General features: G+C 37.7%; 2 protein-coding genes and 1 pseudogene across 2 annotated transcripts; 1 reads left to right on the top strand and 2 right to left on the bottom strand.

Annotated features, from left to right (window-relative positions):
* The first annotated feature begins 6,273 nt into the window (after positions 1 to 6,273).
* LOC113720444 (ATP-dependent DNA helicase PIF1-like) lies at positions 6,274 to 7,372 on the top strand. Its single transcript, XM_027245296.1, has 2 exons — positions 6,274 to 6,493; positions 6,750 to 7,372. The coding sequence occupies exons 1-2, from the start codon at positions 6,274 to 6,276 to the stop codon at positions 7,370 to 7,372; spliced, it is 843 nt and encodes a 280-aa protein (XP_027101097.1).
* A 41,046-nt stretch (positions 7,373 to 48,418) lies between these two features.
* On the bottom strand, positions 48,419 to 49,485 carry LOC113722579 (probable dolichyl-diphosphooligosaccharide--protein glycosyltransferase subunit 3B; annotated as a pseudogene).
* Positions 49,486 to 69,567: 20,082 nt separating this feature from the next.
* LOC140008771 (uncharacterized) lies at positions 69,568 to 71,253 on the bottom strand. Its single transcript, XM_072053643.1, has 5 exons — positions 70,874 to 71,253; positions 70,579 to 70,825; positions 70,374 to 70,491; positions 70,070 to 70,251; positions 69,568 to 69,930 (listed from the first exon to the last, which is right to left on the bottom strand). The coding sequence occupies exons 1-5, from the start codon at positions 71,251 to 71,253 to the stop codon at positions 69,568 to 69,570; spliced, it is 1,290 nt and encodes a 429-aa protein (XP_071909744.1).
* Positions 71,254 to 72,089: the final 836 nt, after the last annotated feature.

Genomic DNA, 72,089 nt, shown 5'->3' with positions numbered 1-72,089 from the left:
CAACTTTCATGTTTTGAGCTAAACTCAATTAAGTCTCCATCATGGCCAAATGAAACTGGTCAGAACTTCTTATTGATGAATTAAAGCTGGAAATTGATGAATTCAAGGTATAAACTTCTTATTCATGTCTTGAAGCACTACTCCAACATCCTATCCAAGCTTATAGACATCATATGCTATCTAAACAATAAGAAATACAGCTGAACAATTCAAACCCTAACTCAAAAAAATTCGCCATAATCATCAAAACTACGTAAACAACTATCACTAACCAAGAATATAAGTTGTTATACAAACTTAAACAAGATTAAGGGAAAGAAAATGGACAAACAGCCTTAATACCTTGCCAAAGGTGCTTGTAAGAGAAACCTCAACCTTTCCTTCCAAATTTTTAGCACACCAAGCTTCCTAAGGGTCCATAGAAGAGATTAATCGGTTTAGATTCTTGATTTTCACTCAACTAAGCTAGAAATCAATATTGAAATGAAGTGGTTTTTCTTCTCTCTTTTCTCTCTTCACTCATGGCTGGAATGGGCAGAAATGGAGGCTGAAATGAAGCTCCAAGAAGGTCAAGGTGATAGGAATTTGTTTAGGTCAAAGATGGTTAGATGTTCTCCAAGTGTCACTCCAAGATCATTCCTCAAAATTTTTCTTTTTCCTTTCTTTTTTTTAGTCAAGAATTTCGGCTCTCTCTCTAGGATAATTAGGGATGATATTTTTTCACTAATACCAATGAGATTAAGTTAATGAAGTGGTGGTCAAGAGGTGTGTTCACTCGGTAACAAATGGTACCCATCGGTTCATACTGTTTTTCCTTAACTCACACGTACTAGGGTTTTAACTTATGATTCACTAACTTATTATTATAACTTCTAATCACATACTTAATATCATCTAAAACTCACTCTTAATCACTAAATTTAGTACACACTCCGTACGGATTACTCACATTACAAAAAGACGTAAAAATCCTAGTTTATCTTAACTATAAAAGAAAAGGGAAAACTCTTAATTCTATTCTTTATTCCAACCATTGGAGAGGTAAATGAGTAGTAAAGATATTAGAAACTAATTTATGCAAAATAAAAGGAAATTTTAAGAAAATATAAATATTTTTGCGAGTCCTCACATTGGCCGGATTCTGTCGGGGCCTCAGTTCTTTTCATTTTTTGTTGGAGCGTATAATCGAAGTTCTGTTGCATCGTTTGGTTTGATAATTGTGTTTTCGGCTTAGTAGTTCTGGCGAGAGTTGGGCAGGCAGTTCGCTAACCCTTAGGGTACACCCTAAGGGAAGGTGGGGCTGTCACAAGAAGCTTGTGCCTTGCATTTGGTCTTCTGCATTGACTTGCAATATTATTACAAGAAGCGAAATGCGCTACAAATTTTGGCCCATGAAATAGCATTATGATATGTAGTATGATTTGGGAAAGGCGAGTGCACTTGTCTGTTTGGGGTTTACCATAGTGATCCTGTATTGAAGATAATTCTCTGCTATCATATATATATATATATATATATATATATATATATATAATGCTAGCAAACAATGTAAAAGTTTGTTTTGGCTACCTTAAAAAAAATTTAACACCAACAGTAAAATCAAATAAATTATTGATTATCATAACATTATAATTCAAAATGAATAACATTTTCTTTATTGTTTATTATTTCTTTGGTAAAAATATATAATTAATTAAGAAGTATTTGATACCGATATATATTATGCGAGTAATAAATTTATGAATCATTACTTTAGATAAATGTGTCAGCATAATAGATTTAAGTATAAATATAAGGTTGACTATTCAAAATCCAATCTTATTTATTTTGTATAGATTTTGGAAATTATTTCAGCTTTCAATGAAAATAAAATACAAAATTTATACTTTTGTAGAAGTGTGGTGGTAAGAAAGATCTATATAATGTATTTTACACAATTAAAATGAAATGCTTAATCTAAGAAATATCATTTCAGATTAAACATATTTAATCAGAAAAGAAATTTTAAGGTTTCTATTCATTTGGCATTTTTGCTTTTTTTTTTAAATAATTGTGATATTTTGAGTCAACTTTGAACCATTGGATGTGTAATGTTTAATTGCTCTCTTTTCTGTAACTGTTTGATAGTTCAATGGTGAAACAATCCACTAACTCACTTTGTTCAAATTGAGTGTTGTTGAGAGTGTGACGACCCCACCTTCCCTGAAGGTGAACCAAAAGGGTTAGTGGGCTGTCTGCCCAACTCTCGTCAAGACTCATGGACAACTTATTAACAATCTTTTAAAACAAAAACCACATCTCCAATGACAATATAAAACAATCCTTAGCCAAGCATGAGTTTATAGATGATACAAACTTCAAAATACCCTACTACGTCTATTTACAACGGTCGAGTTCCCAACATACAAAACAACCTAAAAGTTGATACAGCTGTGCAAAATAAAAGATTTCGACCTAACTCGGTCTCTCCTAGTCACTCGCCCAAGCGCTCGCCCCTGTAAGGAAAACAAAACTAAAAGGGGTGAGCTTTCGCCCCATGAGGTTCCAAGAAAATTGTGCAAGCAATGATATCAAACTTAAGCCACAAAAAATCATAATTCATTACAACAAGGAGCAAGTATACTTCAATTATGGTTTCACGTATTCAATTAAAAGGATACGGGACTCTCATGAGTTTATTCCAGTAGCTTGATCAAGATTCAAGATGTCGTTGATACTCCGTCAATATATTCCAAGATACTATCAAGTATATCACGACTTCACGCTTTTTCCCATCCACTGTACAACCCCTTACCGGACCCGCACGCCAAAATTAGGAAGGGGTAATACTCGATTATACCAGTTCAAGTTCAAGAGCTCAAGTGCACGTGCACGTTCAAGTTCAAGTAACAAGACCCCTGATTCATTGATCGTCTCGACCAATCCCTTGCCAACTCAACTTGACCAACTAACCAATGGGGGTTGAGGCACCAAGCATGTAAGAAAGTCGATGGGATGAACACCCAAGCGACTAGCAAGTCAAGTACGAGCAAAGCAATTCATCTCATATCAATATCAAGCCACAAAAGAGCGAGTATGATAAAGTACATCCTCATCCCAAAATTAACAGTTCAATAGCAATAAAAACAAGTATTTCAAGTAAGAGACATTGCACGTAAGCACTTTACATGCACTTAGAACACTCACGACGACACAAGTTCAAGTGTTCGTCTCGTGTGCACTTCCAACCCCACTTAACCCATTCATGTGATTATTCAATAAGAGCAATTGATGATAGCATTTTTAGCGATCATCAGCACCCTCCTATAGACATGAAGAATGATAGTTCTGTTTCCAAACCAGAACAACTAACTTCATTGCCTGATGAATATGTGTGTTTTTATCTAGGCAAAAAAATCTATAGGTGGAAAGCTTATTTGAGGTGGAAATCAAAAAAATTTCGCTCATATAATACTTAGTGTGAGAAGCAAAAAAAAAATACAGCATTAATCCATTCTTCATCACAAAAAAGTAGACAATTTGCTCTGCTAAGTGGTACAATTACTAGAGAGCACAATCTTATGCACAGAATCTATTCAATGTGACTCTACTACAAAATTGAGTAGAGATACACTTATAACCCAGCCATTTACTTCCATTAGTAGTATTTCTGTGCTTATGGATGGACACTTAGGTAGTGTCCTCTACTTTCAAGGAAATTGTTCTTTAGTTTCCATAGATTCTTATGATAACTATATCTGAACTTCTACATTTGAGTTTTAGTAGTTAGCAATGAACCTGTTGGTGAATCAGCTAATCGGCTAATCAAAGAATTCCTGGTCAAAATAAAAGAAAATGTTTAGGTTAGGTTTGGTCTTTTTTATTAGTTTAAATTCAATGCTATTAATAAGCATATAAATTTTTGGTTGTTTCAGCTATTATTTTCTGTTTTCTCTTAGGAAGGATTGCTAGGAAAGAAAAAGAATTATTGGATTTAATAGCTGATACTCCTGACACTTTGCCAAAGCAGAAAGATTGTCTACACTGTGGTGCTAAAAAATTTTTCTCTGAAATAGCAAACTTTTGTTGTTCTAATGGTGATATTGTATTTGCATACAATAGACTTCCTGATATTCTAAGAAGGCTATTGACTCTATCTTTAGAAGAAGCAAAAGCATTCAGGGAGCTCATTAGGACTTACAACAATCAATTTGGGTTTACATCTTTTGGTGTTAAATGTGATAAGAATCCATGTAGACAAAACAATAAGTTTATATGTTTAGAATTCAAGGACAAGTGTATCATATTTTAAATGACTTGATACCAAGAAATGGTTCAGACACAAACATGCAACTATATTTTCATGATATTTAGAATCAGGCATCTAATTGTCTTGCAGCCTATCTTAGATTGTCTAAAAGTGTAATATAGAAAATATGACTATTCTCGAGCATAATCTATACGCTCGATTCTTTAGGAGCCTATATCACGTTCCTAACTTAGCTACAAAACAATGTTGCGTACACTTCCTAGTGTAGACTAGAGAGTATACAACAACTCAACAAAATCATAGGTTGCAGCATTATGGGTAGAAGGAGAAGAAAATGGTGAGAATAGCCGTCATAACATACAAGTGTATACTCATGGTGGGCATCCACGCAATATTGAGTATTATTACAGCTGCTATAATCCATTATAGTACTATTTAATATTTCCATTTAGAGAGCTTGGTTGGCATCAAGGAATTCCAAAGAAGGAATAAAAGGAAGAAACACAAAAGAAAGAAGGAAAAAAGAATCAACTGAAATGATTGCACCAACGAATGCATTAAGTGCTAATGAATTGCTTCACAATGAAGAAATTAATCAGTTAGAAACAAAATTTTAGTTTATGTAGTATTAGGAGTACACAATTTATAGTTATTCTAAAAATGATATGCTACCACTTTACAGTAATACATAGAATGGAAGAGGATCCAGCTTTTGTTTCATTGAGGGAATATTACGCGTACAAGCTTTAGATCAGAGATTCAGATGAATCTCTTCTTCTACATTTTTCTCAATTATTTTAGCAATATGTAGTTGATGGTTATTTGAAGATCGAGAAACAGAGACTTGACTTTTTCAGGTCACAACAAGAAGAAATCAGGAGAGAATTTTTCAATGGCACAATTGATGCAGTGGCTACTAGAGAAACTTGAGGGTCAAATATTGGCCAGTGAATTATATTGCCACCAAGTTTCATAAGAGGTCCTAGAAATATGCATCGCAAATACATGGATGCAATGGTTGTGGTTCAAAAATTCACAATGCCTGATCTTTTTTTGACAATGACCCGTAATCCTAATTGGCCAAAAATAAATGTGCATCTGATTCCCACAAATGAAACACAAAATTGGCCAAATTTAATTTCGAGCGTCTTTCATGCTAAGTTAGAAAAGTTGAAAGATGAACTTTAAAAAAAACATATTTTTGGTGAGATTGTTGCTTTTGAATAGGTATGCCTCATGTGTATTTCCTTTTGATTTTAAAATCTAAGCACAAACTATATACTCCAAATTAATATGACAAAACAGTTTGTGTTGAGACACCTAACAAGCAAAAATTTTCACACATATAAAAAATGGTGCTCAAGCATATGTTCCATGGTCCTTGTGGTTCAGCAGTTCCACAAAATGCTTGCATGAAGAGAAATGGAATCTGTAAAAACTCTTGTCCAAAAGAGTTCTGTGAGGCAACTATTCAAACAATTGATGCATATCTAAAATATAGACGAAGAGATAACGACATTAAGATTAAAGTGAGAAATGCATGGCTCGATAAGTGTTGGATTGTCCCTTACAACCAATATCTACTTGCAAAAATTGACTGCCAAATCAATGTTGAGATATGCTCAACAGTGAAGGCAATCAAATATATTTACAAGTACATTTTTAAGGGATATGACAGAATCAGTTTTCAAGTTATTGCTGACAGTCCAGATTGTGAAATTAATGAAATCAAACAGTATGTATCACCAAGATGGATATCTCCTCCAGAGGCTACTTGGAGAATCTATAGATTTTCAACTAATGAAATAAAACCAGCCATTATCCACTTACAATTGCATCTGAAAACCAACAACCAATGAACTTCAAGAAGAATACTAATTTGTTTAATATTCTATATAATAATCAATTGAGAAGAACAATGTTAACTAAATTTTTTACATGAGTAGAACAAAGAGGAAGCTTAGGATCTAAATTGCACCTATGTGCAATTTTTAGAATATTTTGTTTGGAAACCAAGCAAAAGAATGTGGAAAATTGGTGAACAAAGAGATTCTATAGATAGAATAGTTGCTGCACATCCTGGTGAAGATGAAAAATACTATTTGAGACTCTTGTTGACAAAAGTTAAATGTCCAACCACATTTGCTGACTTGAGAACTTTTGGTGGAGTTCAAGTACAGACTTTCCATGAAACAGCACTGCTAGGGGATTATTGGAGCATGATGATGGCTAGAAACTTTATTTGTAAGAAGCTTCTCACTTTCATATGCCATATGAAATGAGCAGATTATTTGCAAGCCTGCTGGTTTATTCATGCCCCAACAATCCAATAGCATTCTGGACTAAATTTGAAAATGTTATGTCTAAGAATTTCTTAGATATAAAACATTAACAGGTAGTCAAGTTAGGACAAAAGTACTTGACCAAATAAATGGTTTCTTACAATCTATGGGGAAAAACATTTCTTTATTCAATTTGTGTCCCCGTGATTTTTCAATAGATGATATGGAAAGTCAAAAAAGAGCATTAAATGCAGAAAGAAACATAGTTTTTACATCAGATGATCTAGATGCTTGTGCTTTCTTGAATCAAAAGCAAAAAGAAGCATTTAATCTCATTTCTGAGAGAGTTTACAGCAATAAAAGTGGTGCTTTTTTCATTGATGGTTCGAAAGATATTGGAAAAACCTTTTTATACCATGCATTACTGGTAGATATTAGGTCAAAAGGTTATATTGTATTACCCATTGCTACATCCAGCATAGCAGCTTCAATTCTTTGTGGAGGAAGAATAGCTCACGCACGATTCAAAATTTCAATAGATATTTCTGATCGATCAACTCGTCGTGTGAGTAAGCAAAACTCTTTAGCAACTTTGATAAGAGAATCAAAGTTGATCATTTGGGATGAAACTCCTATATCTAAACAAGCAAGTATTGAAGGATTGGATGATTTGCTTAAAAACATCATGAATTCAAGTGAAATTTTGGGTGAAAAGGTAGTGGTTCTTGGAGGAGATTTCAGGCAAATGCTACCAATTGTTTGCAGTGGAACTAAGGTTGAAACTATTAATGCTTGCTTGATTAATTCTCCTTTTTGCCACAGTTGCAAAAGTTATAGTTAACTGAAAATATGAGAGCAAAATTAGATCCATTGTTTACTCAATTTCTATTGAAAATAAGAGATGGTTTAGAACAAACAGATTGTGTTGATTCAGTTGTTATATCATCTTCCATTTTGATCAAGTATACTAGTGAAACTGATGCACTTTAAAGACTAATAGATGCTGTCTATCCTGATATTAATAGTTTGACAGCCCCACCTCACCCTAAGGCGAACCAAAGAGTTCGGCGGACCGCCTGCCCAACTCTCACCAGGACTACGGAGCCGAATCACACAAACCCGATATAGCGCACAAACGAATCCCCAAGAGAACCCTCAATCGAAGACTACTAAGTTGAGAAACATGAGTTCTACACCAAAAGGTACCATGGTACTTTGATTAAATGCTTCAACGGAAATGAAAATGAAGACGAAAATGCAAATGGAAAGCAGACACATCACAATCCGGCTAAGATATGGTTGGATTTCTGGCCGAATCGCTGGCCGAATATGAGGCAGTGAGTAACCCAAAAATTTTTCAAAAACCCCTGCTAATCCGGCCAGATATCGGGCTAAGAACTGGCCAGATACACGGCCGGATTTGGTGAACAGTTCCCGCCAGAAATTTCTTTCCTTGTTCAAATGCTGCGCTCGTCCGATCGTCCAATGGTTACAAGTAGCATCTGAACAAACACAAATGTACCATCTCAAATGAATACACTTAATGTACATGATAAAACACTTATATACATACATTGAAAACTTTACAATTAAAAGCGTGATACTTAATTAAAAGACAATTAGGGTTTTGATTACAGAAGAACTAACAAAAGGGCATTTACACTAGCTCAACCCTTTTCTCAAAATCACGGTTCAAAGTGTAGTTCCCTGTAAGGAAAACAAAGATAATGGGAAGGGGGTGAGCTTACGCTCAATGAAGTACCAAAATAATAGCAATTAAGAATCATGGAACTTCATATTCAATTAGTCACATATGCAAATCAAATAAAGAAATGAACAAACACCTTAGATAGAAAGGATACGGGTGGCTCTCAGGAGCCCAAAATTTCCTGTTGCAGTACTTGATCCAAACCCGTTAACTCTCCGTCAATGTATGAAGAACAACCATATCCATAGACCCCCACTTTACACCAAATTCTATCCACCAACCTTACCCCTTACCGGGCCTGAACACCTCAATAGAAACAAAAGTGGTAATACTCGAGTATACCGGAAATCCAGAGTCTCCAATACCCAAAGATTTCCTAGAACAACTACTGTGGTTCGCTATCTAATTGACCAGGCCCTTCCCGGCTCGACTCAAGTAATTTAGCCACAGGATTTGAGCTCAAAGGTCACAAAAAGCTCGTTGACTACAAGCTTCCAAATGACGTTAGAACAGATACAGATATAGATAATAGATTCAAATTCGCATAGTAAATAGGCATGCAGACAGATAAAAGAATGAGTGTGATGAAGCACACCCTCGTCTCAAACAGAATAAACAGATAATGTAGATACCAAATTTTTGTTTTTAACTTTATTTGCTTAATTAATTTAATTTTAACTTTATTTGTTTCGATTTTAGGGTTTTCATTTCATTTTATTTTATTATTTTTATTTATTTTATTTATTGTTCTAGTTTATTTTTGTCTTCATAATTAAATTCCAGAAAAAAAAACAAAAAGGAAAGAAAAGGTAAAAATGACAAGTGGAATCTTGCATGTGGGACAAATGTCCTCATTCTAGTTGGACAACAAAGGGGTTAGGTGTTACACATTTGGGGAGCCAAAGGGAAAATGAAAAAAAATTAGGAGAAAGGCCGAGAGAGGGGGTGCGGATGAAAAGATAGAGAGGTTGAAGCTACGGGGAGGCTACGGGTGCAAGGGGAGAAAAAAGAGGTTACGGACAAAACAAAAAGAAGAAAAATTGGAGCGAGGCTACGGGAGAAACAAAAAAAAAATGAAAAAACAGAGAGGGAGACGGAAGCAAGAAATTTGGGGTGGAGCCAGAGGAAAAAAAAGCGAGCCGTGACGGAGGAAGTTTTGGGGGAGGCTGACGGAAAAGAAACAGAGGAAAAAGAAAGGCAACAGGGGGCTGCGGGAAAAGGAAAAAAGAAGAGTAAAAACGCAAGAGAGGTCTGGGAGCCTGGCGAGAAGAGAAATCTGGGGAAAGGAGAGGGAACTTCCGTGAGAGCAAAACAGGGGGGGCCGATTGGAAGAAAAGGGACGAAAAAAAGAAACGCGAGAGAGGTCGGCGGAGGCTTCGGCCAAAAAGAACAGAGTAGGAAAAACAGATGGAGGTTGACTGGAAGAATTGGGAAAAAGAAAGGAGGCAGCCGAGAGAAGAAAAGAGGGATTGAGAGCTGGGCAGAGGGGGTGACGGCTAGGAAAACAAGGAAACGGAAAATTCTATGACGGCGGCTAGGTTTTTGGGGGCTAGAAGAAAAAACAAGAAATGAGACAAGAGTTGCGACGGGAGCTTGAGGAAAATCAGAGGAAAAAACAGAGCAAAGAGAGGAAGGAAAGGGGCGGCGGCTGACGGAGGAGCGGAACAGCAAAGCAGAAACAGAAAAAACGAACGAAGTAGAAAAAAAAGAGAAACAAAGGAGGAGCTACGGAGGAACTGGAAAACAGAGGAGGAAGAAAAGAAGCTTGGATGAAGGAAATTGACGGCGGACAAGAGAAAGAGAAGAAAGAGCATCGGCGCATCTCTTCTGCCACTGCTGTTCGTTTTTACATTCACCGCCACTGAAGCCGCCGCCGCTCGAAGGAGGCCGCCATCATCTCCCTGGAATCCACCATCGCCTGCAAATCTTCATTGAGGAAGCATTGTAAGTCATCCTCTTCATTTAGAGTTTCATTTTCTGTTCAAGTTTAGGCCCTTAAGATTCTCAGAACCAGGAATTGTGTATTGTAAATTGCCTACTGATTGTCCACAATTTTGAACATACATGTTCTATGTGCGTGATTGGACTGAATTTCCTTGGTTTTTGACAAATTTTTGGGGCTAGTCACACTTCAATTCGAACAAAAAACCTGGTGAAATTTTAATGCCTATTTCCCGTTCGATGAAGTGCTTGTTTGAAAATTTAATTGAAAGGTAGTTTATCTGCATTGGCGAGTGGGGGAAAACAAATGGTCAGTCAAGTTCCATGCTGTCCGAGTAATTGTTTCTCATGAAAAAGTAAAGTTCGAAGAGTTTCGTTTTCTTAGATTTCCTTTTGCATGAATCTGATTTAAAGGCATGAATCTTGTGACATTTTGTTTGGCTCCTGGGCTTTTATCATGATTGCTGTCTTAATGTCTCGCTGGTTGCTGTTTGTTGGGTTGACGAAATTTTGATTGTTAGATTTTAGCGATAAGAGGTGTAAGTCTCACATTCCGCCAGCTTGGGGGTTGGTTGGTATGATTTAAAAATTTGTTCATGAAACCCAGCATGCGAGAACCTAGTAGAAGCAATAAAAGATGTTTTCCTGTCTTTGAAAATCTGTTTGGGAGGGGGGACGTTGAATCTTTGTTCTCGTGTCATTGCCTGATCTTTGTTGAGTTGCGTTTGTGGGATTAGTCGACAGGTTTGCAGGATTCATTTGAGTTAATATTCATGGCTGTTTTCCCGTGTATATGGAAGCCGAAAATTGCTCAAAGTCAACCCATGAATGCATTCGAATTTGCTAGTTTTCTCAACTTAGGTTTCCGCTGTTTGCATGTTAACCTTGTGCTTGAAAAAGGGTGTAGGGAATTTGAAGCTCTGTTTCATATTTCCGTAAGCTGCCTGGGTTACTAAATGGTTCTTTGTAAGGGATTAAAGTGTTTTCTTTCTCCTTACTTGTGTTTTCTTTTGCTTCACACGTTCCTGTTTTGAAAGATTTGTTGGCCGAAGTTGGGTAGTTTAGTTCGTATTCTTGATGCTAGTTCATGTTTAATTCATGCAAGAGGGATGGGTAGTTCAGTTTAGTTTAGTTTGGTTCATGTTCTTGTGATTATTCGAAGGAAGTTGCATGAAGTTATAAAGGTTTACAGCTGCAAAGTTGCAGCAAAGAGTAATAAGGCTATCGAATCATTGTTTGCATTTCCAGAATTTGCATAACCTCATTTTAAGTTGTTAGCTTGTTGAATTGTGTAATTGTTTTGGGTTTAATGTCGAGGCTTTGACTGATTGGCTGAGATGTTAGTGACATTAGGATTTCACTTGAGAAGCTCAGTATATTGCAGAAACAAAGAAAGCTTGATTCGGTGGTTTGCCTAAAACATTTGCATGTTCTTGCATGAGAATCTTTCAATAATTGCACTTTGGCCCCTAAATTTCCTTTTGTTTCGCTGTGGCCCAAAATCTGGGAAAATTGAGCTAATTTTACCCTTTTAAGTTTAATCCTCTGTTTGCATATTTTATGTGATTTCTTGGATAGATTAATTCTTGTTTGTAGGTTATAATTGCGGTTTAACAATTTTATTTGATTTTATCATGTTGGGTTTAATGAAACAAGTGATGTTGGCTAGGAGTTTTTTTGTTGTTTGAGTTTATCCCGCCAGTAAGTATTTGATTTTCATAGCCACTGGAGCGTGAAGTGAGTCCCGCCAGTGAGCATTTCATTTATTCCACTGCTAGCCGTGGGTCAGTCCCACTAGCGTGAGTCCCATGATTTTAATTTCTGTTCGGGTCAGTCCCGTTTAAATTCCTGTTCGGGTCAGTCCCGTTTAAATTTCTGTTCGGGTCAGTCCCGTTTAAATTCCTGTTCGGTTCAGTCCCGTTTAAATTCTGTTCGGGTCAGTCCCGTTTAAATTCTGTTCGGGTCAGTCCTGTTTTAAATTCCTGTTTAGGTCAATTCCATTTCAACATTTTGATAAAGAGGTCAGTCCTCGTTTCAAGGGCGGCTATCGTTGGAATCATTCGCAGCCGATTAACACAGGTAAGTATTTGGTGTCTACTTCTTTGTCTCAAGTTTTTTCAAAACTCAGACAAAGAGGGGCAAATTGTAGACACCAAATTTTTGTTTTTAACTTTATTTGCTTAATTAATTTAATTTTAACTTTATTTGTTTCGATTTTAGGGTTTTCATTTCATTTTATTTTATTATTGTTATTTATTGTTCTAGTTTATTTTTGTCTTCATAATTAAATTCCAGAAAAAAAAACAAAAAGGAAAGAAAAGGTAAAAATGACAAGTGGAATCTTGCATGTGGGACAAATGTCCTCATTCTAGTTGGACAACAAAGGGGTTAGGTGTTACACATTTGGGGAGCCAAAGGGAAAATGAAAAAAAATTAGGAGAAAGGCCGAGAGAGGGGGTGCGGATGAAAAGATAGAGAGGTTGAAGCTACGGGGAAGCTACGGGTGCAAGGGGAGAAAAAAGAGGTTACGGGCAAAACAAAAAGTAGAAAAATTGGAGCGAGGCTACGGGAGAAACAAAAAAAAAATGAAAAAACAGAGAGGGAGACGGAAGCAAGAAATTTGGGGTGGAGCCAGAGGAAAAAAAAGCGAGCCGCGACGGAGGAAGTTTTGGGGGAGGCTGACGGAAAAGAAACAGAGGAAAAAGAAAGGCAACAGGGGGCTGCGGGAAAAGGAAAAAAGAAGAGTAAAAACGCAAGAGAGGTCTGGGAGCCTGGCGAGAAGAGAAATCTGGGGAAAGGAGAGGGAACTTCCGTGAGAGCAAAACAGGGGGGGCCGATTGGAAGAAAAGGGACGAAAAAAAGAAACGCGAGAGAGGTCGGCGGAGGCTTCGGCCAAAAAGAACAGAGTAGGAAAAACAGATGGAGGTTGACTGGAAGAATTGGGAAAAAGAAAGGAGGCAGCCGAGAGAAGAAAAGAGGGATTGAGAGCTGGGCAGAGGGGGTGACGGCTAGGAAAACAAGGAAACGGAAAATTCTATGACGGCGGCTAGGTTTTTGGGGGCTAGAAGAAAAAACAAGAAATGAGACAAGAGTTGCGACGGGAGCTTGAGGAAAATCAGAGGAAAAAACAGAGCAAAGAGAGGAAGGAAAGGGGCGGCGGCTGACGGAGGAGCGGAACAGCAAAGCAGAAACAGAAAAAACGAACGAAGTAGAAAAAAAAGAGAAACAAAGGAGGAGCTACGGAGGAACTGGAAAACAGAGGAGGAAGAAAAGAAGCTTGGATGAAGGAAATTGACGGCGGACAAGAGAAAGAGAAGAAAGAGCATCGGCGCATCTCTTCTGCCACTGCTGTTCGTTTTTGCATTCACCGCCACTGAAGCCGCCGCCGCTCGAAGGAGGCCGCCATCATCTCCCTGGAATCCACCATCGCCTGCAAATCTTCATTGAGGAAGCATTGTAAGTCATCCTCTTCATTTAGAGTTTCATTTTCTGTTCAAGTTTAGGCCCTTAAGATTCTCAGAACCAGGAATTGTGTATTGTAAATTGCCTACTGATTGTCCACAATTTTGAACATACATGTTCTATGTGCGTGATTGGACTGAATTTCCTTGGTTTTTGACAAATTTTTGGGGCTAGTCACACTTCAATTCGAACAAAAAACCTGGTGAAATTTTAATGCCTATTTCCCGTTCGATGAAGTGCTTGTTTGAAAATTTAATTGAAAGGTAGTTTATCTGCATTGGCGAGTGGGGGAAAACAAATGGTCAGTCAAGTTCCATGCTGTCCGAGTAATTGTTTCTCATGAAAAAGTAAAGTTCGAAGAGTTTCGTTTTCTTAGATTTCCTTTTGCATGAATCTGATTTAAAGGCATGAATCTTGTGACATTTTGTTTGGCTCCTGGGCTTTTATCATGATTGCTGTCTTAATGTCTCGCTGGTTGCTGTTTGTTGGGTTGACGAAATTTTGATTGTTAGATTTTAGCGATAAGAGGTGTAAGTCTCACATTCCGCCAGCTTGGGGGTTGGTTGGTATGATTTAAAAATTTGTTCATGAAACCCAGCATGCGAGAACCTAGTAGAAGCAATAAAAGATGTTTTCCTGTCTTTGAAAATCTGTTTGGGAGGGGGGACGTTGAATCTTTGTTCTCGTGTCATTGCCTGATCTTTGTTGAGTTGCGTTTGTGGGATTAGTCGACAGGTTTGCAGGATTCATTTGAGTTAATATTCATGGCTGTTTTCCCGTGTATATGGAAGCCGAAAATTGCTCAAAGTCAACCCATGAATGCATTCGAATTTGCTAGTTTTCTCAACTTAGGTTTCCGCTGTTTGCATGTTAACCTTGTGCTTGAAAAAGGGTGTAGGGAATTTGAAGCTCTGTTTCATATTTCCGTAAGCTGCCTGGGTTACTAAATGGTTCTTTGTAAGGGATTAAAGTGTTTTCTTTCTCCTTACTTGTGTTTTCTTTTGCTTCACACGTTCCTGTTTTGAAAGATTTGTTGGCCGAAGTTGGGTAGTTTAGTTCGTATTCTTGATGCTAGTTCATGTTTAATTCATGCAAGAGGGATGGGTAGTTCAGTTTAGTTTAGTTTGGTTCATGTTCTTGTGATTATTCGAAGGAAGTTGCATGAAGTTATAAAGGTTTACAGCTGCAAAGTTGCAGCAAAGAGTAATAAGGCTATCGAATCATTGTTTGCATTTCCAGAATTTGCATAACCTCATTTTAAGTTGTTAGCTTGTTGAATTGTGTAATTGTTTTGGGTTTAATGTCGAGGCTTTGACTGATTGGCTGAGATGTTAGTGACATTAGGATTTCACTTGAGAAGCTCAGTATATTGCAGAAACAAAGAAAGCTTGATTCGGTGGTTTGCCTAAAACATTTGCATGTTCTTGCATGAGAATCTTTCAATAATTGCACTTTGGCCCCTAAATTTCCTTTTGTTTCGCTGTGGCCCAAAATCTGGGAAAATTGAGCTAATTTTACCCTTTTAAGTTTAATCCTCTGTTTGCATATTTTATGTGATTTCTTGGATAGATTAATTCTTGTTTGTAGGTTATAATTGCGGTTTAACAATTTTATTTGATTTTATCATGTTGGGTTTAATGAAACAAGTGATGTTGGCTAGGAGTTTTTTTGTTGTTTGAGTTTATCCCGCCAGTAAGTATTTGATTTTCATAGCCACTGGAGCGTGAAGTGAGTCCCGCCAGTGAGCATTTCATTTATTCCACTGCTAGCCGTGGGTCAGTCCCACTAGCGTGAGTCCCATGATTTTAATTTCTGTTCGGGTCAGTCCCGTTTAAATTCCTGTTCGGGTCAGTCCCGTTTAAATTTCTGTTCGGGTCAGTCCCGTTTAAATTCCTGTTCGGTTCAGTCCCGTTTAAATTCTGTTCGGGTCAGTCCCGTTTAAATTCTGTTCGGGTCAGTCCTGTTTTAAATTCCTGTTTAGGTCAATTCCATTTCAACATTTTGATAAAGAGGTCAGTCCTCGTTTCAAGGGCGGCTATCGTTGGAATCATTCGCAGCCGATTAACACAGGTAAGTATTTGGTGTCTACTTCTTTGTCTCAAGTTTTTTCAAAACTCAGACAAAGAGGGGCAAATTGTAGACACCAAATTTTTGTTTTTAACTTTATTTGCTTAATTAATTTAATTTTAACTTTATTTGTTTCGATTTTAGGGTTTTCATTTCATTTTATTTTATTATTGTTATTTATTGTTCTAGTTTATTTTTGTCTTCATAATTAAATTCCAGAAAAAAAAACAAAAAGGAAAGAAAAGGTAAAAATGACAAGTGGAATCTTGCATGTGGGACAAATGTCCTCATTCTAGTTGGACAACAAAGGGGTTAGGTGTTACACATTTGGGGAGCCAAAGGGAAAATGAAAAAAAATTAGGAGAAAGGCCGAGAGAGGGGGTGCGGATGAAAAGATAGAGAGGTTGAAGCTACGGGGAAGCTACGGGTGCAAGGGGAGAAAAAAGAGGTTACGGGCAAAACAAAAAGTAGAAAAATTGGAGCGAGGCTACGGGAGAAACAAAAAAAAAATGAAAAAACAGAGAGGGAGACGGAAGCAAGAAATTTGGGGTGGAGCCAGAGGAAAAAAAAGCGAGCCGCGACGGAGGAAGTTTTGGGGGAGGCTGACGGAAAAGAAACAGAGGAAAAAGAAAGGCAACAGGGGGCTGCGGGAAAAGGAAAAAAGAAGAGTAAAAACGCAAGAGAGGTCTGGGAGCCTGGCGAGAAGAGAAATCTGGGGAAAGGAGAGGGAACTTCCGTGAGAGCAAAACAGGGGGGGCCGATTGGAAGAAAAGGGACGAAAAAAAGAAACGCGAGAGAGGTCGGCGGAGGCTTCGGCCAAAAAGAACAGAGTAGGAAAAACAGATGGAGGTTGACTGGAAGAATTGGGAAAAAGAAAGGAGGCAGCCGAGAGAAGAAAAGAGGGATTGAGAGCTGGGCAGAGGGGGTGACGGCTAGGAAAACAAGGAAACGGAAAATTCTATGACGGCGGCTAGGTTTTTGGGGGCTAGAAGAAAAAACAAGAAATGAGACAAGAGTTGCGACGGGAGCTTGAGGAAAATCAGAGGAAAAAACAGAGCAAAGAGAGGAAGGAAAGGGGCGGCGGCTGACGGAGGAGCGGAACAGCAAAGCAGAAACAGAAAAAACGAACGAAGTAGAAAAAAAAGAGAAACAAAGGAGGAGCTACGGAGGAACTGGAAAACAGAGGAGGAAGAAAAGAAGCTTGGATGAAGGAAATTGACGGCGGACAAGAGAAAGAGAAGAAAGAGCATCGGCGCATCTCTTCTGCCACTGCTGTTCGTTTTTGCATTCACCGCCACTGAAGCCGCCGCCGCTCGAAGGAGGCCGCCATCATCTCCCTGGAATCCACCATCGCCTGCAAATCTTCATTGAGGAAGCATTGTAAGTCATCCTCTTCATTTAGAGTTTCATTTTCTGTTCAAGTTTAGGCCCTTAAGATTCTCAGAACCAGGAATTGTGTATTGTAAATTGCCTACTGATTGTCCACAATTTTGAACATACATGTTCTATGTGCGTGATTGGACTGAATTTCCTTGGTTTTTGACAAATTTTTGGGGCTAGTCACACTTCAATTCGAACAAAAAACCTGGTGAAATTTTAATGCCTATTTCCCGTTCGATGAAGTGCTTGTTTGAAAATTTAATTGAAAGGTAGTTTATCTGCATTGGCGAGTGGGGGAAAACAAATGGTCAGTCAAGTTCCATGCTGTCCGAGTAATTGTTTCTCATGAAAAAGTAAAGTTCGAAGAGTTTCGTTTTCTTAGATTTCCTTTTGCATGAATCTGATTTAAAGGCATGAATCTTGTGACATTTTGTTTGGCTCCTGGGCTTTTATCATGATTGCTGTCTTAATGTCTCGCTGGTTGCTGTTTGTTGGGTTGACGAAATTTTGATTGTTAGATTTTAGCGATAAGAGGTGTAAGTCTCACATTCCGCCAGCTTGGGGGTTGGTTGGTATGATTTAAAAATTTGTTCATGAAACCCAGCATGCGAGAACCTAGTAGAAGCAATAAAAGATGTTTTCCTGTCTTTGAAAATCTGTTTGGGAGGGGGGACGTTGAATCTTTGTTCTCGTGTCATTGCCTGATCTTTGTTGAGTTGCGTTTGTGGGATTAGTCGACAGGTTTGCAGGATTCATTTGAGTTAATATTCATGGCTGTTTTCCCGTGTATATGGAAGCCGAAAATTGCTCAAAGTCAACCCATGAATGCATTCGAATTTGCTAGTTTTCTCAACTTAGGTTTCCGCTGTTTGCATGTTAACCTTGTGCTTGAAAAAGGGTGTAGGGAATTTGAAGCTCTGTTTCATATTTCCGTAAGCTGCCTGGGTTACTAAATGGTTCTTTGTAAGGGATTAAAGTGTTTTCTTTCTCCTTACTTGTGTTTTCTTTTGCTTCACACGTTCCTGTTTTGAAAGATTTGTTGGCCGAAGTTGGGTAGTTCAGTTCGTATTCTTGATGCTAGTTCATGTTTAATTCATGCAAGAGGGATGGGTAGTTCAGTTTAGTTTAGTTTGGTTCATGTTCTTGTGATTATTCGAAGGAAGTTGCATGAAGTTATAAAGGTTTACAGCTGCAAAGTTGCAGCAAAGAGTAATAAGGCTATCGAATCATTTTTTGCATTTCCAGAATTTGCATAACCTCATTTTAAGTTGTTAGCTTGTTGAATTGTGTAATTGTTTTGTGTTTAATGTCGAGGCTTTGACTGATTGGCTGAGATGTTAGTGACATTAGGATTTCACTTGAGAAGCTCAGTATATTGCAGAAACAAAGAAAGCTTGATTCGGTGGTTTGCCTAAAACATTTGCATGTTCTTGCATGAGAATCTTTCAATAATTGCACTTTGGCCCCTAAATTTCCTTTTGTTTCGCTGTGGCCCAAAATCTGGGAAAATTGAGCTAATTTTTCCCTTTTAAGTTTAATCCTCTGTTTGCATATTTTATGTGATTTCTTGGATAGATTAATTCTTGTTTGTAGGTTATAATTGCGGTTTAACAATTTTATTTGATTTTATCATGTTGGGTTTAATGAAACAAGTGATGTTGGCTAGGAGTTTTTTTGTTGTTTGGGTTTAAGAAAGTGGGTTTGTTTTATTTCGTTGGGGATTTTGGTTTGGGTTTAAGAGGTAAAAGCCCGCTCCTTTGGCTGATTTTGTTTTATTGGAATGTGAAGCCTGATCCACCCCATTTTGCCTTTGACTTCCGTTTGGATTTGGGAAGCTTGGGCCCAAACCAATAGAGGAAATGGCCCAATGTTTTGGTCCATTAGGAAACCAGAAAACGTTTTTGCAAATCAGTCCCTGAATTTCTCCTTAACTGCATGGTGGCCCTGGACATTTTCAACTTCTTTTAATTCGGTCCTTAATTTCATTGCAATTAGGTCCCTGAACTTTATTCTTCTTTAATTTTGACCTCAAAACTTTGTTCGTTTTTGCAATCAAATCCTTTCTTCTTTTGACTTCTTAAATGTGGGTTGTCTACATGATTTAATTGATTCAATTTCATGTTTACTTTTATCTTTTTGTGATTATTTCTTGATTAAAGTGATGCCTTGACTCTTTTATTATTTTGGAGGGTAAATAAGTAATTTCTCCTCATTAGGAGTGCCAATTCAAGGGAGGTACACCCTAATCCCTTATTTTTACTTTATTTGACTACTATGTGCCTTATGTGCCTTTACATGCTTGATTGTATGCCTTTTGGATGCCTTTTATTCATTTCATTTATTTATTTATTTGCTTTATTGGTTTTGAACATTTATTTTACTTCAATTTCATCATTTGGGAGGCACTTGAATGCCAAATTTGTAATAGTTAGGTATTTATTTTAATTATTTATTCTTTTACCCTTAGATTGTAGTAGGGCATTCCCTTTTGTAATAGATAGGGCTTGGAGGGGCATTCGATGAAGACCTATTGAAGACGTGTGCCTAGCTAGCAAATGTAATAGGTCCATTAGTTTGGTTGTTTGCTATATGTTATGTGTTACTTGCTTTATTAGGTTCTTGCATCTAGTCAAGCATGCTAAGTGTTATGTGCTATGTGTTTATAGGTGGTTGACATGTCTACTCGCTTTCCATAGTCATGAATGAATGTGATGGATGAATGTACGTTTCCACTAGTCCAACGCTAGTAGGAATTCATAGAATGGGCTAGTCCAATGCTAGACCCAATAGGCCATCCCCTTTCGTAGGTGCATATTTGCGTGTTTCACTTCATTTCACGCATTTTTTCCTAGTTTTTCTATCATTTGGCATGCCCCTCTAATCCCTTCCCTCTCACTTTAGGTTTTTTGCATTTCACGCTAGTTATAAGGTACATTTGCTTGAAGGGTCCCCTTAAATATGGGATATAGACAAGTGTGGCTTTTTCTAAGCCTTAGCACGCTTGTATTCCCTCTATCAAAGGGAAAATTGAGTCACGATTTAGGTCTCCCCGTGCCCAATATGCATACATCCCTAGGCTCATGCATTCTAAATCCACTCTATCATTACACTTTCACTTTCCCTCCCATTTGCACACGTACACCTTTTTATCCCTTCACTTGCACACGAACACTTTTGTCTCATTTGCACACATGCACCTTTTTATCCCTTCACTTGCACACGAACACTTTTATCTTCATTTGCACATCGACACTTTCACGTTTTTCTAATTGCATATATGTATTTTGCCCACTTGCACTTGGAGTATATTTTTACGTTCAAAGACATTTTTTGCACACCTTTCATATTTTCTCTCCTTGTTTGAGCATTCCACTCGCATTATTCGTGACTTCTTCGAAGAGTTTTATTGGGCGTCACAATTAATGTGATTGGCACCACTCAACTTTTGAAGAGAAATTCCCCCCATGTCCCCTAGGTCTAGGGTTTGCATTCATGTAGTACATCCAAATGTAATAAATTCTTTGGTTAAAACAAGAAAATCTTTGATTAAATCACGCAACAAGCCTTGGCTAGGTCGAAGGGGTGTCTTGGATTTTTATCCTTGCCTTCCCCTTCGTCAAATGTGACTCCCGAACCTTTTTCGTTGGTTTATGTGGACTAGGAGTCATTTAAAAGGGGTTTCTTACTACTTTTTCCTATTTTTCTTTAAAAATTCATTTTTAGGTGACTTGGTACACCTTAACTAATTACCAAGTGGCGACTCCGATTTTTTTATTTCAAAAATCCTTTTTAAACTATAATTTTGGGTCAAATCGTCGCATTCTCAAAACCCCATTGAGGCCCACTTTTCTTTTAAATCAAAATTCATTTTCCAACCACAAATTGAATCAAAAAATACATTTTTTCGAACCATTTATTTATTTATGTGACAGCCCCACCTCTCCCTTGGCAAACCCTAGGGTATCAGCGGACTGCCTGCCTAGCTCTCGCCAGGACTCAGTCGTTCAAAGTACTAATATCATCAATGAAACGAATGTAACATTTGACAATACAGGGGATTGAAACACTAACTCAAACATGATCACTAATCCAACAATTCAGCTTAGTACATATATCATCGTATGCCAACTTACCACGCTTCACTCAAAATTACATAATATAAATCACCCTTAAGAATTTAAGCTTACAAGTCTGCTTAAACGAAAGTTACAACCTCAAAACGCAAGAACGGCAAAATAAAGCTAAGAAAGCCCTCGATCAAATCCCTTCCCGATCTGTTAAGGAAAACAAAGGGAATGGGGTGAGCTAAAGCCCAGTGAGGTTCCAGGTAAACAAGTAAACACATAGCCACATAAAATCACAAAATAGCCAACTAAACACCGTACAGTAAAATAACAGTTTAATCACAATTCAATTCAAGGATACGGGTGGCTTTCAAAAGCCAAAGGTCCACTTGAGCTTGATCATAATTGCCTCCTGTTGACACTCCGTCAACACTTGTAACAGTATATAGGTCCGTAGAACACCACTTTCACCAGTCTCCGTCCCCCAAACAACCCCCCACCGGGCCCGCACTCCATAAACAGTAGTTTGGTAATACTCGAGTATACCAGGAATCCGAGTTTCCAATGCTCAAGGATTCCAATAAAACAGTATCAAGCCGAGGATTTTATCACTGGTGGTGCTGGACAACACAACAAGCAAGCACAACGGCTATGCTTCACCAGGGACCTCCAGGCAAGATTCAATTTCTAGTGAACAGTAAACAGTCCTCAAGGTTTATCGGCCTTCTCGACCAAGCCCTTGCTGGCTCGATACAACCGACTCACCTATGAGGTTGGGTACCCAAACAGTAACAGTAGTTGGCGGAATGTCATCCACGCAACTTAAGCACGGTCATGTATAGCAATATCTCATTTCATATTACTTCATTCAGTAAGTAGAGCCTCAGTGGAAAACAAGGAAGGTCAAGTGCAATAAAGTACACACTCGCCTCGATTTTAACTAAAACAGTGTTTGGCTCAAACAATAGCAAATCAACGATTTCAAGTATGCAAGTATTCCACATAACAAGTAGCAAGTACTGAAACACTCACCTGTCAAGAAAAAGTAGCAATTGACATCAAACGTCTCAGTTACGATCACCTTTGTTGCCCAAACCTAGGTCAACGAGCGAAACCATTAACAATTGGATTCGTTCCTTACTCAAGTATAGGTTCATTAAGAGACCAAGTGAGTAGCTTAAGCTACTTAATCTATCATGCAAATGAGGTCCAAACCATGGGAAAAGTTGATAAGAAAACAAGTTTGGTATGTACATGAAAGTTCGGCAAAAGAAGGGTTTCACCGAAGCTCAAAAGTTTCATTACGGTTAAACTGTCTCGCCCGACCAGCCTCGGGAAAATGGTCACTGTTCATGGTAGGAGAGTCAGAATTAGGTTCTGTCAATTGCGTTGGAAACTAGGTTCTTAAGGTTAAATTTGTCGTGAAGAAACCATTTCCAAAATCCCAGCTTAAGTGGCTCAAAATTAAGAAGCCAAAAGAAATTTCTGGACTGCCTCGGATGAACAGTACCGCACGGGCAGCCGACTTCCACGACTTGCCACGGATTGCTCGGGACGAACCAGAACATGAGCCAGGTACCATTTTAAAGCTCTAAGAGTCTATTTTCCAATGCCACAAATGGAACTCAATTCAGATCAGTGAGGAAAACGTTATAGCCTTTACAACATCGCTGGACAGAAAGTTTCTGGACCTAGTCCAGTTTTGTCCCTTTGCTTGCAACTCAAAATTTACTCAACCAAATTGGCTAATTTTTTGTAGACAACCTCTACACACATAACCCAACATATATCACTCACATTTGTAGCCAAAATATGCATGAAACATCAGGGCAAAAACCAGACAGCAAGCTGAACAGTTTCGGTCAGCATCCTTAATTCTTTCCCAACTTTCACTCTTCTCATTATTTTCACCTTTTGCACATCTCAAGTATTACATCTAACCATATAAGGTTTTAAAACATATCAATACCTCATAAACATAAATGAATAAGAGTTGAACATTTCATCAAACACTTGGTGTGCATACTAACAATTTATCCACTACTTGTTTAATTCAAGGGGTTAACTTTCAATTCCAACCACAACAACTTGCAATTCATGATTAGAGCTTATAGTAGATGATCTAACACATAAAACCCCCAAATTAAAGAGTACTTACCTTACTTACAAGGTGCTCAAATCACCAAAACAATCCACCAAAATGAAAGCTTCAAGCTTGGAACAACCACAAGGATTGGAGGAAAGTTTCTCACTAACTCTAGATCTTTCTCTTTTGATTTTTCTCTCAAGCTCACACTAGGTTTAGAAAGCTTTAAAATGGAGTTTCTCTCTTTCTCTTGGAAGCTAAGAAGGGCACGAAATTATGGTGGAGGAATGGAGCAAAAATTGGTTTAAAATTCATCTAATCTTTGGTCAAACAAGATGCATGGCTAGGATTTTGCCACTTGGCCTAATTCTTGTACACAACTTCTCTTAATTCTTTGACTAATGCCATTCTTACCTTTCCAAATGCACCAATAATTATTCAACACCTCTAATCTCTCACATAAAGTCTCTACCACTAATAAAAGAACACTTGGACAATTACAAGTGGTGATTTATTTACAACCTAGCTCAAGGATATATTTTACTTCAAGTAAAATGAATTGAAATGAAATGCATGGAAATTATTATAACACATAGAAAATAATTTGTAAGGGCATATATTAAATGGTCTAGATCTTATAATAAGGCATGTAAATAAGAAAATTGTGTTTTAAAGTGAGGGTCCATACAAGGGATTTGTTGTAACACATTGTGAAATATAATGCTAGGGCATATAAGAGGTGGTTTAAATCTTGGTGCAAGGCATGTAGTTTGGGGAAATTGTATTTTAAAAATGAGGGTTCTCACACTCTCTCCCCCTTAAAGAATTTCGCCCTCGAAATTCTCAGCTTGATTATTGAGTAGTTCAAAATATTTTCGATGAATATCCTTTTTAACTCTCTCGAGTCCTGTGAACGCATGCTTTAGTAAGACCAGCAATACAAAGCCATATTATGTAGGAATTGAAGCTCCAAATCTTTATTTAGAACATGTATCAATTTACAAGTTTCATAGTTGTATAACCTATCGAAATATAATACTAGCTTGTTCCCATCGAAGAATAATCCTTATGTCTTTACTAATCAATGTTGCAAAAGTCATTTAGAGCAGAAAAGTATCACTTATAGCCATACGTTTAGAGAAAGTAGAAAAGATGTTCAAAATGCAAAGTTGTAAACTGTCCGACCTAAGGTGGTTTGAAGAACTCATTTTCCTTTCATTTAAGTCTCGATTCCACTCATAAACCAACCTCAAATAGTTTACCAATTCCAATCCTAAAGTTGAGAATGTAAGTAGGAATAATCCTAGGAAAAATAGAATTTTTTTTTTGTTTTAGTTTTGCGTGATCTCATTTGAAAATCTTATCTCGAGATTCTTATGTCCAAAAACTTAAAACTTTATACCGTCGGAATATGGATTCAAATTGTTACAACTTTATAGAAGGTACCATTGTAAGATCCAATCCATGAGTCGGTTAAATTCCAACCTAAAGTTGCTGCTTCACCCAGTAACAGATAGAACAGGTATACAGTTTCAGTCAACTTTGAAAAATCATAGATATTCATGGGAATTGAGAACAATACTGATACTCTGAACCTAGTTTCAAACATAATAAATGAAACTCAATTTTGACTTTTCTACATCAAGATATAACAAATTCTATAAAACCTTCCAAGGTTCCCTGCGAAAAAATTTTCAGCGGCACATCCTTTGTGTTTACTAACTTTTCCTAGCCCATTCAAGGCTTCATTCTTCCCATGAAATAGCTTCAACTCAAGCATATAAATATCAAGCCCACAACTCACTACATCAAGCATATAACCGTCTCTACTCAAGTTTAGCAAAATGAAACCCGAAACTGAAATTCTTAATCACAAGCTCGAATTTTCTTTAGGCAAGTCATAACAAAGCTATCAGACCATGGTTAACACTAGTTCAACCCATGAAATTTTCCATAAAGCTGCCAAAAGTACTACCTTAATCCACTAGTTTACCTATATTGGTAGTAGAGGAAAATTGCTAGCCAAAGTTACCTTGTAACCTCAAGAAAGATGGAAATCCAGGGCTTCTTCCTCAAAAATCGCTCCACCAATACCTTGAAATCTTTCTTAGTTAACATTTCCATGGAGTAACTTCATATTCAAGTACAAAATTGAGGTTGGAGTTGGAGGTCTCTCTTTGGTTTCTCTTCTCTCTTGGTTCGGCCAAGTAAGAGGGAAGATGAAGACAATTCAGTCAAATTGTTGATTTAGTCAAGGTGAAAAATGTGACGCAAACCTTAATCTCGATAAAAGAAGAGTTACAAAATGGTTACTATTCTTACTGGCTCTTTAACCCATGCACTGTATATTAAATCATTTCTTCCCTTCGAGCGACAAACAATAATTTTTTTAACTCAAAGACCAAAGTAAGGCAATAAACTAGGGATAAGGATCCAATACTGCACAACCACCAATACTTCATAGCACTTATTAAAACAGCCGGTACCAAGTCCACTGTTCCTAAGGGAATACATCTTGCTATATAAAAAAAAATGTCACTATGCATAGTCCAATGATTATAACTTATCCGGGCAAAACCTCATTAATGGCTAGTCAACTAGGCAAATATACTGATACAAACTTATTTTGTACCTCTTCTGGAACCCCTTCATATTTCCTTTCAATTGTATGTCCTGATACGGTAGTTCAATATTCTCTAGGTATTTTGGTTCCCATCATCTTTCCCAGTACTCAGTTCATCTCTTTTGGAACTCTACTTCTTTTTGAACAGTCTCTATTTTCTTATGCAGATCAATCACCTTTGTCATCTCACCGATTCACTTATCGATAATAGCTTGCCAGGCAACTCTAATTATGATTGGCTTCGTAGAAGGTCTAGTCATATAACTTTTAAGTTCATTCATTTCCAATCCAACCACGAGGAATTAAACTTAGCTATTCTCAATTGAGATAGACGAGAAAGCAGTACAAGTGGGGCAATACTTCAAGATACTATACCACTTATTTCTATTATGGTGTCTTAACACAAGAAGTACCACTGCCACTTATGTACATAGTGAAACCCTAAAGCGTATTTTGTATATCAAAAGTTCCACACCTTATCTCAAGCTTTTGCGTACAGGTATAGAACCCAATTCTTTTCTCCAATCCCCATACAAAATTCCAAAACTCTTGATCTCAACACTATAATAATCAAAACAAATCCATACTTTGATATTAGTGGATAGGTGTCAAGGAAGTATAGGAAAGAATGTCACAAGAGGAGTAGAAATATCAATGTAGTTGTAATCAAACCGCCTCACATTCGAAATAAACACTTATCAAGTCTTCACAGTCGCAGGAGAAGGAAATAGGTTTTCAGTGCAAATTTCTCAACGTACACTACAGTCTAGCCACCATCTATAGAAATGCTAACAGACTATTTCAAGATTAATCCATGATAACTTCCGAGATATATCCCCTCATCAGTCCAACAACTAGGTCAAGTGTCAGAATCTTCCGCGCCTTGATTTTTACCATTAAAACTTATCTCAAGTACCATCAAGATACAGACCCTTATTCTAGTGCTCTCCTCTTTTTGGTACTCAAGTACAAGAATCCACAATAAGGTAATTCACAACTCGAGCCGGCCGGTCCCAAGAGTAGATCACCCATATTACAGATTCCTACCCGACGTACATATCTATTCCTCCCAAGTATCCTGATAAAGGGTTTATGCTTATAACAGTCATGATTCATAGCTTACGCCCCAGAAGAGCACCTAGTCCTTACCACTTACCCATATATTCGGACAATAACACCACTTGACCCCAAACTCACTCCGCGTAGGGATCACGCGAAGCAGCAAAAATATCTTCCATTCTTTCAAACAAGTTCTCGGCAGCTTTGGGATCTGGTCCTCTAAGCAATTTAGGGAAAGCGAACTTTGGAACCATTTCAGGGCCCTATCTTCACTTACTTCAAGGTTTCTTTACTAGTTACCCGGTACTTGATCTCGATGGTCAACCAAACAGGCCAGTAAACAATAGATCAGTCATACGATTGATAGCTGTAGCTACCTGGTCTCCTTCTCCACACTCGGGTCCTTGGTTCTAATTGACTACAGACCTTTATTCCTCCTCTTAATCTTGGACCTACCTAGATCCGCACCCATGGCCCCAACCATATTATCGTCTAGTCTCCATGATTACTCACTAGTCTAGGGCCCAAGTATTATAACTGATAAGGTAAGCAAATAGGGGGTATACAATATGCTTATTCATATTTAAAAGTCATATAAGAAATGGAATCGGAGTCACGATAAACGAGTAAAATTGAAAAGCAGTTAAAGGCTAATGCCGAAATAAGGTCAAAGCCAAAAGTCAAAAGTTCAAAAGTCAAAGATCCAAGTTAACAGTCAAAACACTATACATAAAGGCTCCTAACAGTCATTTATAAAATAACAGGACGAAAAGTAGCAAGCAAGTACGAGCCTCAAGAGTACAGATATAGTCGTACAATCATATCAAATAAAACCTAGCACAAGTGTCAAAAGAAAACCGTACAACCACCGAGCCACAACCTCTCCTATCCTTTCTATGTGCAATAGTCAAAATCATCCAACGTACTAGCCTAGGAGTAGAGGCTTAATCCGTCGTAGGACTAGTTGACCCCCCCCAAACTGGCGGGTTTGTCTCTAATCTCGCCTCCTATGTAAGAAGCCTCGTCACTCACTTCTCCCAGCAGATCACCACAAATATTCTGAATGGACTCTGCTCTAATCCTCACTTTCCTGGCTCTTAACCACATCATACTCAAGTTCCTTAATCCGCTCCGCTTGCATTTCAATAGTTTTCTTCAAATAATTCATTTCAAATCCAAGCCTAGTATTATCCCTCGCTAGGACCTTCCGCTCCTTCACTATGGCCAGAACTACTTCATTAGGGTAAGTATAAGTATAATGGCAGTCGAAATGCCTGTAGCAGTTAGATGGGCTTTAATAGCCTCTATCGTTTTCGGCCTGATTTGATACTTAATCATCTGTATGTTCCCACGAAAAAACTCACCAACTGGTCTATTGCTAGGGCCACTAGATCCGTCCATCGTACAAAAGACGTAGAGGAACCTGAAGCACTCTTAAAGGAAAATAGTCAAATATAATCCTCAAGTCAAAGATTTCTAATTCACTCAAGCCAATTCAAACCAAGGCTCTAATTTTTATCCCTACCAGTGGTCACTCAGCTTTCAAACCAATCCCACAGTCCGGCATCCTAAACTTGAAGCCTAGGATACACTACAAAGATCGGAAACCTAAGCTCTGATACCAACTGTGACAGCCCCACCTCTCCCTTGGCAAACCCTAGGGTATCAGCGGACTGCCTGCCTAGCTCTCGCCAGGACTCAGTCGTTCAAAGTACTAATATCATCAATGAAACGAATGTAACATTTGACAATACAGGGGATTGAAACACTAACTCAAACATGATCACTAATCCAACAATTCAGCTTAGTACATATATCATCGTATGCCAACTTACCACGCTTCACTCAAAATTACATAATATAAATCACCCTTAAGAATTTAAGCTTACAAGTCTGCTTAAACGAAAGTTACAACCTCAAAACGCAAGAACGGCAAAATAAAGCTAAGAAAGCCCTCGATCAAATCCCTTCCCGATCTGTTAAGGAAAACAAAGGGAATGGGGTGAGCTAAAGCCCAGTGAGGTTCCAGGTAAACAAGTAAACACATAGCCACATAAAATCACAAAATAGCCAACTAAACACCGTACAGTAAAATAACAGTTTAATCACAATTCAATTCAAGGATACGGGTGGCTTTCAAAAGCCAAAGGTCCACTTGAGCTTGATCATAATTGCCTCCTGTTGACACTCCGTCAACACTTGTAACAGTATATAGGTCCGTAGAACACCACTTTCACCAGTCTCCGTCCCCCAAACAACCCCCCACCGGGCCCGCACTCCATAAACAGTAGTTTGGTAATACTCGAGTATACCAGGAATCCGAGTTTCCAATGCTCAAGGATTCCAATAAAACAGTATCAAGCCGAGGATTTTATCACTGGTGGTGCTGGACAACACAACAAGCAAGCACAACGGCTATGCTTCACCAGGGACCTCCAGGCAAGATTCAATTTCTAGTGAACAGTAAACAGTCCTCAAGGTTTATCGGCCTTCTCGACCAAGCCCTTGCTGGCTCGATACAACCGACTCACCTATGAGGTTGGGTACCCAAACAGTAACAGTAGTTGGCGGAATGTCATCCACGCAACTTAAGCACGGTCATGTATAGCAATATCTCATTTCATATTACTTCATTCAGTAAGTAGAGCCTCAGTGGAAAACAAGGAAGGTCAAGTGCAATAAAGTACACACTCGCCTCGATTTTAACTAAAACAGTGTTTGGCTCAAACAATAGCAAATCAACGATTTCAAGTATGCAAGTATTCCACATAACAAGTAGCAAGTACTGAAACACTCACCTGTCAAGAAAAAGTAGCAATTGACATCAAACGTCTCAGTTACGATCACCTTTGTTGCCCAAACCTAGGTCAACGAGCGAAACCATTAACAATTGGATTCGTTCCTTACTCAAGTATAGGTTCATTAAGAGACCAAGTGAGTAGCTTAAGCTACTTAATCTATCATGCAAATGAGGTCCAAACCATGGGAAAAGTTGATAAGAAAACAAGTTTGGTATGTACATGAAAGTTCGGCAAAAGAAGGGTTTCACCGAAGCTCAAAAGTTTCATTACGGTTAAACTGTCTCGCCCGACCAGCCTCGGGAAAATGGTCACTGTTCATGGTAGGAGAGTCAGAATTAGGTTCTGTCAATTGCGCTGGAAACTAGGTTCTTAAGGTTAAATTTGTCGTGAAGAAACCATTTCCAAAATCCCAGCTTAAGTGGCTCAAAATTAAGAAGCCAAAAGAAATTTCTGGACTGCCTCGGATGAACAGTACCGCACGGGCAGCCGACTTCCACGACTTGCCACGGATTGCTCGGGACGAACCAGAACATGAGCCAGGTACCATTTTAAAGCTCTAAGAGTCTATTTTCCAATGCCACAAATGGAACTCAATTCAGATCAGTGAGGAAAACGTTATAGCCTTTACAACATCGCTGGACAGAAAGTTTCTGGACCTAGTCCAGTTTTGTCCCTTTGCTTGCAACTCAAAATTTACTCAACCAAATTGGCTAATTTTTTGTAGACAACCTCTACACACATAACCCAACATATATCACTCACATTTGTAGCCAAAATATGCATGAAACATCAGGGCAAAAACCAGACAGCAAGCTGAACAGTTTCGGTCAGCATCCTTAATTCTTTCCCAACTTTCACTCTTCTCATTATTTTCACCTTTTGCACATCTCAAGTATTACATCTAACCATATAAGGTTTTAAAACATATCAATACCTCATAAACATAAATGAATAAGAGTTGAACATTTCATCAAACACTTGGTGTGCATACTAACAATTTATCCACTACTTGTTTAATTCAAGGGGTTAACTTTCAATTCCAACCACAACAACTTGCAATTCATGATTAGAGCTTATAGTAGATGATCTAACACATAAAACCCCCAAATTAAAGAGTACTTACCTTACTTACAAGGTGCTCAAATCACCAAAACAATCCACCAAAATGAAAGCTTCAAGCTTGGAACAACCACAAGGATTGGAGGAAAGTTTCTCACTAACTCTAGATCTTTCTCTTTTGATTTTTCTCTCAAGCTCACACTAGGTTTAGAAAGCTTTAAAATGGAGTTTCTCTCTTTCTCTTGGAAGCTAAGAAGGGTACGAAATTATGGTGGAGGAATGGAGCAAAAATTGGTTTAAAATTCATCTAATCTTTGGTCAAACAAGATGCATGGCTAGGATTTTGCCACTTGGCCTAATTCTTGTACACAACTTCTCTTAATTCTTTGACTAATGCCATTCTTACCTTTCCAAATGCACCAATAATTATTCAACACCTCTAATCTCTCACATAAAGTCTCTACCACTAATAAAAGAACACTTGGACAATTACAAGTGGTGATTTATTTACAACCTAGCTCAAGGATATATTTTACTTCAAGTAAAATGAATTGAAATGAAATGCATGGAAATTATTATAACACATAGAAAATAATTTGTAAGGGCATATATTAAATGGTCTAGATCTTATAATAAGGCATGTAAATAAGAAAATTGTGTTTTAAAGTGAGGGTCCATACAAGGGATTTGTTGTAACACATTGTGAAATATAATGCTAGGGCATATAAGAGGTGGTTTAAATCTTGGTGCAAGGCATGTAGTTTGGGGAAATTGTATTTTAAAAATGAGGGTTCTCACAATTTTGAAATAACCAATGGCCAGACAATTCAACCAATCCAGTTTGCCAATTCATTCAATAAATCATCAATTCATTTGATCAATTTACCCTTTTTAGGGTCATCCGGTCGATTTTGAATAAATCGTCAATTCATTTGACCAATTTACCCTTTTTAGGGTCATCCGGTCGATTTTGAATAAATCGTCAATTCATTTGACCAATTTACCTTTTTTTAGGGTCATCCGGTCGATTTTGAACAAATCATCAATTCATTTGACCAATTTACCCTTTTTAGGGTCATCCGTTCGATTTTGAACAAATCGTCAATTCATTTGACCAATTTACCCTTTTTAGGGTCATTCGGCCGATTTTTGAATAAATCATTAATTCAATTCCATTCATTTGGCCAATTTACCCATTTTTAGGGCAACCGAGCCGATTTTGAATAAATCAAGTTTCGTTCAATCTATTTGATCAATTTACCCTTTTTAGGGTGATCTGATTAATTTTGGATAAATTAAATTTCATTCAATTCATTTGACCTGTTCCCTTTTTAGGGTAATCCGGTCGATTTTTAATAAATTGTCAATTTCATTTGGCCAATTAGGATTTCAATGTCGAATTTCAAATTGGGAAACCTAGACGATTTTGAGAAAACCATTCATTGCATCCAGCCATTTGATCGGTTGGGGTTTTTGACCCGTGTTTCACTGAGAAAATTTGTCAACGAATTTCAATCTCTCCGATAGGAAGTTTGTCAAGGTCAAACCCGTGCGTTTTGCAAATTCTTGTATCGATCAAAAGTGATCAATCCATTCGCACGTTGTCCTCATTTTGACAAGTGTCTCTCGTCACTCCAATTGACCAAAATTTTTAAAATTATTTTTTACTCAATGAGTTGATCAGATCCATCAGGTATGGTATAGTGCCTACCCTAGAGGATTGCATTTTCATGCTAGCCCTACCCTTGGCACAAAAAGGGTCCCCCTATAGGACATGCATACCGATTTTATATTCTTGCTTACTAACTTAGGGTATTTTTCTTTTGTTTTCCCCCTCCCCTGCATTCATAAAAACACTTCAATAAAAGGGAAAATATTTTTCTATATCTGATGGCACCTCCGATCTAATAAAGTGTCAAAACTGCAAGTGTTATTTGATTCTTGGGCAGATCCTACAATGAAAACATAAATGATTTATCTGGAAGCTCTACGCTAAAGCCTCTGAGAGATGTTGTAATTGTTTCCCAAAGGAAAATTTTGTATATTTGATTTGTTAATACATTTTGTTCCAAAAGAAAAGGAGACAAAAAGTGTATATGTGGAGCTCTTTACAAGTTTCTCTTTCCTCATTTGTATCGTAATTGAACGAGAAATTTTTGTTTCAAACTTTTTCAGCAATAAAGTTTTGGACAATTATTGTTTTGTGTAAATTTATGTACATTTCATTCTTTATTCTTACTCATTGGAGATTTCATGATGAATTTTGAAAAATAAAACTAAATTGAGATTTTTTTAACCACCAGCCTAAAAATTCACAAGTGTATGCTCGATTGGTGATCCGAGCCACACAATAAGAGTGCTCAAAATTAAAAGAGGTCACTCAAAAGGCCCAATGAGATACCTTTTTCTCCTTCACTGTACAATTCATATTTTTGCCCACTTCTATCAGCCCAAAATAAAATCAGTCACATTGATTGATGAATTGCAAGTTGGGGCAATCTTTGCTTGAAAATGTCCATTGTGTCTAATTCACATCTAAATGAAAGCAAAAATGTGCATTATTCTTGTTTGTTTTGAAAATTTGGAATGATACTTTGAGCATTCGTTTCTCTACCTATACAGATTTTATCATTTGCTCTCCCATTTGAGCCTTTAAAAGAATAATTTCGTTTCAAATAAGAGCCCTAATGATCAATACCATATATTGGAAAATTTTCAAATATCAAAAAGGAGAATGGATTTTCAATGACCATTTCGTTACTTTGGTTATCATGAGGTGTAAGAATGATGCTTTGGCCATCGTTTCTACAACCTAAACACTATTTATCCCTTGCATCCTCATTTGAGCTAAAAATTGATGGTTCTTTTCGAGTGCACATATGATCGCACCTCACATTGGGGAAGGAGATTGGGGAATTTTGAAAAAGAAAAAGGGAAAAGCAAAAATACTAGAATAAGGAGGGAATCGCAAATTGGGAAAATTTGATTCCACTTGGATTCCATTTTAAAAAAGAAGAAGAAAAGGAAGAGATTTGTCCGCACGGACCGCCTATGTTTCACAGATATGGATGAACAAGGGACTTCCTCAGTCAATTAATTCAGATACATGCAAAAAAATTTCGCATTAATGAAAGTTTCCTTTCAGAGTTATTGTAAGGGACGGAACAAAGGTCAGACCCTCTTCTTTGCCAATCAAACATTCTATCCCTAGTTATCCCTTTTGAGCCATCAGAATAAATTATTTCGTTTGGCAACCCCTGAGAATTGCAAACCCCACATTGGGGGCAAGTTTGAGTTGGAAAAGAAAAGTTTCAAGAAGTGAAAAGTGATAATGCAACAAAATCAAAAGACAAATGAAAGAAAAGAGAATCTTAGTTCAAAAATAAACTGGGGCAAAATTTGTGAAAGTTCAAAAAATGGCAGAAGGCTGAAAAATCAAAAGAAAAAGGAAAATGAAAGAGAAAAAACCTCGATTGAGAATAAACTGGGGCAAGTTCTGGATTTAACCCTAAAATAGGGTTGGCGCAACAATGCGATCTCAGATTCTTCAAACCACTCTTGAAATCTGCCTTCAAGCCTTAACTTTTCTAAACACCCCACCAGACCCCATTACAAAAGCCGAAAGTCCTGACTTCTGTTCTTTGCAATGATCCTGTCAAGAAAATTTCTGATGCCGGAAAATTTTAGCTGTATTTCTGAATTACTCGGGGTATGGGTTTGATGCTACTCACCATAGAAAACCCACCAGATCAAAGAAAAGAAAACAGAAAAAGAAAAGGAAAAATGAAATACAAAAGATTCGATGGTGAAGTCCCTATTGAGTGATCAAACAAAGTTCGGAATCTTCGAGTTCAAAATAGGGGCGATTTTGGAAAAACGTGATCTGTGGTGCAATGTCCTTGAAAGTCTTATTTTTAACTATCGTTTTCAACCCACATTACAAGCTCATAAAGTCCATCGTTGTCTTATCCTTCATGACAACTTGAAGTGAGGATTATGCTTCTGAGGAATCCCTCAATCACTCGGGATCATAAGGCTATAACACATTTTCACATGTTCAGCTATCATTTCTACCCATATGTTACAAGTTTAAGGCTTATGTGTTGACTAACTTTTCTTAACAAATGAGGGTGACAAACTATTTGCTTTCACTAAGATGTGATATTGAATAGATTACATACAATTGGGGCACAAAATAAGACAAGTCTTGGCCTCCCATTTCCTTTAGTCACTTCCAAGTCAGAAATAACGCCCATTTGATTAGTCTTGAAAGATGGGCTAACCAGAAAATGGTGACCCATTACCCAAAGCATTGATGCTAAAGTGGGGAAGAAATCTTTCGTAATTTGGCATTATTTTGAGAAATTCATCATGAAATTTGCTATATGAGTTTAAGCAAGACATTTCAATTTCCTTCACATGCTATGTTAGGAAAAGCAATTGCTTACTTTGTTCAAATAAATGAAGAGTCATTCAAAACAAATTTTTTGCAATTAAATAGGCCCACATTGGGGCAAACTTTCATGTGAGAGATTTTGCAAAATAGCCCACACTGGGGCAAAATTTTTTGTAATACATTTGAGGATGTCAAAACCAATCACGTTGCTCTTTTCAAATAAGAAATTTGAATGCATGTCATACTTTGGCAAGCCCCCTGTGCAGGTATTCATAATTGAAATCAACGAAAGAGCATCTGGTGATGTGGAAGGCCGATGCCGAAGAAAGAGAAGAAAGAAGGGAAAAGGGCCCTACACTTGGGGCAAATTATTTTTGAAAAAAATTCTCCCAAAAAAAAATCATCAGAAAAATTCAAAAGTCAAAAATCAAGTTCAAATTCTTGTTTCTTGGAAAATCAAATTTAATTGATTGTTTCTTGGCAAATCAAATTCAATTTCTTGACCAATTGCATGGCAGGACTGGGTTTTATCCCACTGAACATTCCCAAGATCAAATTGGGCCTGGATTTAACGCCGCCAACATCACAAAGACTACGTTGGGCCTGGACTGGGTGCCGCCAACATCGTAAAATTCAAGTTGGGCCTGGATTTTGTGCCGCCAACATCACATCTCGTTGGGCCTGGATTTTATGCCACCAACATTTCAAACATCAAGTTGGGCCTCCATTTCGTGCCACCAACATCACATCCCGTTGGGCCTGGACTTCGTACCGCCAACATTCCAAAGATCAAGTTGAGCCTGGATTTCGTGCCGCCAACTTCACAAAAAGCACGTTGGGCCTGGACATTGTGCCGCCAACATTCCAAATATCAAGTTAGGCCTGGATCTCATGTCGCCAACATCTCAAAGATCCGTTGGGCCTGGACTTTATGCCGCCAACATCCCGATTGGGCTTGGATTCTGTGTATCTGAGGCAGGCTCGGGTTTAATCCCACTGACCAATTCATCATATTGGGGCAAATTTTGAAAAGATTCTCTCAAAAGATCAGAAAAAAAGAAAAATCAAAAAAAATCAAAAATCAAAAAATCAAAAAATCAAAAAATCAAAAAATCAAAAAAATCAAAAATCAAAAATCAAAAAATCAAAAAATCAAAATCAAATCAAGTTCATCACGGCAGGCTCGAGTTTGATCCCACTGTCCGATTGTCAAGCATTTCATTTACATTGCTACTGGAGCTGGGTTTGTCCCGCCAGTAAGCATTTCATTCTTATTGCTACTGGAGCTGGGTTTATCCTGCCAGTAAGTATTTGATTTTCATAGCCACTGGAGCGTGAAGTGAGTCCCGCCAGTGAGCATTTCATTTACTCCGCCGCTAGCCGTGGGTCAGTCCCACTAGCGTGAGTCCCATGATTTTAATTTCTGTTCGGGTCAGTCCCGTTTAAATTCCTGTTCGCGTCAGTCCCGTTTAATTTCTGTTCGGGTCAATCCCGTTTAAATTCTTGTTCGGGTCAGTCCCGTTTAAATTTCTGTTCGGATCAGTCCCGTTTAAATTCCTGTTCGGGTCAGTCCCGTTTAAATTCTGTTCGGGTCAGTCCTGTTTTAAATTCCTGTTTAGGTCAATTCCATTTCAACATTTTGATAAAGAGGTCAGTCCTCGTTTCAAGGGCAGCTATCGTTGGAATCATTCGCAGCCGATTAACACAGGTAAGTATTTGGTGTCTACTTCTTTGTCTCAAGTTTTTTCAAAACTCAGACAAAGAGGGGCAAACTGTAGACACCAAATTTTTGTTTTTAACTTTATTTGCTTAATTAATTTAATTTTAACTTTATTTGTTTCGACTTTAGGGTTTTCATTTCATTTTATTTTATTATTTTTATTTATTTTATTTATTGTTCTAGTTTATTTTTGTCTTCATAATTAAATTCCAGAAAAAAAAACAAAAAGGAAAGAAAAGGTAAAAATGACAAGTGGAATCTTGCATGTGGGACAAATGTCCTCATTCTAGTTGGACAACAAAGGGGTTAGGTGTTACACATTTGGGGAGCCAAAGGGAAAATGAAAAAAAATTAGGAGAAAGGCCGAGAGAGGGGGTGCGGATGAAAAGATAGAGAGGTTGAAGCTACGGGTGCAAGGGGAGAAAAAAGAGGTTACGGGCAAAACAAAAGGAAGAAAAATTGGAGCGAGGCTACGGGAGAAACAAAAAAAAAACGAAAAAACAGAGAGGGAGACGGAAGCAAGAAATTTGGAGTGGAGTCAGAGGAAAAAAAAGCGAGCCGCGACGGAGGAAGTTTTGGGGGTGGCTGACGGAAAAGAAACAGAGGAAAAAGAAAGGCAACAGGGGGCTGCGGGAAAAGGAAAAAAGAAGAGTAAAAACGCAAGAGTGGTCTGGGAGCCTGGCGAGAAGAGAAATCTGGGGAAAGGAGAGGGAACTTCCGTGAGAGCAAAACAGGGGGGGCCGATTGGAAGAAAAGGGACGGAAAAAAGAAACGCGAGAGAGGTCGGCGGAGGCTTCGGCCAAAAAGAACAGAGTAGGAAAAACAGATGGAGGTTGACTGGAAGAATTGGGAAAAAGAAAGGAGGCAGCCGAGAGAAGAAAAGAGGGATTGAGAGCTGGGCAGAGGGGGTGACGGCTAGGAAAACAAGGAAACGGAAAATTCTATGACGGCGGCTAGGTTTTTGGGGGCTAGAGGAAAAAACAAGAAATGAGACAAGAGTTGCGGCGGGAGCTTGAGGAAAATCAGAGGAAAAAACAGAGCAAAGAGAGGAAGGAAAAGGGCGGCGGCTGACGGAGGAGCGGAACAGCAAAGCAGAAACAGAAAAAACGAACGAAGTAGAAAAAAAAGAGAAACAAAGGAGGAGCTACGGAGGAACTGGAAAACAGAGGAGGAAGAAAAGAAGCTTGGATGAAGGAAATTGACGGCGGACAAGAGAAAGAGAAGAAAGAGCATCGGCGCATCTCTTCTGCCACTGCTGTTCGTTTTTGCATTCACCGCCACTGAAGCCGCCGCTGCTCGATGGAGGCCGCCATCATCTCCCTGGAATCCACCATCGCCTGCAAATCTTCATTGAGGAAGCGTTGTAAGTCATCCTCTTCATTTAGAGTTTCATTTTCTGTTCAAGTTTAGGCCCTTAAGATTCTCAGAACCAGGAATTGTGTATTGCAAATTGCCTACTGATTGTCCACAATTTTGAACATACATGTTCTACGTGCGTGATTGGACTGAATTTCCTTGGTTTTTGACAAATTTTTGGGGCTAGTCACACTTCAATTCGAACAAAAAACCTGGTGAAATTTTAATGCCTATTTCCCGTTCGATGAAGTGCTTGTTTGAAAATTTAATTGAAAGGTAGTTTATCTGCATTGGCGAGTGGGGGAAAACAAATGGTCAGTGAAGTTCCATGCCTGTCCGAGTAATTGTTTCTCATGAAAAAGTAAAGTTCGAAGAGTTTCGTTTTCTTAGATTTCCTTTTGCATGAATCTGATTTAAAGGCATGAATCTTGTGACATTTTGTTTGGCTCCTGGGCTTTTATCATGATTGCTGTCTTAATGTCTCGCTGGTTGCTGTTTGTTGGGTTGACGAAATTCTAATTGTTAGATTTTAGCGATAAGAGGTGTAAGTCTCACATTCCGCCAGCTTGGGGGTTGGTTGGTATGATTTAAAAATTTGTTCATGAAACCCAGCATGCGAGAACCTAGTAGAAGCAATAAAAGATGTTTTCCTGTCTTTGAAAATCTGTTTGGGAGGGGGGACGTTGAATCTTTGTTCTCGTGTCATTGCCTGATCTTTGTTGAGTTGCGTTTGTGGGATTAGTCGACAGGTTTGCAGGATTCATTTGAGTTAATATTCATGGCTGTTTTCCCGTGTATATGGAAGCCGAAAATTGCTCAAAGTCAACCCATGAATGCATTCGAATTTGCTAGTTTTCTCAACTTAGGTTTCCGCTGTTTGCATGTTAACCTTGTGCTTGAAAAAGGGTGTAGGGAATTTGAAGCTCTGTTTCATATTTCCGTAAGCTGCCTGGGTTACTAAATGGTTCTTTGTAAGGGATTAAAGTGTTTTCTTTCTCCTTACTTGTGTTTTCTTTTGCTTCACACGTTCCTGTTTTGAAAGATTTGTTGGCCGAAGTTGGGTAGTTCAGTTCGTATTCTTGATGCTAGTTCATGTTTAATTCATGCAAGAGGGATGGGTAGTTCAGTTTAGTTTAGTTTGGTTCATGTTCTTGTGATTATTCGAAGGAAGTTGCATGAAGTTATAAAGGTTTACAGCTGCAAAGTTGCAGCAAAGAGTAATAAGTCTATCGAATCATTTTTTGCATTTCCAGAATTTGCATAACCTCATTTTAAGTTGTTAGCTTGTTGAATTGTGTAATTGTTTTGTGTTTAATGTCGAGGCTTTGACTGATTGGCTGAGATGTTAGTGACATTAGGATTTCACTTGAGAAGCTCAGTATATTGCAGAAACAAAGAAAGCTTGATTCGGTGGTTTGCCTAAAGCATTTGCATGTTCTTGCATGAGAATCTTTCAATAATTGCACTTTGGCCCCTAAATTTCCTTTTGTTTCGTTGGGGATTTTGGTTTGGGTTTAAGAGGTAAAAGCCCGCTCCTTTGGCTGATTTTGTTTTATTGGAATGTGAAGCCTGATCCACCCCATTTTGCCTTGGACTTCCGTTTGGATTTGGGAAGCTTGGGCCCAAACAAATAGAGGAAATGGCCCAATGTTTTGGTCCATTAGGAAACCATAAAACGTTTTTGCAAATTAGTCCCTGAATTTCTCCTTAACTGCATGGTGGCCCTGGACATTTTCAACTTCTTTTAATTCGGTCCTTAATTTCATTGCAATTAGGTCCCTGAACTTTATTCTTCTTTAATTTTGACCTCAAAACTTTGTTCGTTTTTGCAATCAAATCCTTTCTTCTTTTGACTTCTTAAATGTGGGTTGTCTACATGATTTAATTGATTCAATTTCATGTTTACTTTTATCTTTTTGTGATTATTTCTTGATTAAAGTGATGCCTTGACTCTTTTATTATTTTGGAGGGTAAATAAGTAATTTCTCCTCATTAGGAGTGCCAATTCAAGGGAGGTACACCCTAATCCCTTATTTTTACTTTATTTGACTACTATGTGCCTTATGTGCCTTTACATGCTTGGTTGTATGCCTTTTGGATGCCTTTTATTCATTTCATTTATTTATTTATTTGCTTTATTGGCTTTGAACATTTATTTTACTTCAATTTCATCATTTGGGAGGCACTCGAATGCCAAATTTGTAATAATTAGGTATTTATTTTAATTATTTATTCTTTTACCCCTAGATTGTAGTAGGGCATTCCCTTTTGTAATAGATAGGGCTTGGAGGGGCATTCGATGAAGACCTATTGAAGACGTGTGCCTAGCTAGCAAATGTAATAGGTCCATTAGTTTGGTTGTTTGCTATATGTTATGTGTTACTTGCTTTATTAGGTTCTTGCATCTAGTCAAGCATGCTAAGTGTTATGTGCTATGTGTTTATAGGTGGTTGACATGTCTACTCGCTTTCCATAGCCATGAATGAATGTGATGGATGAATGTACGTTTCCACTAGTCCAACGCTAGTAGGAATTCATAGAATGGGCTAGTCCAATGCTAGACCCAATAGGCCATCCCCTTTCGTAGGTGCATATTTGCGTGTTTCACTTCATTTCACGCATTTTTTCCTAGTTTTTCTATCATTTGGCATGCCCCTCTAATCCCTTCCCTCTCACTTTAGGTTTTTTGCATTTCACGCTAGTTATAAGGTACATTTGCTTGAAGGGTCCCCTTAAATATGGGATATAGACGAGTGTGGCTTTTTCTAAGCCTTAGCACGCTTGTATTCCCTCTATCAAAGGGAAAATTGAGTCACGATTTAGGTCTCCCCGTGCCCAATATGCATACATCCCTAGGCTCATGCATTCTAAATCCACTCTATCATTACACTTTCACTTTCCCTCCCATTTGCACACGTACACCTTTTTATCCCTTCACTTGCGCACGAACACTTTTCTCTCATTTGCACACATGCACCTTTTTATCCCTTCACTTGCACTCGAACACTTTTATCTTCATTTGCACACCGACACTTTCACGTTTTTCTAATTGCATATATGTATTTTGCCCACTTGCACTTGGAGTATGTTTTTACGTTCAAAGACATTTTTTGCACACCTTTCATATTTTCTCTCCTTGTTTGAGCATTCCACTCGCATTATTCGTGACTTTTTCGAAGAGTTTTATTGGGCGTCACAATTAATGTGATTGGCACCACTCAACCTTTGAAGAGAAATTCCCCCATGTCCCCCTATGTCTAGGGTTTGCATTCATGTAGTACATCCAAATGTAATAAATTCTTTGGTTAAAACAAGAAAATCTTTGATTAAATCACGCAACTAGCCTTGGCTAGGTCGAAGGGGTGCCTTGGATTTTTATCCTTGGCTTCCCCTTCGTCAAATGTGACTCCCGAACCTTTTTCGTTGGTTTATGTGGACTAGGAGTCGTTTAAAAGGGGTTTCTTACTACTTTTTCCTATTTTTCTTTAAAAATTCATTTTTAGTTGACTTGGTACACCTTAACTCATTACCAAGTGGCGACTCTGATTTTTTTTATTTCAAAAAACCCTTTTTAAACTATAATTTTGGGTCAAATCGTCGCATTCTCAAAACCCCATTGAGGCCCACTTTTCTTTTAAATCAAAATTCATTTTCCAACCACAAATTGAATCAAAAAATACATTTTTTCAAACCATTTATTTATTTATCAAAAATGGGGCGCGACAGATAATACAGTCATTCATATCACAGATTGCATGTACAGAAACCAAGTTAAGCAACAATGAAGGGAGTAGTACACTCACCAGTTCAAGTAATTCAAACGTTCCCCCCTGAAGTACTTCCTAGATCACCAGCACATCCTAAAATGATCAAAGTAAAACAATCCAACTTCCAAAAATATCTTCATTTGCTCCTTGCTCAGCCGTGGCTCTTGAGAGGAAAAACCAAGAAAAGCTTTGCAACTTCCAACTTCAATTTTTACTTGAATCTTGATATTCCACTGTTAGAATTTTATTTCACTCCATACAAGGATTGGCTAAGGTGGATTGAAGGTGCTAGTGGAGTTATTTTTGGAAGTGAAGTGTGACAGCCCCACTTTCCCCTAAGGCGAACCAAAGGGGTGAGCGGACTGCCTGCCCAACTCTCGCCAGGACTAACGATGCAGACCAGAACTATCTATAGCGATCCGGAACTTACAAATGAGCGTAAACAAGTCAAAATGGTAAAATAACCCAAAATAAAAAAAAATGAAATCCGGAGTCGGTCATGAATAGTAACCGACCCGTCAGAACCCAACCGAAATAGCTAACAAACATTCACATCTGAACTTTAGCATTTACAAATCAAAATGACATACAAAAGTTTTCAAAAGTTAATATATACACATGGTTTGCTGAATCAAAAGAGAAAACGCCCCCCAAAAGTACACTTAGGGTTTTAATACATGAGCTATACAAAAGATATGTTCGACTAGCTCAATTTGGCAGCCATTTGTCAAATCCAGACCAAAATGGGTTTATTTTCCTGTAAGGAAAACAAAAGGAACAGAAAGGGGTGAGCTTGCGCTCAATGAGGTACCAAACATATAGCAGAAAAATCATGGCATTTCACATTTTTTTCAAAATCAGATACACATGCTAGATGTAAAGCAAAGGAACCAAGGATTCAAATCAGAAGGATACGGGTGGCTCTCAGGAGCCAAATTTCCAGCGCCGTACTTGATCCAAATCGGTTGACTCTCCGTCAACGTATATAGAACCAATGCGTCCGTAGACCCCTCTTTACACCGAATTCCGTCCACCAAACACCCCTTTACCGGGCCCGCTCACCGTAACCGAACAGAAATGGTAATACTCGAGTATACCCGGAATCAAGGGTCTCAATACCCAAAATCCCCGAACAGACTACCGTGGTTCGTTATCTAATCGTCCAGGCTCTTGCCGGCCCGACTCGAATAACTTAGCCACAGGATTGAACTCATAGGTCATAGAAATCCGAACAGATGCAGACATAGATAACAGATTCAAATTTTGCATAGTAAATTGGCATATGATCAGACTAGAGAACGAGTGTGATAAAGTACACCCTCGTCTCGAGCAAATAAACAGATTGCAGAGCAAAATCAAGTTAAACAACAATGAAGGGGAGTGGTACACTCACCGATTCAACTTCAAAAAGTTTCACTTCAGATTGGCCTTAATCGCCAAGAAATCCTAAAATAATCAAAATAAACCAATTGAAGGTTTTACTTCCAGAATCGAGTAAACAGAATGCACATGTGAGGCTCGACTACTAGTCGTATACCTCGCCAAATAATTACTAATGCAAGGGTGCAAAACATGATTTTCTTGGAAACGAAAAGGTAGCATGAAGACCTAGGCGCAACCAACCCAAAAGCCTTTCATTCTACCAAAAGGCAAACCCAACTTAAAGGAACCAAACGGCCTAGAAAATCGGGCAGCACTTCCCCTAAATTTCTTACTTTTCCAGCCATTAAGGCTTCATTCTATCCTCAAATCAGTCCCAACATCTCGCACAAAATTCATCTCATTTCCCAAAAGCCGTTCACTAGGCTCAAAGTGGTACAAGTACAAAAGTTAACTAGGAAACAACCGAAATGAAAGCAAGCCCTAAAAGAGACTCGGTAACGAGTCATATAGCAATGCTAAACACAACCCCAATAGGATTTCATATGCATAAATGAGCATAATAGCAAACCAGAAATTAGAAAATGGCCTTAGTCTTGGCCCCAAATAGAAAACTGTTTTGCCCTTATTATGCGGTAATGGTGTAAAATTCTCTACGGTTATCGGATGGGGGTGCAAGACCCACCGTTTCGAAGCTATGAAACAGGGTTACAACAATGTAGAAGGTCACTCAATCCAGTTCCTGGCCCAACTAGGTCAAAAATACGAAATACTATACCAGAATTCCCAAAACAGGTTTGCAAAACGCAGAAAACTGTAATCAGTATATCTCAGTCCATACTATTCCAAATGCCAAAATTCCAAAGGCATATGTTAGCTAAGACATTCAGCTACATTTCATCAGAAGACACCAACTTCAAAATCAAAACCAAAACAAGTCAAAATGGCCAATTACTATCGCAGTTTTCGCATTCTGTCCAAAGCAGAACAGCCACAGTAATTTCATCATAACTCATTCTACATTAATCCAAATGCCCTGAAATTTTACAGACACCTTAACCACATCAATACCTACAACTTTCATGTTTTGAGCAAAGTCTAATTCGGCCTCTAACTCAGTGATCTAAAACCGGACAGAATTGGGAATAATAAGAACCCTAACTTTCCATTTTCCATCCAAATCCAAAATTGATTGCAAATACTTATCAAACATACCTACTAGAGCCATTATAGTCCATTGCCAATCATCAAAGATGGCCACAACATTCATTTCATATTACACCAGAAAATTCATCACAAAATGGAAAACTTCACCAAAACTCTTCAAATCAAGAAATAAATCATATATTCCAACACTTATGCCACCCTTAAGCACAAAATAACCATCATTAAGTATAAGGAAGTAGTAAAACATCACTTACCTAAGAACAAGAGGTGTAGAGAGGTTGGCCACCTTAGAGCTTCAAACAAACTTCACTACAACCCTTACTAGCACTAGAAGATAGGATTTTATGGAGTGAAATCTAGTCTAAGCTTTTGTTTATGGAAGATTGAACCAAATGGAAGCTTGCAAAATGATGAAGTTCTCTTCCTTCTTGAGGTAAGAGGGCCGGCCATCCAAGGTGAGAAAATGGGGATTTTTTGTGAAATTTTTAGATATTTAACCAATTTTGGTCAAAAGTCAAAAAAAGTGAATAGTGTTCCATAAGCTTCAACCCATAAGATGGTGACACTTGTCACACCATTAATGCAATCCTATCCTTTCTTTTCTCTCTCACATCAATCATTTCACACACTCTACTTATCTCTTAACACCCGATAAATTTTACACAGTATCCGGAATTTAACCTAATTGGCCGAATTTTTCCGAACTTTTCGCACTAGTGGGTCCCACGCCTGATATGGAACGCATTGCAAATTCCAGTAGTTCAAAGAAGTAGTACAACATACATGACTAATTTGTGCTGTGACATCTGCCAAAGATTGTCTTCATGACACGATTTTGTGCATTCAATGATTTAGACTCATGCAGGACATATTTGCTTCATTTCGAACGTCTTTCCCTTGTTTTTCTGTCTTTAGTTTAGATAGAATCAGGATATCAACTAGCTTCACACTCAATTTTGTATCGCAAGTGGAGATTCTTCACCAAGATTCTACTCATTCTAAAGCACTTACCAAAAGATACTTCATATGAATTAAATATACATCATCAAAGCAGCCATTCAATCGAATTACTTGCCGCATGGGAAGTTTCTACTTCAATTTTAGCAGAGTCAATAGCACTTCAGAATGGATATTGCTTTAGAAAAATTAACACAGTAGAAGCAGAAAATGCAATAAACTTTAAAGATTCTTATGCAACCCAGCAAGTATTAACCATAAAACAGATAGAAGGCATTCATTCAAATTACTTGCTGCATGGGAAGTTTCTCCTTCAATTTTAATAGAGTCAATAGCACTTCAGAACAGAAATTGCTTCAGAAAAATTTGCACAGTAGAAGCAGGAAATGCAATAAACTTCAGAGGTTTTTACGCAACTCAACAAGTATTAACTGCACAACAGATAGAAATGAGACGTAATGTCAAAGTACTTACCACTTTCAACTCCATCAATCCATCAAATGGCTGATAAGTTGCTATTCCACTAATACTCATGTCCTGTCCCAATATTGATTCCTTGGCATTCTCTGCTAGCCATTCTTGAACCAAATCTAGTGACAACTGGTACAATAAACAAAAAAAAATCTTACAAGTAATTACACTCCATCCTTAAACTTAAAATCAGCATATAAACAAAAGCGAACATTTAAGTGCAACTATATATTGTTATTAATGAAAAATTCTGATTCAATGATAACTCTTTATCACCATGAAAATTGAAAATTTTCCTACAACAATTATATCTATAAATGGAAAAAAATGACAATGATTTATAATTAGCAAATGAATGCATCCATTGCATTACGAAATGTCAAAATATCTTATAAGCATTCAAATATCATAATGAAGTTCAACAACACCCTATAGCCAAGGTTGCCAAATTTGTCAAATCTGGGACAACTTTTAAGAAGAAAGCCAAGAAGATCCGGACCAAAGTTACCTTCCATCGTCCTAAGACATTGAAAAAGGACGGGAACCCGAAGTACCCACGCATCAGTGCTCCTCCTAGGAATAAGTTGGACCATTATCAGATTCTCAAATATCCTTTGACTACTGAATCTGCCATGAAAAAGATTGAAGATAACAATACCATGGTATTCATAGTTGACATCCGTGCTGATAAGAAGAAAATCAAAGATGCAGTGAAGAAGATGTACGACATGCAGATCAAGAAAGTGAACACTTTGATCAGGTCTGATGGAACAAAGAAAGCATATGTTTGGTTGACTCCAGACTATGATGCTTTGGATGTGGCAAACAAGATTGGAATAATATAAACGAATTTAGTCATTGTTTTGTTCCGATAAAAGATACTGTCTTTTAAGTGTGACAATTTGCTAGGCTGTTTTGTCGTGAAAAAAAATACCAAATTTCAACACAAGGGGGAATTTTTAACATCAGACAAAATTTCACTAAACCTTGCCATTTCCCAATTTCACTATATCTCTTGTAGTTCGGTTGCTTAGCTAAAATTTGCAATCCAATAAGAACCTCAATAATTAAAGCTGGACATTCAAAATCAGCCCCAAAGAAAATCAAAATCAGGCCCAAACTAATGCACCAAATTAGCTCAAGAAATAAGTACTGCTATTAAACTTCAGCCTCAAAGGAATAATATAACAAGTTGATAAGGCAACAAGCACTACTATAACAAGTACTGATATAAGTACTGCTATGAACAATATAACCAGTTGATAAGACGATAAGCACAACACTAAAGGAAAAGCAACTTCAGTTCACTTGCTTAGCTAAAACATTCAAATAAACTAAACTAAACTAAACCAAAACAATCCAAACTAATGCACCACAGAGGATACAAGGTGTCAAGTATGATAACCAAAGTAATGTCGATCATGATATAAGGTGTCAAGTAGGAGCAATGTGTACCAACATAACTAGAATGTTTCTTTGCCATTTAAAAGCAAAAAACAACTTTCTTGTTCTAGATCTCTAAAATTACTTTTGCTGTTTGTCATGGTGTATTAATTCCATAGAAAACCAGCACCCCTTAATATTGTATTCCAATCAAACTAGTAAGTTAGGCAAGTGGCGGGACATTGCAAAACATTCACAATGAAATTTACTTCAAGAATGGCACCAAAAATGGGAACCATTCATGTGAAAAGAAAAGGTATTACCTCAAGGAATGCACATAAAAGTTAGTATTATTACTCCGTTAACAGAAAATCCAACCTACATCCAGCAAAAAGTTTGTGATTATATAGTATAAAATAATGCTATATGGAGAACAAACTACCATGTAAGACATGAAACTACCATGTAAGACATGAAACTTAAATTCCAGGAAAGCAAGCAAAACAGATTTTACAAAGTACTTATTCTTACTCGAACTAGAAAACTACCATAAAGATCACCGTTGTGCAAGTTGATTGAGAATTACTTATATCACAAATAATATAGCAGTATCCTCTTGCACTAAGCTCTAGCACTCAAGCATCATCCTCTCTAGTCTAATTACTGAGTACGTAGTATAGCCTTTTAAAATGTTATGGAATTGTGAATCAAATTCTTCCAACTCCTGAAGAAACACCCACTACCAACTGCAAATGCCAACTTATAGCTCTAGTTCATAATTTGGCATGTGATTTGCAATTTGGCCGCAGGTTTACCATTCAAAATTGCACCTTTCCTCATTTAGTCGGAAACTTATCTCAACGCCATATCTACATGTGAAAGAAGATCTAGAACAGATACCATAGAAAACGAGAAAACAAGTGATTGCTATGCTTATTACAAGCATTTCACCAAGACAACACCAAAAAGATACATAAACCACTGCCAATTACATGATTCAATTTTTTTAGCAACAGTTGCAAATACAGAATATGAGCACAAAAGCAAAATAAAAGGTACATTGTTAATTTACACCAAAAATAAAACGTCAATTTTCCTTATCTGAAACACTAACAAAAACTAACACGGTAGAACAAACTAAAATCAAGAAACCAGAAATGCGACAAGAATGCCAACAAAAATCATCTGAACAGCCCAGGAGGAAATAAACATCACCAACCTCTGAGCATTCCTATTCCTCACATAGACAATAACATGAGTAACAAAAGCCAGCAACAATCCCACCACAGTGTACAAGAACCCAACCGCGAACCCTTTAGCTCCCAATTGCATCCCAGACCCCCTGATAAAAGAAAACCAACTTCCCAGGGTCATTCCTATCAACCAAAAACATGGGTATTTTCCTAATTATGTCATGCATTGAACCGGAGACACTGAAAAAGTAGACAAAAATCTCTCCGGTCATCCAAATACTCTTATTGTGCAAAAGGGTGTTCCCATAAATCACTTTTTTCGCCAAGAATGGAGCCGAAATCAGAATAACAGCAATGAGAAACATCAATTGCTTCTTAGAAATCAAAGAGGGGCGATCAATTGGCCCAATGCTCAGCTTCGTTTTGGCCTTGACAAATTCAGCCATGGATTCGGCGAGCCTCGAGAAATCTGATGCATTTATCTGGACGGAGTCTTTCTTGACATCGGTGTGGGGCAGAGAATTTACTCCGAAAAGGGCGAAAAAGGACTGGAATTCTTGAAATTCGATGTCGAAGAAGAAGAGTTTTGAGTGAGAAGTTGGAGGGTTGTTGGCTAAAAAGGATTTAGAGACGAGGGAGAACTCGGATTTGAGAGAAGGGAGGGAGAGTTCGGGTTTGGAGTGGAGTTTTTGGGCGTCGAAGAAGACGAGGAAAGTACAGGGACGATGAGTTGGAATGGATAGAATCCGTTTGAGGGAATCAGTGAGATGGATAACGCCGCCTTTAGGGGACTGGGATTGGAGGGATTCGAGCTGCAAGAGCAAATCCGAACTGGGGTCTTGAGAATTGGTGGAGATCGGGAGGAGGGTGATGAGGAAGAGGATGATGAAGATTGGGGCTTTTGTGAAGGCCATTTTGCAACCTACTATAAGTTAATGTCCGTCTAAATTCTTTTTTGGGCGAAAAGGAAAAAAATTGGTGGTAAAAAAATGGTGGGAAAACGAAAACTTTTCCTGATGAATTGACGTGGGCAAAAGTAGAAAAATATGTTTAAAGTAGCAGTGCTTTTGAAGGATATTTGCCTGACGAATTGCCTTTTAATGCTATAGTATTATTCTTTATTTTTTAGCAAAAAATAAAAATTTTCATCAACATAGGTGGCAAAATTTGTTAATTTCATATAATTGAAAATGTACTTTTATAATTTGCTAATATTTTATACTAATTTCTTATAATTGCAGCACTAAAGAACATGTTCACAAGCAAGCAGGTTAAAATCCCGCCTGCATAATAACGCTGAAACCCGCAAGCGGGATTCTGTGTTTTTTCTATTTCAAGGTTAGCTCGCATGCGGGTTAATGTTATATTTGAGCGCAAGAAGAAAAAATTGGTAATTAGGCTCTTTGGGCATTATAAGTAAATATTTAAATTAATAGCAGTTTTATTACATCAATATTATTGTATTATCATTATTATGATTATTGTATTATTTCTTATGCAAATATAACATTTAATTATTTAAATTTGATTTTATTTTTACAATTTATAAAATTTTTATCACTTATATAATATTTTTAAAACCCTAATACATCTAAATTTGATTTTATTTTTCAAATTTATAAGATTTTTATTTAAAAAAATGGGATACGGATAAGATATCCGGTTGGTTCTGTGAGGACTCGCAAATTCCTTGTATTTTTTCTCAAAAATACCCTTTTATTTGAAAATTATTATTTGTCAAAGCCCACTACCCAATTATTTCACAATAAGTGTAAGTAAACCTAGAAAATAGGGTTTTACGCTTCGGTTTCAAGTTTGGAGCAAAATTAGGGTTTTCGCGATTTTTCGCCGGATGAATTTTCGGTACAGAGTAAGGATTAAATTTGAGGATTAAAAGTGACTTTTAAGTGAGAAATAATATGAGACTAGTAGCAATGATATAAGGTTAGTGAATGGGAATTAAAAACCCTAGTACGTGAGTTTTTAAGAAAAACGGCGCGAACCGGCGGGTCCCGCGCACTACCGATTGAACGCACCACTTGACCCCCACTTTCTTGCCATACAAGCTCATTAATATTTGAGCAAAATATCTCCTAAATTCCAACTAAGCCTGACCGAAATTAATGGCTGAAAATACAAGAAAGAAAAAGAAAATTTTACTTGGTAAGGTTTGTGACAAGTGTCACACCCTTAGTGGCCATTGACCAAGACAATTGTTCAACCTTCTTATCCCCAAATTGGCTTCATTCACCTTCATTTTTGCTGCTACTGGCCGAGAGAAACAAGAGAGAAAAACACCAAAGGAAAACAATTCCATCTTCTTGATTTGCTTCAATTAAGTAAGAAGTTCCAAATCCAAACCGATTAAAGGGTAGCTTGTGAGTTGGGAAGCTTGAGGAAACCAAGAAATTTCAAAGGGAGTGCTCTATCACTCCTCCAAGCCTAGCTTTTGAGGTATAAACATCTAATCATGATCTTGGTTGCTTCAAATCTTGCTTTAAGATGTTTCTTTTGCTTAAGTTGTGGCTTAATTTCATGATTTTGCAAGTGGGTGTGATGAATTTGGGATGAATAAGCAAGTAAGGGTTTCATAGTATTCTGCCTAAATTTGATGTATGATGCATATATGTTGTGAATAAGGTTATAAAAGGGACTTTGGTAGTGATTAGAACAAGAAAAGTGAGAAGGTTCCATTAAATACCAAAAATTCCAGATTTCTGGAAATTCTTGCTTCCATTCTGTCCGAATTTGAATCCCTATGTTAGAGGCCGAATTGGCCTTAGGTCAAAGAAGGAAAGTTGTAGAGAATGGTATTTTATAGGTGCCTACAAAATTTCAGCTCAATCGGAGCAACGTAGGACGTGAAAAGTCCAAAATACCCTTACTGTTTTAAGTATTTCCTAAGCAGTCCGTGAGATCAGTTAAGTTCAGTTTATCACGTTTTTCGACTAGGATCCATTCTGATTTAGCTTTTTGCCAAAACATGAAAGTTGTAGTATTCGGAATTAGCTTTCAAATGCCTCTAAGAACACCTGATTCGGACTTGTGTACTCTGAGATATGTCCATTACAGTGTTCTGCATTTAAACAGCCGACGAATTGGTTTCTGGTTTAGTAATTTGAGAATTTGACTAAGTTACATTAGGAACTGGACTAAGTGACCTTCATTAACATTGTAGCCCTGAGTCTTAGCTTCGAAACGGCATAGGTTACGTCTTAATCCGATAAGCGTAGCCTCGGATAAGTTATTTCCTCTTTCATACATCAAATCTGTCTTTTGCTAAATTGAAATTCTGCACTTGTTATTACTGTATTTCTTATTCTTATGATATTGTGAGCCTATGGAACGGCTCTTGACTTGAATTGCTTATGTGTGATGTTGGGTTGTGGTTGAGGAAAAATAATGAAGCCAAAATGGCTGGAAAATTAGGTAAACACAAAGGGCGTGCTGCCCAAATTTTCGCCCGAGCGCTAGGTTTCTATTTGAACTTGTATACTTTTGTTTGGCCAATACCATGACCGGTTTTCCATTTTAAAACATGATTTTTCATCCTTGGGTTCAAACAACCCTCTTCTTACTTGAAAGTCATCTTTACACGTTTTACTCCTAATTAGTCGGGTTTCTTTGTTTCCCTTAAATGTTTTGCTCGATAAACTATAATAATGTTCTCTTGTTCAACCTTAGGTTTCATTGGTGATTAAGGGTAATATCCGGAAGGATATTTTGCACGATATTTTGCATTTCTAGGTGAGTGTTCCTTATTTGATTCTATGGCTTGTTGTTATCATTTGCTAATGTGTTAAGTGCTTTTAATGATTTCCAAAACGAGCTTTCTAGGCGAGTGTGTACTTTATCGCACTCGACCTAAATAACTGTGCAATTTTCAAGGATTTAATGATTGAAATGTTACTTGCGCATGAATGTAAGCCTTTTGGGCTGAACTGGCCATTGCCCCTTGTTACCGGTCGTCTCGAGCCAGAAGCGGACTCGGTCGGGCGATTAGGGACTTGGGTGAACGTTTGGTATACTCGAGTATTACCCTGTAGGTTGGTGGAGACTGGCCAACGGCCAGGACGGGGGTGAATGAATGAATGAATGAACGAACGAACGAACGAACGAGGGTTTATTGATAAACGAAAAATGCATTTTCAAATGATTGGAGGAACAAGGGGAAATGTCAGGAGAACGAATGAACGAAATAACGAATTGCTCCTTGTGAGCCGTATCCTTTTAATGAATGTGTTACTATCGCTTTCCATTGTAAATGTTTCTTGAATTATTGATACTCCATGTTTAATGTATTGGATTGATTATCTGATTATGTGTTCGGAACCTCACTGGGCTTTTAGCTCATTCCTTTAGTTTTGTTTTCCTTAACAGGGGACGGCGAGCAGGATGAGAGCATAGACTAGCCTAGTCTAGGTTTTTTGTTTCTTTTGTAATGGTTCTCGCCCTAGTGCTTGGCATGGGCTGGTTGTATGGTGAAGTGAGAACCTTTGTACATTTGATGGCTGTACTTCCTTTTGAGATAGCAATGTATATAAGTTCCGCTTTAAGTTTGGATCAATGCCCTATTTATTCTTGTGATTGATTTCAATTTTTAATTGAGGACTGTAGCGAATGACTGAGTCCCGGCGAGAGCTGGGCAGGCGGCCCGCCGAACCCTCTGGTACGCCTTAGGGGGAGGTGGGGTCGTTACAAGTGGTATCAGAGCTTAGGCTTCAGATCTCTGTAGTGTATCCTAGATTAAAGATTAGGGTACCGGACTGTGGGATTTGATTGGACTTGAAAGTTAAGCGATTGAGGGATAAAATTTATAGTTGCTTCGCGTGGTTTATACGTGGAGTGACCCTGGACTAAGTGGTGAAAAAGTATGAGGGACTAAGTGAAGCTATGAATTGCGAATGTTATAGGCCTTAAATCTTTCTCATGGTATCTGAGGACCATAGATAGGTATGTCAGGTAGGAATTCCGATTGTAGATAGTTTACTCTTGAGACTGCAGCTCGAGATGTGAATTATCTTAATTCGGATTTTCGTGCCTGAGTACTCTATAGTTGAGGTGCTGCTAAATACTTGAGACTTGTATTTTGGGAACATGAACAGGCTTTGTCTGACTAGAATGAGCACAAGAGGGCAGGGACATCTAGTTTGGATAGTAAATGACGTGAGAGACCAGACGGGCTGATACTGGGGCGACTTAACCTTTTCCTTTTGATTTACCTGTATATTGTTACTACATGACGTTAGTATACCTGTATGTACATGGTTATCTGTCCAACTTGATATGTATTTGTGTATTTGCTTATCCGTCTTTTTGGTATGGCGTGTTATGTGGGTATATGTTTATTTGAATATTTGGTGCCCTCAATAGTTACTTTAGTAACCTTATCGTGTTTATTTACTAAATTACCTTTTGGGGGAAAAGAAAAGAGAGGGAAAACATATATATGGACGGGAGACGTAGTCGTGGACGTGGTCGGGGCCGGGGAACTGAGCGGACCCCGGAAGCAAGAGGAGAAAGGGAAACGTCAGCTGAGCAAGAGCAGGGATCAAGAGCTGCGACTGGAGACCAAATGGCAACGGCAATGCAACAGATGACGGATATCTTGGCAAGACTGGTAGATCAACAAGGCCAAATGGCCGTGAATCAACCCCGGAACCCTGAAATCGGAGAAGATAAGGCTCTTGAGCGGTTTCAGAAATTTACTCCTCCGAAATTCCTTGGAGGATCTGATCCGGATATAGCCGAACAATGGTTAGAGGCCATGATTAATATTTTCACCGTCTTGAACTACACCGAGCAAAGACAAGTAAACTTTGCGGTGTTCCAATTTGAAGGATCGGCCCGAGCGTGGTGGAACGTTATTAAAGCAAAATGGGAAAGAGAACAGACCGTATGGACATGGACGAATTTCATAAGGGAATTTAACGAGAAATACCTCCCTCCTTTAGTTCAAGAGAGGAGAGAGGAAGAGTTTATTGGACTACGCCAGGGAACGTTAAGTGTGGCCGAATATGAAACGAAATTTACGAAACTATCCAAGTTTGCTTCTGAATTGGTGGCCACAGAACGGAGAAGAGTAAGACGGTTTATACAAGGATTAAATTTGGAACTCCAAGAAGCATTAGCGGCAGTACAAGTGAATACGTTTACGGAAGCCCTTGAGAAAGCTCAAAGAATCGAGACTGCAAAGGCACAGATAAAAGCTTCCCAGACCCAGAAAAGGAGTGCATCGAGTAGTGTAGTGGAGGAATTAAGTGAAGCGAGAGTCCCTTCCAAAGTGCAAAAAGTGAACTTTTTGTCCCACCCACCATGGACATTAGGGGCGATAGGTGAAGGATCTACAAAAGAAAGCCAAATCAGATTTGGGAAAAGTTTTCAAGAAAGCCAAAAGATGGCTTCTCACGTGGTCTGTGGGTACTGTGGAAAAGCAAATCATGTCGAAAGCGATTGTTGGAGAAAGGGGCGGAAATGTTTAATCTGCGGAAGTGGCGATCATCAAGTTAGCAACTGTCCGAGGAGACAGTCACATGAAAGCAATACTCTGCAACTGGATGGAGCTAAATCACGAGTGAATGAAGGAGGGAAACGAACTAGCGGACCGGCAAAGGTTTATGCTTTAGACAACCGACAAGTTCCGGACTCGTCTGAGGCAACTGAAGGTAAAATTTCGAGGACGAAATTTTTTTAAGGGGGAGAGAATGTGAGGACTCGCAAATTCCTTGTATTTTTCCTCAAAAATACCCTTTTATTTGAAAATTATTATTTGTCAAAGCCCACTACCCAATTATTTCACAATAAGTGTAAGTAAACCTAGAAAATAGGGTTTTACGCTTCGGTTTCAAGTTTGGAGCAAAATTAGGGTTTTCGCGATTTTTCGCCGGATGAATTTTCGGTACAGAGTAAGGATTAAATTTGAGAATTAAAAGTGGCTTTTAAGTGAGAAATAATATGAGACTAGTAGCAATGATATAAGGTTAGTGAATGGGAATTAAAAACCCTAGTACGTGAGTTTTTAAGAAAAACGGCGCGAACCGGCGGGTCCCGCGCACTACCGATTGAACGCACCACTTGACCCCCACTTTCTTGCCATACAAGCTCATTAATATTTGAGCAAAATATCTCCTAAATTCCAACTAAGCCTGACCGAAATTAATGGCTGAAAATACAAGAAAGAAAAAGAAAATTTTACTTGGTAAGGTTTGTGACAAGTGTCACACCCTTAGTGGCCATTGACCAAGACAATTGTTCAACCTTCTTATCCCCAAATTGGCTTCATTCACCTTCATTTTTGCTGCTACTGGCCGAGAGAAACAAGAGAGAAAAACACCAAAGGAAAACAATTCCATCTTCTTGATTTGCTTCAATTAAGTAAGAAGTTCCAAATCCAAACCGATTAAAGGGTAGCTTGTGAGTTGGGAAGCTTGAGGAAACCAAGAAATTTCAAAGGGAGTGCTCTATCACTCCTCCAAGCCTAGCTTTTGAGGTATAAACATCTAATCATGATCTTGGTTGCTTCAAATCTTGCTTTAAGATGTTTCTTTTGCTTAAGTTGTGGCTTAATTTCATGATTTTGCAAGTGGGTGTGATGAATTTGGGATGAATAAGCAAGTAAGGGTTTCATAGTATTCTGCCTAAATTTGATGTATGATGCATATATGTTGTGAATAAGGTTATAAAAGGGACTTTGGTAGTGATTAGAACAAGAAAAGTGAGAAGGTTCCATTAAATACCAAAAATTCCAGATTTCTGGAAATTCTTGCTTCCATTCTGTCCGAATTTGAATCCCTATGTTAGAGGCCGAATTGGCCTTAGGTCAAAGAAGGAAAGTTGTAGAGAATGGTATTTTATAGGTGCCTACAAAATTTCAGCTCAATCGGAGCAACGTAGGACGTGAAAAGTCCAAAATACCCTTACTGTTTTAAGTATTTCCTAAGCAGTCCGTGAGATCAGTTAAGTTCAGTTTATCACGTTTTTCGACTAGGATCCATTCTGATTTAGCTTTTTGCCAAAACATGAAAGTTGTAGTATTCGGAATTAGCTTTCAAATGCCTCTAAGAACACCTGATTCGGACTTGTGTACTCTGAGATATGTCCATTACAGTGTTCTGCATTTAAACAGCCGACGAATTGGTTTCTGGTTTAGTAATTTGAGAATTTGACTAAGTTACATTAGGAACTGGACTAAGTGACCTTCATTAACATTGTAGCCCTGAGTCTTAGCTTCGAAACGGCATAGGTTACGTCTTAATCCGATAAGCGTAGCCTCGGATAAGTTATTTCCTCTTTCATACATCAAATCTGTCTTTTGCTAAATTGAAATTCTGCACTTGTTATTACTGTATTTCTTATTCTTATGATATTGTGAGCCTATGGAACGGCTCTTGACTTGAATTGCTTATGTGTGATGTTGGGTTGTGGTTGAGGAAAAATAATGAAGCCAAAATGGCTGGAAAATTAGGTAAACACAAAGGGCGTGCTGCCCAAATTTTCGCCCGAGGGCTAGGTTTCTATTTGAACTTGTATACTTTTGTTTGGCCAATACCATGACCGGTTTTCCATTTTAAAACATGATTTTTCATCCTTGGGTTCAAACAACCCTCTTCTTACTTGAAAGTCATCTTTACACGTTTTACTCCTAATTAGTCGGGTTTCTTTGTTTCCCTTAAATGTTTTGCTCGATAAACTATAATAATGTTCTCTTGTTCAACCTTAGGTTTCATTGGTGATTAAGGGTAATATCCGGAAGGATATTTTGCACGATATTTTGCATTTCTAGGTGAGTGTTCCTTATTTGATTCTATGGCTTGTTGTTATCATTTGCTAATGTGTTAAGTGCTTTTAATGATTTCCAAAACGAGCTTTCTAGGCGAGTGTGTACTTTATCGCACTCGACCTAAATAACTGTGCAATTTTCAAGGATTTAATGATTGAAATGTTACTTGCGCATGAATGTAAGCCTTTTGGGCTGAACTGGCCATTGCCCCTTGTTACCGGTCGTCTCGAGCCAGAAGCGGACTCGGTCGGGCGATTAGGGACTTGGGTGAACGTTTGGTATACTCGAGTATTACCCTGTAGGTTGGTGGAGACTGGCCAACGGCCAGGACGGGGGTGAATGAATGAATGGATGAACGAACGAACGAACGAACGAGGGTTTATTGATAAACGAAAAATGCATTTTCAAATGATTGGAGGAACAAGGGGAAATGTCAGGAGAACGAATGAACGAAATAACGAATTGCTCCTTGTGAGCCGTATCCTTTTAATGAATGTGTTACTATCGCTTTCCATTGTAAATGTTTCTTGAATTATTGATACTCCATGTTTAATGTATTGGATTGATTATCTGATTATGTGTTCGGAACCTCACTGGGCTTTTAGCTCATTCCTTTAGTTTTGTTTTCCTTAACAGGGGACGGCGAGCAGGATGAGAGCATAGACTAGCCTAGTCTAGGTTTTTTGTTTCTTTTGTAATGGTTCTCGCCCTAGTGCTTGGCATGGGCTGGTTGTATGGTGAAGTGAGAACCTTTGTACATTTGATGGCTGTACTTCCTTTTGAGATAGCAATGTATATAAGTTCCGCTTTAAGTTTGGATCAATGCCCTATTTATTCTTGTGATTGATTTCAATTTTTAATTGAGGACTGTAGCGAATGACTGAGTCCCGGCGAGAGCTGGGCAGGCGGCCCGCCGAACCCTCTGGTACGCCTTAGGGGGAGGTGGGGTCGTTACAGGTTCGATTTGCATAGGTGCATATGAGAATATCCGAATACTCTTTAAACCCGCATGCGGGTTTAAGGAGATTATGGCAACTCTCTGACACACTAGTTACCCAATCCAACTTGTGTGTAACTAAAATATATTTAAATAATATATTTCATATTTTTGTTATTTAGAGTTTAACAAAACATTAATATTGGGTAGATTTGAGGGATATGCATAATTTTGGATATTTGTAGGAATATTAGAAAATGGAAAATTTGGGTAAATTCCCAAATTTTGGAGGTAAGGTGCAATCCAAGAACTAAAACAGTCATTTATAAAACCTTAACAGTAATAAGGTGCAAACCAAAACTGCAATCCAAGAGTAATATCATTACAAATTTCATAACCATACATTAAATAAATAGAAATGCAATCCAATACTATCCAAAACACAAAATGTCTTGGGTATAATAGTAATTTTGCATTATATGATGTCAGCAATTGGGTCCCAAGTTCTGCCAGGGGAGGTCAGTGTAATTGTGGAAACCTCAGGGGAGGTCAGTGAAATTGTCAGAAACCTCAGGGGAGGTTTCTAAAATTATCCCTTTTTAATATTGTCAATTGCTAGTTTTTAATAGTTTTGTGAAAACATTGATAATGGTTGAGAAAATTTTGTTACATTACTGCAAGTAATAAATGTGCTTTTGTTCTTTTTCAAACATTTATTTTAATGTTTAATTTTGTTTAAAACTATTGTACTAGTATAGATTTGCAAGACAAAACTTAAGTTCTCAATAGTTAAAAAATTCATTACAGAGAAAACACAAAGTAGTAGTTGCAAAATGTGTATAAATTACAGATATTTTAATGTGTATAAATTACAGTTTATTTTAATGTTTAATTTTGTTTGAAACTATTTTACTAGTTTAGATTTGCAAGACATAGATTTATGGGTAATTTCTTTTTTTTTTTTTGCTTTCACATATTTAATTTATGTTAAATACAAAACCTACCAGTTTCCCTTTCAAAAAAATATTAGTGCAACACTTTTTGAATTTTACTTACAAACATATATGTATTTAACATAAATTAAATGATTCAGAGTGAAATGCCCATAAAGAGCAGAATATTTGTTCATGTAATGGAGAAAACCCACAAAGAGTTGGAACATTATGGGTCATTTCTTTTTTTAAAAAAATTTAATTTATGTTGAAAAGATAACCTGCCAGTTTTCGTTTTGTAAGAAATCAGTGTAACACTTTTTAAATTTTACTTACAAACATTTATAAATTTATCATAAATTATATGTTTGAAAGTAAAATACCCATAAAAAGTTGGTACTTTGAATAGATAATGCTCATTTGCCCATAAACTACACTCTCTGAAGGCTATTTTGTTAATTACTTTGTAGTACTTTGTTATTCCTTTGCTAATACTACTTGGCATGTAGTACAAAAGATAAATCTGGCATAAATTTCTTATTCCATTGATAAAAAGACCTGCCTGCCTTATAACTATTGTAATGAAAGATATATCTTTAGAGTTTATAACAAATTATTACTTAAGTTTGAGAAAATTATAAAATATTTATGCATAGTTTATCAAGATACCATTCGCAATTTCCTAATAAAAAAATAGGGGCTAAATTGTAAAAGCTAGGGTGCCATAATAGAAATAATAAAATTGGTGTATTACATATGAGGGTTAAATTGCAAAAGTTAGAGTGCCATAATAGAATTAATGAAATTGATGAATTACATATGGGGCTAAATTACAAAAGTTAGGGAGTAATAATAGAATTAAAGAAATCGGTGTACTACATATGGAGCTAAATTGTAAAAGTTAAGGTATCATAATGGAATTTTTTATAACATTTGGGGCTAAATCGCAAAAGTTAGGGTGACACAGTAGAATTAATGAAAGTGACTTAAAAATAATTACTTTAAACAGTGACAATTAATTCTTGTCACTAAATCCGAATCGGTAGAGTGACAGTGACGATATTAGAAGTTGTCACTATAGAGATCATTTTAGTGACAACTTTTTCAAGGTCGTCACTGAAGACTTAGTTGCTTTGAGCAATTATGACAACTTTCCTTGTCGTCACTAAACAAACACGTTTTGTGACGACTTTTGTCGTCACTAAAAAATGTTGTCACTAATGACCATATTTCTTGCAGTGTAGTTTGAGACGAAAATAACGGGTCGTCACTAAACATTTGGTTGCTTTGATGCAATTGTGACAACTTTAGGTGTCGCGACTAAAGAAGCTCCTTTTGTGACGACTTATTGTCATCACTACAAAATGTTGTCACTAATAACTTTTTTTTTCGTGATCAGTGACGACAACAAAAAGTCGTCCGTAAATAACTTAAATTAATATTTAAGTAACTATGACTAGTTTAATAAATCATCAAATTTTAAAAAAATTAAATTAATATTGAGACTCACAATTAAATAAAATCATAGTTAATAAATCATCAAATTTAAAAAACATAAATTAATATTGAGGTTCACAATTAAATAAATGCATTAGAGATGTTCAAGTTAGTGATGATACTTATGTTGTCACTAACTACACTATAGTTTTATTGACAAAAATTGGTCGTCAATAAACATAAACAGTGACAACAACGAAAAGTTGTCAAAGAAAGTGGTAGAATTACTGACAACTTTTATCAAGTCGTCACTATCGCAAAACTCGCGCCTTCCAAGTCCCATGGCGCGAAGTAGTTTTGTGACGACAATTAAAAGTTGTCACTGAAAACTCAGTTGCTTTGAGTCAATTGTGACAACCTTCAAAGTCGTGACTAAACAACCTCATTTTGTGACGACTTTTTGTCGTCACAAAGAAATGTTGTCACTAATGAACTTTTTTCTTGTAGTGGTACTTGACACTCACCAATTCAAAAGTAATTGAGCGAGAAAATCTTTCGTTGTCCCCTCCGGGATTCTCTTCATGACTAGCTTGAGCACCTGAAGCAATTGACAAGTATTTTTCACTCATAATCACCCATTAATCAAGAAAGGAGTTACACTCATCTAGTCTAGTCAATACCTCAAATCAAGAACCTTAGCCACTCAAAATAAAGGTTCAAAAGTGAGGTTTTATTAACACAAGGAAAACTAATTTCCTTCATGAAATCAAGTTTAAAGCAACCGCTTATCATAGAGAAGGAATAACGAGTTCTCAAAATTTCATTTTCTAAGAAATCGGCAAATTTCAGCTTTGCGTGTCAAACTTAGAAAAATCAGATATTGCACTCAATAGGTCCAAAATCGGAAACCTTGGCACCGTTGGAAACTTCTTCCAAAGTACTAAAAGTTCATAGAATACACTTTTCCATGATTCTAAATGTAAAACATTCAAAAATGAGCTTAAAATCGCTGTTTTGGTTCATAAGGCAGATTTAAGTTGGTTTTTGGCCAACTTTGAAAATTCGGTAAAATTCACTTGATTGGAACTACCCTTTGAAATTTGTAACTCAATTAGAGTTGCAAGTAAGGTTTATAACAGAACAAGCGGATCAGGAATCGGAGTTTCGAGTACCGAGATACGGTAGTTCAAAGTTTGGGAAAATTCAAAACTGGTGAACAAATTTCCAGATTTGAGCTTCCAACTTTGGGACTTTAGTTAGGTATCGAAACGGATTTCGATTGGTACTAACTTTGGCAGTATAACACTCCTATATATAGGGTATTACTCTATCAAATTTCATGGAAAAAATACCTTCGGGAAGGTAGTCAATCAAACACCCAAAATTTCGAAAATACTAAGACAAAACTACCTTGAACCTTTTGTTTTCCATTTCAAACATTTAGTCAAGGAAAAATTCCTCAAACATGGCTCATTAGTGTAGGCAAAGCCTAAGGAATATTCATGGTACATTTGGTAAGTGTTTAGCACCAAAATATTCAGTTAGCAAGTCTATACCAAGCCTTGCATCAAATCTGTCCAAAAGTCAGGATTTTCAAGAGCAGGGCAGGTTCCGTATTTTGATCACAAATCACTCAAATTAACTCGGAATTGGGCATGGTTTATGGTGTTGGAAAACACATTCATAGAGATATATTTCACAGAAGAAATCATTTTGAAATTCGGCACAGAACTAGCTCGAATTCGAGCCACAAGTTGCAGCCTCAGCATTTCGTTCCAGTAAAACAGAGAAACAGAACAGCCGACTTTAAATGGTTGGTTCGGTTCACATACATGGAACCAGAATGTGTATTTTATACCGTTGGAAAGTTGGAATGTCTAGTTTCGAATGCCACTGACGGCACTTGATTTCGACGTCGGAGCACAAAATTATGGCCGAAACACGAAAGCTAGTCAGAGCATTACGGGAACAGTTCCAGATTTACTAGCTTTGTGAAATCAATTCATTTGACCCACCAAACCTCAATATTTTTCAACGAAATTTTATACACCATCTATACAACATATAAATATCATAAATAAGTCATTACAACCCCAAAATTCTGCAGGAATAGGTACGTTCAAAGCAGAGGCAGAACTGGAACTTTTTCCCTCATGCATTTCTTGAAGTTCATACGACTAATATACCATTAATCTACCATTTTGAGCATCAAACCAACATTAAACACATCATTAATCATCACATCAGCCATCAAGACAAGGGTGGGAGTTCATAGAGCCCACCTTCAAAATTTTCCAACAATAACAACCACCCATAAGAATATTCAAGCTCATAAGTGTAAATTAACTTCCATAGGACAAGAATTTGAGAGTGGATCATTACCTACTTTGGTTGATGAACTAGAGCAGAATTTCAGCCCTTTTCTCAGCTCAGAAAAACCATGGAAAGCTCCTCTTTTTTGTAGTTAAATGGACTCTCCAAATGTTAAGCTAAGTAGAGTTAAAATTTGAGAGGATTTGGTAGTGATTTGAGCAAGATTTTGGAGTAGAATTTGATTAAGCAAGTTTGGTTCTTGCTCCTGGTGTTGGATGGCAGCTTTGAGGAGGAAGAAGAATGTTGTTGGCTGATAATGAGGCTTACGTGAGAGGCTTAAGAATATGTGGCTAAGAATGCCTTAAAAGTCAACTCTCTCGTGCGCGCGTGTACGCGCGCATTTTGGGCTCGATTCCTTTCGACTTTATTTCACTAGTGCAATAAACCTCTAATGCACTTATATACATATAAATATTATTCACTCTGAATTGTCCCAAAATAAGGGTCTAAAGTCCCTCAATTAAAATCACGCGTGTGAAAACGCGTATCTCCAATTTAGGCGCGATAGAGTGGAACCTCCGAGAAATTTTTATAACGATAATACTAATAACTATCGCTTGAGTATTTAAACCTAAAATTACCTATTTTAGAACCATTGTACATGTCTCCAATTTTTCGAGCTTATTGTACCCTCAATTCGATAAAATTTCCAAACACGTTTTCACTATTTTCATTACTCGAGCTTCCAAAAATTAATTTTTGAAACGAGTCATTTTAAAAATATAATGAAGCCATAATTCCATATATTTATGTCTAAAAGGGTTAGAAAATAATATTCTGGGCAATTGGCCAAATAAATAATTAAATGAACTCGAAATAAGAATTCAAATAAGAAAATTTGCGAGTCCTCACATAGAAAGTAACTGAACAGTCAACTAGCCGTTGGGGTATCGGACGTCCGGTTCGTCTGAATTTCGCATCCGACAGTAGGCAGTGAGCTTGAGAGAAATTCTTTAATTCTATCGGACGTCCGGTGCTTGCATCCGAAAGCAGATAATGAGTTAGAAAGAATATCTCAATTCTATTAGAAGTCCGGCATTGTCTTTATGAGCGTCCGACAGCTTCGTCGAGTTTGAAGAATCCTATTGGACGTCCGATACTTGCGTTCGATTGAGGTCAGTGAATTAGGGAGAGTGTCTTATTTCCTTCGAACGTCCGGTGATGGAGTTCTTCATGCATCCGAAGTTGCGCAAAGATTATCTGACGTCCGATCCTGTCTTCACAAGCGTCCGACAGCTTTCAGAGCAAACTTTGTTTCTTTCAATTGCACTTGATCTTTGAATCTGATTTGCTTCATAACTGAAAGGACCTTTGAGGAGATATTAGTATCATCCATTATTTTATAAACATCAAAAGTTAGGAACTAAGATCAACATTCTCCCCCTTTTTAATAATGACAAAACAATGGATGGAAGAAAGAAAATGATTGAACATATGAGCATAAACTCCCCCTCACTCATTGCATCAACAATTTTTAAGAACCAAACTTATAATCTCAGAAAAACTCCCCCTTTCACATAGCATCTATTTCTCCCTCTTTTTGTCATCATAAGATGAGATTAAAAATCAGCAACCATACAATAATAGAGAATCCAATACTCCAAACAAAAAAATGATACCATAATTCAACAATCATCAACATACCAGCAATCACCAGCCAAAAAATAGAAAATTGATACCAAACAGAGAAATAACAATCAAAATAATTATCAAAACAAACCATCATTAGATCAGTATCATTAGATTAGCATTATTATTTTCTCCCCCTTTTTGTCATTGTAAAAATTCAGTAGTATCCAAAAATATCAAGGAAAACTCAATTTAAAACATCAGAAACATCAAAAGAAAATTACAAACGAACATTATGAACAAGAATCTCACCAACCTTACCAATATCTCCTATTCCAATTGTTTTAATTTTCATGTCATCTCCAAGTGTCACTTGCCATAAGACTTTGACTTGAGTCTGATGGATCATCGGTCATGTGTCTTGAGCAATTACTGTCTATGAACTATTTTGATTCATTAATGATGTTCACCAGATTCACTTACTCAAGAGTTCAAGAACTAATATTTGGTACCCATTAATTTTTGGGTCCTTGAGAGTTAGTATCATGTCTAACTATCCACATGCATTTCATACCTCTTCTCATGTTTTTCCTCACATAGCAATTACTTTTCATATGACCTTTTTAACAACAAAAATTACACATAACCAGCGAATTAATTGTATAAACAGGTGTAATAAATCTCATTTGTCTTCTCTTATAAATAGTAAAATCATTTGCACCAGAATTTATCTTCTTCTAATAAGTGCCAAGATGAGACTTTGTTCCATTTCGTTGAAAACAGTTTTGTTTCTTATATTGGAGAAACTCATTTAGATTATCCATTTTTCTTTTCAAATTGCCTTGTTCCTCTTTGAACATTTCACAAATCCCTATTTTTCTATCAAGTTTATTTTGTAAATCAATCTCATTCTTTTTCAAGAAATCATTTTCAGATTTCAACTTCTTATTTTCTTGAAAAAGGCGTGTATTATTTTGAAGAAGAAAACTAATTTTGGTTTTAATTCCTTATTTCTAACATAAAATTCTTTCAAACTATCATGCAACTTTTAAATGAAAGATTCAAGATCATCATCAGTTTCATCATCGCTTTCAAATTGAGGGTTAGAAGTCGTTACTTCATTATCCTCGATGGTCATGAAAGCCAATTGAGCAGATTCTTCTTCCTCTTCAATTTCACCACCGGAGTTGCACTCATTCCATGTGAATTGGAAGTTGTTGAATCTTGATTTTCTTCCAGCTTTCCTCTTCTTCATTGGACAGTCATTGATGTAGTGTCCAAGTTGGCCGCATTCATAGTATTTGTCACCTTGTTTTTTGTTGGCCTCATACTTTTCTTTGTTTTTTACATTGTTGAATTGATTAGAATCTGAATTGCGAGGTCCTCCTCTTCTAAATCTCCTTTTGTTAAAGATCCTTTTCAAACTTCTTATTATAAGAGCAAGATCACTGTCATCAACTTCCATATCTTTTCCATCCAAGGAGGCCGAATCATCTTCATCTTGAGATGATTTTAGAGCAATGCTCCTTCTTACCTTTGTATCCTCTTCCTCTTGCACTTTGGACTTAAATTTCAATTCATAAGAGGTTAGAGAATTAATAAGAGATTCAACAGGCAAGGAATTTAGATTTCTAAGCTCTTCAATGGCAGTCACTTTACTCTCCCAATCCTTGGTTAAGCCATTCAGAATTTTTCTGTTTTTCTCACCTAGAGAGTATTCCTTTTCTAGCACCTCTAAATCCTTAATGAGGTCGTTGAATTTACAATACATATTATCAATGTTTTTATGAGATTCCATCTTGAACGATTCATACTTGGTAACCAGAATAGACTTCTTTTGTTCTCTCACATTCTCACTTCCTTCATGAATTTCTCTAACTTTGTCCCAGATTTCTTTAGCGGACTTACAATTCTTGACTCTAATAGATTCATTTGAGTTTAAAGTACAATATAACACATTCATGATTTTTGCATTTAAGGTGAGATGACCTCTATCCATAGCAGTCAGTTTACTTCTTATTTTTGGTCTAGATCTATGAGTATTTTTATCTATAAGAGAGGCATCATATGAACCTTAACTAATAATAAATAACAATTCAATATCAATTGATTGCAAAAAAATAATCATTCTTTCTTTCCAACTCACATAATTTGATCCATTAAACATAGGTGGTCTAATGACAGAATGGCTTTCAAAAAATATGGCATTATTGATTGTCGTTTTTACTCCTAAACCGATTGAACTTAATCTCAAGGAGACCAAGCTCTGATATCAATTGTAAGAATCGAAGACAACTTAAGAGTGGGATGAATTAGGTTGATTATAAAACTAATCAAGTTATGGGCACTTTTTCGCTCAAAATGAAATTTACCCTCTTTTCTAAGTGATCACACAATATATATTAGTCAATGAATGAACAATATCACTTGAGAGAAGTCGAAGAGATAAATAATTTAAAGATCACAACATAACAATAAGTAAATGAGAAGAAAGAAATTGCAAACCAATTGACTACCAAGATCCTCTTGAACTTGTAGATCAATTCAAACAAGTTTCTTCAAATTGATGAAATACAACCAATCTTGTGTACAAAGGAAGGTTCACTTCCTCCTTGCCCCAAACTCCATTCGATCAAATTAGGAAGTTTTACTATCCCTCAAGACAACCCTCACAGAGCTACACTATTGAAGTATTCACTCACAAATGAAAAGTTTACAATGAATTTCACACTACCAAGACTACAAATCTTCCTTGAAGAGTGTTTTCTCACTAAAATTACTCTAGATCTTTTGTATCTTCAGTGTGCAAAAGTTATTTGAAGTTTCTGATCATGCGCTATTTATATAAGACCAAGAAAATGCTTCATTAATGCTTCCAACGGATAGAAAGTAGCTGAACAGTCAACTAGTCGTTGGGGTATCAGACGTCCGGTCTGTCTGAATTTCGCGTCCGATAGTAGGCAGTGAGCTTAAGAGAAATTCTTTAATTCTATCGGACGTCTGGTGCTTGTGTCCAAAAGCAGACAATGAGTTAGAAGAAATATCTCAATTCTATCGAACGTCGGGCATTGTCTTTGTGAGCGTCCGACAGCTTTCGTCAAATTTGAAGGATCCTATCGGACGTTCGATGCTTGCATCCGATCGAGGTCAGTGAGTTAGGGAGAATGTCTTTTTTCCTTCGGACGTCTGGTGATGGAGTTCTTCATGCGTCCGAAGTTGCGCAAAAATTATCGGATGTCCGATTCTGTCTTCACAAGCGTCCGATAGCTTTTAGAGCAAACTTTGTTTCTTTCAATTGCACTTGATCTTTGAATCTGATTTGCTTCATAACTGAAAGGATCTTTGAGAAGATATTAGTATCATCCATTGTTTTGTAAACATCAAAAGTTAGGGACTAAGATCAACAACTTAAAATTTTTGCATACCAACTATCCACTTAATATCTAAGACTGCCTCTATTATCTTCATGCTACTTAAAAAGTTGGGAAATTTTGGGATATCTACAAAAACATGAGTTTGGAAATTCAAAACATAATTCACGAATGAGAAATTGAGTACTATTCACTTTAATTTAAATATTATAGATATTTTATTAAATGACTAATTTTCCAACTACCCAATCACTCAATGCAGGACCTACTAGTGCCATATCAATTCGATCTCACTATCACATATCATTTTAATAGCCAACTAAGTGGGAGCCAGTTAATACCATGGCAGCCGACATAAGCATAACAAGTTGCACTTTCTAAAATTATGGGGCAAAATATCTCCCATGGGGCCTCAACCCAGCAAATTTCTGTAAATAATGCCAAAATAAGAAATCATATCAAATTTTGTGTTTTGAACAAATTAGTGCTACAGTAAGGGTCGTCGCTAATGAGAAAAGTCGCATTGAGGGAAATTGAATTTATTTCAGGTTTTTTTAAGTCGCATAGCAATTTAAATAAATAATAATCTTTTTAAAAAGCAGAGACTAGCTTAGCTTGGATGTGGCTAAACATGTGCACTGTTGATCAACGGTGCGAATTTTCTTTTAAAAAAAAATTGAAGACACCGCATTGCAGTGACTGTTTAGCGGAATCCACTTTTAGATGCAATGTAGTTTCAACACCATTGATTAATAGTTGATCAACAGTGTGAAGTATTTAAAAAAAAAAAAAAATCCAGACGCCACATTCAACATCTGATATAGCCGCATCCATTAACCCGCGGTAAAAGTCTTTGGGCCGTTGATCAATTATGATTAATGATACATACACTCCACTGAAATTTTTATTTTTTTTAAGTCGTTGATTAATTCTAGATGAACGGCTGGATCATGTCGATACAGTCAATGCAGCTTGCGTTTGGTTATAAATTTATCATTGAATTTGTCAATTTGACTCGCACAACCCCATTTGTATCCTTCCACTCATCGTCTCCCTAATTTCTTCCTTCCATTATAAAGAAAATCTCGAAGAACTCTTGCCCAAATTATGTTTCCACCATTGTGCAGCCAGTTAGTTCACATATATTGTCGCTTATTGGTATGCATTTGTTTCCTTTATCGGTCATAAAAAAACAAGTGGACTTCTGAGATCTAAAGTTGGTGGTGGTCGGCCAAAATCTTCAGCAAACCAACAGGTATCGCAGACAAACCTCATATGTCATTCGAATATGACTTGGTTTATTATATTTAATTAGTATTAGTTTGTTAGTTGATTATATTTGATTTAAATGATTACTATTACATCAGTAGTTTATTTTATTTAATTAGCATTAATTTATTACATTTGATTAGTATTTGAATTAGTTTAATTAGTAATAGTTTATTAATTAATAGTGTTATTAGTATTAATTGTATTACATCTCCCTGTTCAGTACAAGTACTATTTAGTACACGTATTTACATTTTTTTTTTAAAAAATATTAGATATGTTATTTATCGGAAGAACAAAATTACATACGCCAATGCCTGAATAAAAAACTACCCCTTCCTAATAACAAACTGGCGGAGGGAAGGCATACCTAGCCTATCTAGAAATAAAGCCCCTCGCGCTAACCAAGGCAACTCCGCAGCCGCCAAATATATCTCGTCACGGGCCCGCTGGCATCTAGTATTCGCCAACATATCGGCGACCTGGTTCGCCTGATGGTAACAGTGAAGAATCCGCGGAAAGTAAGACGCTACCGCCATCAACTGCTGCACCTCCGTGTGGATGCCCCATGGGCAATGAGCTAAACGATTCAAAATGCGAACTAATGTTAACGAGTCCATTTCAACGTCAAAGGTGGCGATGCCCCGCTGGAGGCACAAATTGACCCCAAACAACAGGGCACGGGCCTCAGCCTGCACACTTGAAGCCAAGCCGAAAAAACAAGAAAATGCCAGCACCATCCTCCCCTCCTCCACTCCAAACAGGATTACCCTTAGAACAACTGTCCGTGTTAAGTTTTAGGCTTCCGTGGAGAGCACGCACCCATTTTACCAGCCTATGTGAGATCCCGCTTTCCACTTCGATATGGCCAAATAAAAATGGACCCACGACCCTGACGGTACCCGACAGCCCGGAAACTGGATCCTGAACAACTGTATCACCTCGGAGAAGATCAAATGGCATACTTGAGCCCCCACAATCCTTTTGCTCTCGTACTTCGCCCCGTTCCGAGCCTTCCAAAGATGCCAGCAGATCAACAAAGGGACAACCTGGTGGACAAACTTCAACAACTTATTTTGATGCCGCCCCTCCCACCAGGCTACCAGACAAACGCGAAACGAAGACCCTGACCAACCTGCCCAAATCGGAGCCCCAAAGAACTGCCACACAAACCGTGCCATAGCCCCCTCACAAAACACATGCTCCGTAGTCTCAATCTCAGGAGATGTACAACACGAACATCGAGACGGTCCCTGCACCCCCAACTTCCATACAAAACAGTCCAAGGGAATGCGATCGCGCAGCAGGCGCAAGAGAAAAAATGAAACTCTCAGCGGTACCCCTAGCTGCCAAATGCGCTTGAAAAGAGGCGTAGGCCTAGAATGATGCCGGACCAAGAAAAAAGCCGTCTTGAGACTAAAACGTCCCGATGGCTCCGGCCGCCAAACCATTAGGTCAGGCAGCGACCCTCCAGGTGGATGCAATTGGCCAATCTCCGCAACTATATCCGGCGGTACCCGTTGTGAAATCTTGCAAACGTCCCAGGAACCGCCATGCACAAAGTCTGCCACCTTATGGTCCGACACACTATCCAATCAATCCGCCAAACCCCCAGAACCTAGCCAATTGTCAAACCAAAAATTCACATTTCCGGACCGGATGATCCATCCAATGTTCCTTTCCGCCAAGGCTCGGACTTTCCCCATCCTTCTCCACCCCTCTGATCCCTTCTCCGAAAACACCAGGTTAGGATGCACTACCCGGCAAAACTTAGCATGCATAAATGAGGCCCATAAGGACGACTTGGATCGAAAATTCCACCATAATTTGATGGAGAAAGCCCGGTGAATATCTTCCAGCAGGCGGAGCCCAACCCCTCCTTCTTCACGCTCAACACATAGATCTTTCCACCGAATCCAATGATGTTTGGGACCGTTGTCACCCGACCCCCATAGAAAATTAGCGAATATACCCTCCAGCTCCTTAAAAACAGCTTTGGGAGGCGAAGCCGCCATCAACAGGTATGTTGGCATAGCAGAGAGGACATGTTTCAACAACACAATCCTCCCTCCTTGTGACAGCAACCTATTCTGCCAGGACAACACCCGCAGAAGGATGACCTGACACAACCTGTGACGCCGCACATCTCCCTAAGGCGGACCAAAGGGTATCGGCGGACGCCTGCCCAACTCTCGCCAGGACTCAAGCAATTCCATTCCATTGAAAACCGAACTAAACACTTCGATGAGAGCAACATGAATACAAAAATGCAGAAGCATTCAAGCTTAACAAGTCACTTAATATATAACCAGTACATCGGGTAATCATAAAACGACTTAAATTCAAAGTACACGTCAAGGCCCAAACTTTTCAAGTTTACAATTTCCAAAAGTACAACCCAAACCAGGGCCTAGTCAAAATATATAACAGGAGTCTTAACAAAAGTACAACGGATGGTTTCTCCATATTTCTCCAAGATTCGGTCCTGTTAAGGAAAACAAAACTATAGGGTGAGCTAAACGCTCGTGAGGCCAAGAACACACATGCAAGCACTTTGTCAAATATCAATCCCAAATTCAATAAATAAAATCACGTCTTTTCAATAATCAATCATTCAAACAGGAAAAGTAATCAGAAACAATTCAAGGATATAGTAGCTCTCAGGAGCTAAATTCCACTTGCTCTGCCGATGACATTCGTATACCTTCCCGCGTTGACCCTCCTATCAACCAGGTCGGTATTTCCATTTCCGTAGATCACCACTTACTTCCCTCCGTCCACTGTACACCCCAAGGGCTCACAAGTCATTTATAAGGCGATACTCCACGAGTATGCCAAGCAGGACCTCTCA

Source organism: Coffea arabica, chromosome 6c (assembly GCF_036785885.1).
Source record: "Coffea arabica cultivar ET-39 chromosome 6c, Coffea Arabica ET-39 HiFi, whole genome shotgun sequence".
NCBI classification, from domain to species: domain Eukaryota; kingdom Viridiplantae; phylum Streptophyta; class Magnoliopsida; order Gentianales; family Rubiaceae; genus Coffea; species Coffea arabica.
This window is presented reverse-complemented; position numbering and strand designations above follow the sequence as displayed.

What these genes read in the sequence shown, in the direction of transcription:
- LOC113720444 (XM_027245296.1), top strand. Translation starts at nt 6,274, where the DNA reads ATGTGGAAAATTGGTGAACAAAGAGATTCTATAGATAGAATAGTTGCT. An exon ending in GATGGCTAGAAACTTTATTT is followed by an intron (nt 6,494 to 6,749) that starts GTAAGAAGCTTC and finishes ATTTTTCAATAG; the next exon opens with ATGATATGGAAAGTCAAAAA.
- LOC140008771 (XM_072053643.1), bottom strand. Translation starts at nt 71,253, where the DNA reads ATGGCGGCTTCGCCTCCCAAAGCTGTTTTTAAGGAGCTGGAGGGTATA. An exon ending in TGGGGCTCCGATTTGGGCAG is followed by an intron (nt 70,252 to 70,373) that starts GTTGGTCAGGGT and finishes CATCTTTGGAAG; the next exon opens with GCTCGGAACGGGGCGAAGTA. An exon ending in GCGGGATCTCACATAGGCTG is followed by an intron (nt 69,931 to 70,069) that starts GTAAAATGGGTG and finishes TCAAGTGTGCAG; the next exon opens with GCTGAGGCCCGTGCCCTGTT.